At 46.9% G+C, this 68,463-nt stretch overlaps 5 protein-coding genes across 10 annotated transcripts in view; 3 read left to right on the top strand and 2 right to left on the bottom strand.

The window, feature by feature from the left end:
- The window catches only part of FUCA1 (alpha-L-fucosidase 1), a 23,766-nt gene extending 4,817 nt beyond the window's left edge, over positions 1-18,949 (top strand). The window contains exons 2-8 of the mRNA XM_060089146.1: positions 1,890-2,024; positions 9,216-9,353; positions 11,269-11,374; positions 14,504-14,704; positions 15,777-15,967; positions 17,268-17,367; positions 17,592-18,949. Coding sequence (XP_059945129.1) covers positions 1,890-2,024; positions 9,216-9,353; positions 11,269-11,374; positions 14,504-14,704; positions 15,777-15,967; positions 17,268-17,367; positions 17,592-17,732 — 1,012 coding nt within the window. The 3' untranslated portion in view covers positions 17,733-18,949. The remainder of the gene's footprint in view (positions 1-1,889; positions 2,025-9,215; positions 9,354-11,268; positions 11,375-14,503; positions 14,705-15,776; positions 15,968-17,267; positions 17,368-17,591) is intronic.
- An 11,946-nt stretch (positions 18,950-30,895) lies between these two features.
- On the top strand, positions 30,896-47,423 carry HMGCL (3-hydroxy-3-methylglutaryl-CoA lyase). 4 transcript variants are annotated; one of them, XM_060089143.1, is made up of 10 exons: positions 30,962-30,983; positions 31,302-31,378; positions 34,974-35,057; positions 36,880-36,987; positions 37,701-37,796; positions 39,528-39,676; positions 42,228-42,291; positions 43,748-43,936; positions 45,270-45,395; positions 46,712-47,423. In XM_060089143.1, exons 2-10 carry the CDS (start codon positions 31,334-31,336, stop codon positions 46,811-46,813), a joined length of 963 nt encoding a protein of 320 aa, XP_059945126.1. In that variant the 5' UTR covers positions 30,962-30,983; positions 31,302-31,333; the 3' UTR covers positions 46,814-47,423. The 4 variants fall into 4 exon arrangements, with proteins under 4 accessions (XP_059945125.1, XP_059945126.1, XP_059945128.1 ...); XM_060089142.1 differs by lacking the exon at positions 31,302-31,378 and having other exon boundaries at positions 30,896-30,983; XM_060089145.1 differs by lacking the exons at positions 30,962-30,983; positions 31,302-31,378 and adding an exon at positions 33,032-33,114.
- A 1,311-nt stretch (positions 47,424-48,734) lies between these two features.
- On the top strand, positions 48,735-53,084 carry GALE (UDP-galactose-4-epimerase). 2 transcript variants are annotated; one of them, XM_060080796.1, is made up of 11 exons: positions 48,735-48,795; positions 50,401-50,621; positions 50,775-50,890; positions 50,979-51,092; positions 51,321-51,497; positions 51,771-51,884; positions 51,980-52,046; positions 52,151-52,236; positions 52,346-52,423; positions 52,641-52,755; positions 52,928-53,084. In XM_060080796.1, the coding sequence occupies exons 2-11, from the start codon at positions 50,501-50,503 to the stop codon at positions 52,984-52,986; spliced, it is 1,047 nt and encodes a 348-aa protein (XP_059936779.1). In that variant the 5' UTR covers positions 48,735-48,795; positions 50,401-50,500; the 3' UTR covers positions 52,987-53,084. The 2 variants fall into 2 exon arrangements, with proteins under 2 accessions (XP_059936779.1, XP_059936789.1); XM_060080806.1 differs by having other exon boundaries at positions 48,762-48,784.
- A 287-nt stretch (positions 53,085-53,371) lies between these two features.
- On the bottom strand, positions 53,372-57,832 carry LYPLA2 (lysophospholipase 2). The gene is made up of 10 exons (XM_060080784.1): positions 57,724-57,832; positions 56,148-56,251; positions 55,861-55,892; positions 55,668-55,733; positions 55,142-55,189; positions 54,980-55,050; positions 54,764-54,837; positions 54,585-54,686; positions 54,310-54,483; positions 53,372-54,219 (listed from the first exon to the last, which is right to left on the bottom strand). Exons 2-10 carry the CDS (start codon positions 56,223-56,225, stop codon positions 54,169-54,171), a joined length of 696 nt encoding a protein of 231 aa, XP_059936767.1. The 5' UTR covers positions 56,226-56,251; positions 57,724-57,832; the 3' UTR covers positions 53,372-54,168.
- Positions 57,833-59,949: 2,117 nt separating this feature from the next.
- Positions 59,950-66,407, bottom strand: PITHD1 (PITH domain containing 1). 2 transcript variants are annotated; one of them, XM_060089140.1, is made up of 6 exons: positions 66,137-66,406; positions 65,458-65,501; positions 65,014-65,091; positions 62,208-62,312; positions 61,445-61,553; positions 59,950-60,886 (listed from the first exon to the last, which is right to left on the bottom strand). In XM_060089140.1, exons 1-6 carry the CDS (start codon positions 66,332-66,334, stop codon positions 60,785-60,787), a joined length of 636 nt encoding a protein of 211 aa, XP_059945123.1. In that variant the 5' UTR covers positions 66,335-66,406; the 3' UTR covers positions 59,950-60,784. The 2 variants fall into 2 exon arrangements, with proteins under 2 accessions (XP_059945123.1, XP_059945124.1); XM_060089141.1 differs by lacking the exon at positions 65,458-65,501 and having other exon boundaries at positions 66,137-66,407.
- Between the last annotated feature and the right edge of the window lie 2,056 nt (positions 66,408-68,463).

Genomic DNA, 68,463 nt, shown 5'->3' with positions numbered 1-68,463 from the left:
TCAAGATGTGGATCTTGGAGAAATTCAGGAGCTAATAAACATCACACCTGAGGAATTAACAGAGGACAGCTTGATGGAGATGAGTGCTTCTGAACAAGTGCAGAGGAAGGAGATGTAGAAGAAGCAGTGCCAAAAGACAGATTGACGTTAGGCAATCTGGCAGAAGGATTCTGATTACTCAAGACAGCTTTTGACTTCTTTTACCACATGGACCCTTCTATGATATGAGCACTGAAACTAAAGCATACAGTGTGGACTTCCCTGGTGGTCCCGTGGTTACCCCTCCAATGCAGGGAGCACAGGTTTGATCCCTGGTCTGAGAACTAAGATCCCACATGTCAAGCAGTGCAGCCAAAAAATAAAAACAAACAAACAAAAAAAGCAACTAGTGGAAGAAGGATTGGTATCATGTAGAAGTATTTTTAGAGAAATGTAAAAGCAGGAAAGGCAGACAGAAATTGCGATGTATTTCCATAATGTTACACTGAATTCCTGCCTCTCCTGCCTCCCCGTCCACCTCTTCTGCCTCTGCCACCCTGAGACAGCAAAACCCACCCCTCCTCTTCCTCTTCCTCCTCAACCTACTCACCATGAAGACCTTTATGATGATCCACTTCCACTTAATGAACAGTGAATAATCATTATGCCATACAGTTAATAAACGTATCTGCTGTGTGTGTGTGTAAGTGTCTTCATGTGAAAACCTAAGAACTGGACGGCAAGAACTGTATGAAACGTTTTTGTGCCGTCATCATCGTCATCATTGCCTGAGTATTCATCACGTAGAACATCATATGCAAGATTGGTATGGAAGTGAACAGCCAATCCTTACATAAGGTAAGTGACACAATAAAAAATTACCAATGTATTGGTTTTCTTACTGTTTTAAAACTTTGCTTTCAAAGAATTACATTACCATACAGTATGCCCTCCCCTCTAGCCCCTCATAATGGGATAAACTGTGTATCAGCCTATCATCACAGGCAAGTGGTTTTTTTTTTAATGTAACAATGTTTCCAGTACTGTGTTATGAATAGGATTATAATACCATATGCCATAAAAATTTTATAATGATTCATTCATTAGTGTATCAGCTAGGCTACCATGAAGCAATCATATTGATTACACTAGGCTACTGTAAAGCAATCTTATTGCTGCTTCTTTATTATCAATGCACAAATCATTATACCTGCAAATAAATATGAATTTCTTTTTCACATTAGCTTTTCACTATTTATATCTAGTTTTAGTAATAATTATAACATCTACAGTGTTTTGTATCATGTAAGACAGTATTGATGTAGGTACTGACAGGTGGTTCATCTTGTAAACAGATAATGTAAACTTATGGTATCAATAAATACAATACAGTACTATAAATGTATTTTATGATTTTCTTAAAAACATTTTCTTTTCTCTAGCTTACATTATTGTATTAATACAGTACATAATACATATAACCTACAAAATGGGTGGGGTTTTTTGTTTGTTTGTTTGTTTTTGTCCACACTGCATGGCATGCAGGATCTTAGTTCCCCGACCAGGGATCGAACCTGTGCCCCCTGCATTGGAAGCGCAGAGTCTTAACCACTGGACTGCCAGGGAAGTCCCCCAGAATGGGCATTAATCAATCATTTATGTTATCGGTAAGGCTTCCAGTCAAGAGTAGGCTATTAGTAGTTAAGTTTTTGGGGAGTCAAGAGTTATACATGTATTTTCTTCTGCACAGGGGGTTGGCACCCCTCACCCCCACGTTGTTCAAGGGTCAACCATACATTTCCTGTAGTCAAGTTCTCCCAACCATTTTAAAAGCCTCAGGCATACCAGGTAAGTTTGTGCTGGTGGCCCACTGCCCACTTCCTTTGTTCATATGGTTTCAATGTCCACAGGTATGTAGTCCTGACAACAAAGCATCACGAAGGCTTCACAAACTGGCCAAGTCCTGTGTCTTGGAACTGGAACTCTAAGGATCTGGGGCCCCATCGTGATTTGGTTGGTGAGTTGGGAGCAGCCATCCGAAATAGGTGTGTGTCCACAGATGATTACTTCATCATCACTTTTGATCTAGCCATCCAATGTGCCATGCCTTCTCTACTCGTGTGTTTTTTAAGTTTGCATTTAACCAATACCTTGAAGGGCTTCTGGCCTTGAATTAGCAGTGTTTGATGCTTGGCAGTTTTCATATGACCAAAGGTGACACCATCAGAGAAGTTCATAGCCCTGTCTGCTTAGGTGAAGGATACCCAGCATAGACCCCAATTCTTCATTTGCATTCTGCAAAGGATTTTTTCTGGAAAGCCTACCAACCCCAGGCCTTTTCCAGTATCTGATGGAGGCCAGGGTTGGGCCTCTCATCTTTGTGTCCTCCTTAGCTGTCAACACAGAGCTTTGCAGGCATTCAGGGAAGGTTTAGATGAATAGTAGATCAAGAGAGAACTGAAGAGGGCAGTTAAAGCAGCAAAAAGTGAGATAAGGAGCCACCCTGTTGAACCTAATTAATGTTTTCTAATATTTGCCACTTAATAAAAAGTAGCTTCCCAAGATCAAAATGCTGGGAAGTGGCAGAGGTGGGATTTGAACCTAGGTATTTTGGTTTTGCATCCTATATTTCTGGGTATGTTTGCCTCTAAGGAGGAAAAGTGGTATTTGTGTCATGCCCAGTCTCAGCTCTATTGTGATTTGGCAAACTTGATGTCCTATTTAAGGGGTACACCAGCTGCCTGTTTGTATAAGTAAAGTTTGACTGGAACACAGTTGTGCCTATTCATTTATGCATTGTCTCTGGCTGCTTTCAAGCTACAATTGCAGAGTTGGGATAGAGATCGCAAGGCCTGCAAAGCCTCAAATATTATCTGGTCCGTTGAGAAAGCATTTGCTGACTTATGTCGCCAGTTAAATATTCAGTTTCCCAATGCTATGCTCTGCTAATAGTCCTGCTGTAAGACTCTAAGATGTTGATTAGATCTGGACTCAAAGATCCTTGATTTTTACCTTCTTTATATTTATTTAGTCCCTGAATCACGTGATGAAATACTTAACTTCAATTGTTTCTGTCTTATCTGTGCCATTGCAATGTTACATTTACTTCTTACTTGTATTATAGCATTTCCAAAACACTCACTATTCTTTTTTTTTTTTTTTTTGCGGTACGCGGGCCTCTCACTGTTGTGGCCTCTCCCGTTGCGGAGCACAGGCTCCGGATGTTCAGGCTCCACGGCCATGGCTCACAGGCCCAGCCGCTCCGTGGCATGTGGGATCTTCCCAGACCGGGGCACGAACCTGTGTCCCCTGCATCGGCAGGCGGACTCTCAACCACTGCGCCACCAGGGAAGCCCCCAAAACACTCACTATTCTTAACTCAAAACAAGCTTTATTTTGTATGAAAATAGGTCACTTTAACCATATTTCATTTGGGAAACGTTAAAAACTATTTTTTTTTTAGAATTTAATTTTTTTATACGGCATGTTCTCATTAGTTATCCATTTTATACATATTAGTGTATATATGTCAATCCCAATCTCCCAATTCATCGCACCACCCCCCTGCCACTTTCCCCCCTTGGTGTCCATACGTTTGTTCTCTACATCTGTGTCTCTATTTCTGCCCTGCAAACCAGTTCATCTGTACCATTTTTCTAGGTTCCACATATATGCGTTAATATACGATATCTGTTTTCTCTTTCTGACATACTTCACTCTGTGTGACAGTCTCTAGATCCATCCACGTCTCTGCAAATGACCCAATTTCGTTCCTTTTTATGGCTGAGTAATATTCCACTGTATATATGTACCACATCTTCTTTATCCATTAGTCTGTCGATGGGCATTTAGGTTGCTTCCATGACCTGGGTATTGTAAATAGTGCTGCAATGAACATTGGGGTGCATGTGTCTTTTTGAATTATGGTTTTCTCTGGGTATATGCCCAGTAGTGGGATTGCTGGGTCATATGGTAATTCTATTTTTAGTTTTTTAAGGAACCTCCATACTGTTCTCCATAGTGGCTGTATCAATTTACATTCCCACCAAGAGTGCAAGAGGGTTCCCTTTTCTCCACACTCTCTCCAGCATTTGTTGTTTGTAGATTTTCTGGTGATGCCCATTCTAACTGGTGTGAGGTGATACCTCATTGTAGTTTTGATTTGCATTTCTCTAATAATTAGTGATGTTGAGTAGCTTTTCATGTGCTTCTTGGCCATCTGTATCTCCTCTTTGGAGAAATGTCTATGTAGGTCTTCTGCCCAGTTTTGGATTGGGTTGTTTGTTTTTTTAATATTGAGCTGCGTGAGCTGTTTATATATTTTGGAGATTAATCCTTTGTCTGTTGATTCGTTTGCAAATATTTTCTCCCATTCTGAGGGTTGTCTTTTCGTCTTGTTTGTAGTTTCCTTTGCTTTGCAAAAGCTTTTAAGTTTCATTAGGTCCCACTTGTTTATTTTTGTTTTTATTTCCATTACTCTAGGAGGTGGATCAAAAAAGATCTTGCTGTGATATATGTCAAAGAGTGTTCTTCCTATGTTTTCCTCTAAGAGCTTTATAGTGTCCGGTCTTACATTTAGGTCTCTAATCCATTTTGAGTTTATTTTTGTGTATGGTGTTAGGGAGTGTTCTAATTTCATTCTTTTACATGTAGCTGTCCAGTTTTCCCAGCACCACTTATTGAAGAGACTGTCTTTTCTCCATTGTATATCCTTGCCTCCTTTGTCATAGATTAGTTGACCATAGATGCGTGGGTGTATCCGTGGGCTTTCTGTCCTGTTCCATTGACCTATATTTCTGTTTTTTGTGCCAGTACCATACTGTCTTGATTATTGTAGCTTTGTAGTATAGTCTGAAGTCAGGGAGTCTGATTCTTCCAGCTCCGTTTTTTTCCCTCAAGACTGCTTTGGCTATTCGGGGTCTTTTGTGTCTCCATACAGATTTTAAGACTTTTTGTCCTAGTTCTGTAAAAGATGCCATTGGGAATTTGATAGGGATTGCATTGAATCTGTAGATTGCTTTGGGTAGTATAGTCATTTTCACAATATTGATTCTTCCAATCCAAGAACATGGTATATCTCTCCATCTGTTGGTATCATCTTTAATTTCTTTCAACAGTGTCTTATAGTTTTCTGCATACAGGTCTTTTGTCTCCCTAGGTAGGTTTATTCCTAGGTATTTTATTCTTTTTGTTGCAGTGGTGAATGAGAGTGTTTCCTTAATTTCTCTTTCAAGTTTTTCATCATTAGTGATAGGAATGAAAGAGATTTCTGTGCATTAATTTTGTATCCTACAATTTTACCAAGTTCATTGATTAGCTCTAGTAGTTTTCTAGTGGCATCTTTAAGATTCTCTATGTATAGTATCATGTCATCTGCAAACACTGACAGTTTTAATTCTTCTTTTCCAATTTGTATTCCTTTTACTTCTTTTTCTTCTCTGATTGTCATGGCTAGGACTTCCAAAACTATGTTGAATAAGAGTGACGAGAATGGGCATCCTTGTCTTGTTCCTGATCTTAGAGGAAATGCTTTCAGTTTTCACCACTGAGAATGACGTTTGCTGTTTGTTTGTCGTATATGGCCTTTATTATGTTGAGGTAGGTTCCCTCTATTGCCCACATTCTGGAGAGTTTTTATCATAAATGGGTGTTGAATTTTGTCAAAAGCTTTTTCTGCATCTGTTGAGATGATCATATGGTTTTTATTCTTCAATTTGTTAATATGGTATATCACATTGATTGATTTGCATATATTGAACAATGCTTGCATCCTTGGGATAAATCCCACTTGATCATGGTGTATGATCCTTTTAATGTGTTGTTGGATTCTGTTTGCTAGTATTTTTTTTTTTTGCGGTACGCAGGCCTTTCACTGTTGTGGCCTCTCCCGTTGCGGAGCACAGGCTCCGGACGTGCAGGCTCAGCGGCCATGGCTCACGGGCCTAGCGGCTCTGCGGCATGTGGGATCTTCCCGGACCAAGGCACGAACCCGTGTCCCCTGCATCAGCAGGCGGACTCTCAACCACTGCACCACCAGGGAAGCCCTGTTTGCTAGTATTTTGTTGAGGATTTTTGCATCTATATTCATCAGTGATATTGGTCTGTAATTTTCTTTTTTTGTAGTATCTTTGTCTGGTTTTGGTATCAGGGTGATGGTGGCCTCATAGAATGAGTTTGGGAGTGTTCCTTCCTCTGCAGTTTTTTGGAACAGGTTGAGAAGGATGGGTGTTAGCTCTTCTCTAAGTGTTTGATAGAATTCACCTGTGAAGCCATCTGGTCCTGGACTTTTGTTTGTTGGAAGATTTTTAATCACAGTTTAAATTTCATTACTTGTGATTGGTCTGTTCGTATTTTCTGTTTCTTCCTGGTTCAGTCTTGGAAGGTTATACCTTTCTAAGAATTTGTCCATTTCTTCCAGGTTGTCCATTTTATTGGCATAGAGTTGCTTGTAGTAGTCTCTTAGGATGCTTTGTATTTCTGCGGTGTCTGTTGTAACTTCTCCTTTTTCATTTCTAATTTTATTGATTTGAGTCCTCTCCCTCTTTTTCTTGATGAGTCTGGCTAATGGTTTATCAATCTTGTTTATCTTCTCAAAGAACCAGCTTTTAGTTTTATTGATCTTTGCTGTTGTTTTCTTTGTTTCTATTTCATTTATTTCTGCTCTGATCTTTATGATTTCTTTCCTTCTACTAACTCTGGGTTTTGTTTGTTCTTCTTTCACTCTAGTTCCTTTAGGTGTAAGTGTAGATTATTTGAGATTTTTCTTGTTTCTTGAGGTAGGCTTGTATTGCTATAAACTTCCCTCTTAGAACTGCTTTTGCTGCATACCATAAGTTTTGGATCATCATGTTTTCGTTGTCATTTGTCTCTAGGTATTTTTTGATTTCCTCTTTGATTTCTTCAGTAATCTCTTGGTTATTTAGTAACCTATTGTTTAGCTTCCAGGTGTTTGTGTTTTTTACATGTTTTTCCCTGTAATTTATTTCTAATCTCATAGTGTTGTGGTCAGAAAAGATGCTTAATATGATTTCAATTTTCTTAAATTTACTGAGGCTTGATTTGTGACCCAAGATGTGATCTATCCTGGAGAATGTTCTGTGCACTCTTGAGAAGAAAGTGTAATATGCTGTTTTTGGATGGAATGTCCTATAAATATCAATTAAGTCTGTCTGGTCTACTGTGTCATTTAAAGCTTGTGTTTCCTTATTAATTTTCTGTTTGGATGATCTGTCCATTGATGTAAGTGAGGTGTTAAAGTCCCCCACTATTATTGTGTTACTGTCAATTTCCTCTTTTATAGCTGTTAGCAGTTGCGTTATGTATTGAGGTGCTCCTATGTTGGGTGCATATATAGTTATAATTGTTATATCTTCTTCTTGGATTGATCCCTTGATCATTATGTAGTGTCCTTCCTTGTCTCTTGTAACATTCTTAAAGTCTATTTTATCTGATATGAGTATTGCTAGTCCAGCTTTCTTTTGATTTCCATTTGCATGGAATATCTTTTTCCATCCCCTCACTTTCAGTCTCTATGTGTCCCTAGGTCTGAAGTGGGTCTCTTGTAGACAGCATATATATGGGTCTTGTTTTTGTATCCATTCAGCAAGCCTGTGTCTTTTGGTTGGAGCATTTAATCCATTCACGTTTAAGGTAATTATCGATATGTATGTTCCTATGACCATTTTCTTAATTGTTTTGGGGTTTTTTTTTTTTAGGTCCTTTTGTTCTCTTGTGTTTCCCACTTAGAGAAGTTCCTCTAGCATTTGTTGTAGAGCTGGTTTGGTGGTGCTGAATTCTCTCAGCTTTTGCTTGTCTGTAAAGCTTTTGATTTCTCCATAGAATCTGAATGAGATCCTTGCTGGGTAGAGTAATCTTGGTTGTAGATTCTTCCCTTTCATCACTTTAAATATATCATGCCACTCCCTTCTGGCTTGTAGAGTTTCTACTGAGAAATCAGCTGTTAACCTTATAGGAGTTCCCTTGTATGTTATTTGTCGTTTTTCCCTTGTTGCTTTCAATAATTTTTCTTTGTCTTTAATTTTTGTCAGTTTGATTACTATGTGTCTCCACATGTTTCTCCTTGGGTTTATCCTGCCTGGGACTCTCTGCGCTTCCTGTACTTGGGTGGCTATTTACTTTCCCATGTTAGGGAACTTTTCCACCATAATCTCTTGAAATATTTTCTCAGGTCCTTTCTCTCTCTCTTCTCCTTCTGGGACCCCTATAATGTGAATGTTGTTGTGTTTAATGTTGTCCCAGAGGTCTCTTAGGCTGTCTTCATTTGTTTTCATCCTCTCTTCTTTATTCTGTTCCACGGCATTGAATTCCACCATTCTGTCTTCCAGGTCACTTATCCGTTCTTCTGCCTCAGTTATTCTGCTGTTGATTCCTTCTAGTGTATTTTTCATTTCAATTATTGTTTTGTTCATCTCTGTTTGTTTGTTCTTTAATTCTTCTAGGTGTTTATTCTTTAATTCTTCTAGGTCTTTGTTAAACATTTCTTGCATCTTCTCGATCTTTGCCTCCATTCTTTTTCCGAGGTCCTGGATCATCTTCACTGTCATCTTTCTGAATTCTTTTTCTGGAAGGTTTCCTATCTCCACTTCATTTAGTTGTTTTTCTGGGGTTTTATCTTGTTCCTTCATCTGGTACATAGCCTCCTGCCTTTTCATCTTGTCTGTCTTTCTGTGAATGTGGTTTTTGTTCCACAGGCTGCAGGATTGTACTACTTCTTGCTTCTGCTCACGTTAAGAACTATTAATAAATCTTTTATGAAACAATAAACCTATATGAATTAATTCAGCTACACAGAAAATGTTACTAATGATTATTTGAGTAATAAGATTTTAGATATTTTATTCTTTATACTTGTCTCTATTTTCTAGTATCTCTTCCATATGTATTCTTACGATTTGACAGAAAACATTTTTTAATAGGACTACATGTTATTGAGATAATTGACTTAAAAGACAAAAGATGGTTTAAATGACATTTGGTGTTAAGATATTTATGTATAAAAATAATTTGTTATGTGTATTATCAAAAACATAGTAAGCCCAATCATTTTGCTTAAGTGAATGATGAGATAATTTAAGGAAATGGTTGTGGATCCTGCCCCTCTGCATGCCCTATGGGTAAGTTTCACTGAGATGTTAAAATGCTGCAACTGATTTTTCTTAAAATAAATTATTTTTTCTTTGCTTAATGACAGTTGCTGTCCTGTTTTTCTGTTTAAGGAACATACGCTATGGACTCTATCACTCACTCTTAGAATGGTTCCATCCTCTCTACCTACGTGATAAGAAAAATGGCTTCAAAACACAGCATTTTGTCCATGCAAAAACAATGCCAGAGCTATATGACCTTGTTAGCAGGTACAAAACAGAAATTTTTTTGGCCTTATGACCTTCAGCAATGACACCTGAGCTTCTTATAGGATACTGTTAAGTTGAGGGGAAGGGGAAAAGGGGTAGGACATCAAAATAGTAAAATTAGTGGTTGTGTTAAGACAAAATATATTTTTTCTTCCTACTTTTCAGAACTTTCATAATATGGTCATATTGCCTCTATAAATTGAAACAAACAAAACTGAGGATGGTAGTAAGTCAAAACTTCAGTTCCCTCCTTACATGCTATTTTCTTTCTCAGGACCTTGAAGAAGGGCAACATGGTCTAACACACCCTGAAGAGGATTTGGCATCTGGCAGATTTGTATTTGAATCCTGGCTCTAGTTACTTACAGGCCTTAAACAGGTCACCCTTCTGAGCCTCAGATTCTTACTCTGTGAAGTGGGGATAATAATGCATTCTGTATAGGGCTCAGCATAGTATGTGGAAAGTATTTGTCACTATGCCTGGCACAGAATAATGGTGTTGTTATTACCATTATTCTTAAAATGATGACTTTCACTTTGGCATTTGTCCCTAGTCTTCACCACATTTTATTCTGAGTTTGTCCTTCTTGCTTCTGGGGGCTCCTAGAGGATGGTGGACCTTTAAAGATTAAGAGGCAGCCATCTCTGCCTGGACTCTCATTGTAGACCAGAAGACAAAAAAAAAACTCCTTGCATCCAGATGACTTCTCTAAGGAAATAGTACAGTTGTAAGAGATCAGCATAGGCTTTAAGTCAGAAATCTAGTTCTTTTTTCTTACTGACTGTATAGCCTTGAACAAACTACTTCATCTTTCTAGAACTCAGTTTCTTTATCTGTTTATACATCACAGGGTTGTCGTGAGAATGAATGAAGTAATGAGTATAAAGTGCCTAGTACAGTTTCTCGTACACAGTGGAACACAGACCAACAGTGCTTCTCTCACCTCTCAGGCAGTCAGTCATTTTCCTGGAATCAACCTGCTGTCCTAAGTAGTTACGGAGTACAGCACAAGATTAGGCATCAGGCAGATTTGCATGTGGGTTCCACCTCCTGTTACTTAACCAGCTTTGTCACCTAAAACAAAGTACCCTACTGAGCATTAGGTTCTTGCTTTCTAAAGTGGGAATAATAATGCTTACCTTATAGTTATAAATACACACACACACTCACACCTCATAGGGCTCAGAGTAATAATATGTGAAAGATGCAACTGTGGCTCAAGTGAATTCAATAGATTTTTATAGTCAAAGTTTTGGGTAGTTGTCCCCAAAAATGCATTTGGCAGAACAGTTCAAGCTCTTAATACATCTTAGAAGCAGAAACATTAATCCTATAGTTCTGGAGCACCACTCTTTTCATTGGAATTAGTTGTCGGAAGGAAACCAAATTGTATACACACTGATTACAACTCTACTTTTTTTTTTTTTTTTTTTGCTGTACGCTGGCCCCTCACTGTTGTGGCCTCTCCTGTTGCGGAGCACAGGCTCCGGAAGCACAGGCTCAGCAGCCATGGCTCACGGGCCCAGCCGCTCCGCGGCATGTGGGATCTTCCTGGGTCGGGACACGAACCCGCATCCCCTGCATCGGCAGGCGGACTCTCAACCACTGCGCCACCAGGGAAGCCCACAACTCTACTTTTTAAGTTAAGACATTAAAAAGAAAAAGATTAGGAAGAAATACACCAAAGTGCTGTGTATTAAACAGTGCTTGTGTTAGCTAAGGGGTTTGTGTATGTGTCTGTGTTATCATTTTTGTCTCTCTAGTTTTCCACCTTCTCTGCACTGCGGTAGTTTTTTGGTACTTTCCAAATAGGAGAAAATTAATTTTTAAATATTTGTTGCAAAGATAGATCCGTAAGACTTTACTATGAGTGGATTCAGATAATAAACATTGTTGTCATTGCTCGTCTCTCAGGTACAAACCTGACTTGATTTGGTCTGATGGAGAGTGGGAAAGTCCTGATACTTATTGGAACTCTACAAATTTTCTTGCTTGGCTCTACAATGATAGCCCAGTTAAGGTACATGATTATATGACTTATCTCTTATTTTTCTGTTGTGATAAAAGAAAATGTGAGGAACCAAGATCCAGAGTAATAACAATAATGACAACAGCAACAATAATAAATAGTAATATCAATGTGGGTGTGGTAGGGATCAGGGAACTTAGTGGATGTTAAAGGTTTCTCCATTAATTCTTTTTTGGCCCCTTACTTGGAGTATAATCTTTCTTCTTCTCCTTTATTTCTTGATTTTTACAAGATAGTTTTAAATCTTCTTAAATTTAAGTAGGCTAGAAATAGTATGTAGAAGTCCCAGACCACCATAGAGAAAATAAACTATTAAGTAAACAGACATTATAAATGAGAAAACCACCCCCAAAATTAATATATAAAACATGTAAAATTAAATGATAAGAATAAAATGTGAATATCTATGACTTCACCTACTCTATGTTGATTATGTAGTTTAACTCTTAAGGGGAAATTTCATTTCCCTTATATTCCAAATTCTTTTTTTTTTAATTAATTAACTTATTTTTTTGGCTGTGTTGGGTCTTTGTGGCTGCGCGCCAGCTTTCTTTAATTGAGGCAAGCAGGGGCTACTTTTTGTTGCGGTGCACAGGCTTCTCATTGCAGTGGCTTCTCTTGTTGCAGAGCGCAGACTCTAGGCGCGTGGGCTTCAGTAGTTGTGGCTCACGGGCTCAGTAGCTGTGGCTCACGGGCTTAGTTGCTGTGGATGGCATGTGGAATTTTCCCAGACCAGGGCTCGAACCTGTGCCCCCTGCATTGGCAGCCGGATTCTTAACCACTGTGCCACCAGGGGAGTCCCTCCAACTTCCTGAGGGAACTTTGCCTACCTTGTCCTCTCCCCCATAATCAACACTATTACGCTGCACGATAGCTACCCATTTAAAGTTTGTATTTCAATACACTTACAAAGCAGCAGACATCTTAATCTTCACTATAGAAAATTTCAAAAATTTTACATATTTTAGATTTGTTGTGGATTTTAAAGAAAAATCTAAGTGTAAGACCAGTTTGAACTGAGCTTTCTTGGTAGATTCATAAACCTCTAAGGATCTCATTGGGTAAATATTACTAAATTCAGAAAATGGAGAGAAAGAAAAAAGGAAAGATCCTCTGTGACAAATTGAAGCAAATTCAGATTGGTTTTCTGGGACTTGCGAGATGTGTGGGGACCTCTAGTGGCGCAGTATTGTGGTTCTTCCCCGATGGTCCTCAGGCTAGGGTGGCTCCGTTGTGGATCCTTGGGTGGGACACCACAGACCCTATTCTACCCACTCTTGTTCTGTATGCTTTCTCACACATTGGGAAAGAGGGTTGTTTTGGAGATATACTCATGTTAGGAAAGTACTTTTAGGAGAAATAGTCCCTTCTCCTTATTCTCCATTCTCTCTAGTTCCCACGTGGCTCACTCCTGAGCTCTCCGCAGGTCTTCCCTGGGAGGTCACCTTCCCCGTCACCCTATCTAAAATTGCAGCATGCCCCTGTCCCACTGTTTGTCTTTCTTTGCTTTATCTTTCTCTTACCACTAAGATATTGATATTGGCCTAACTTATTTCAGATATCATTTACCTCATTACTATCTGTCTCCCTCACTGAAGTGTCAGCTTTGTGAGGGCAAGCATTTGGGTCTGTTCACTGCTATGTCCCCAACCCCACAAACAGTACTTGGCCCAGTTAGGTGCATAGTAAGTATTGGTGCAATGTAAACTAAATCTGGCTCCTGGCAATTTATATTCTTTCCTGGAAGAAGCAAGAAACACTCCTGGATTGGTGATCCCTGTTTATGTTCATCCCTAACTCTGCTGTGATGTCACATTATAATTTTTCACATATCTGTCTCCTTAGCTAGTCTCTGCTGGATTTCTGAGGGCAAGAACTGTGTTTTATTTACCCTAGATAACCCAGTACGAGCCTCATAGTAGTATTTTTTTAAACATTTATTTATTTATTTGGCTGCGTCAGGTCTTAGTTGCAGTGCACGGGCTCAGTAGTTGCGGCACACGGGCTCTCTAGTTGTGGCACGTGAGCTCTAGGGCACACGGGCTTAGCTGACCCACAGCATGTGAAATCTTAGTTCCCCGACCAGGGATCGAACCTGCATCCTTTGCATTGGAAGGTGGCTTGTTAACCACTGGATGGCCAGGGAAGTCCCTTATAGTAGTAGTAAACATTTACATTAAGTTATTCCATGTGAGGATTTCTCAAAGTTCAGCAAAACCTTGAGGGAAGGAAAAGAATGTTTGATTTTTTCTTATCTAAGTAAAGAAAGTCAAGGTTGTACAGTGGAAAGCATCCCGGGCTGGGTTCAAATACCTGATCCACAGGCCCAGCTTTCTGAAACTCTGCCTGGGGATGTGACCTCGGGCAAGTCTCCTCCTCTCTATTTCTCCTCTGATAGAATAAGTGGTTTACTAGATTATTTAAACAGGCCATTCCAGCTCTGGCATTACACATTGCTAGGCCAGGGTTTCTCAGCCTCGGTACTATTGACATTCGGGGCTGGATATTTCTTTGTTGTGAGGGGACTATCCTGTATGTTGTAAGATCTTTAGAAGCATCCCTGGTCTCCACCCACTAGGTGGCAGTAGCACCACCCCCAGTTGTGACAACCATAAAAACTGTCTGTAGATTTTGCTCAAAGTCTTGTCCAGGGCAAAATGGCCCCCAGTTAAGAAACACTGCTCTTGGGCTTCCCTGGTGGCGCAGTGGTTAAGAATCTGCCTGCCAATGCAGGGGACACGGTTCGATCCCTGGCCCGGGAAGATCTCACATGCCGCGGAGCAACTAAGCCCGTGCGCCACAACTACTGAGCCTGTGCTCTAGAGCCCGTGAGCCACAACTACTGAGCCCGCGTGCCACAGCTACTGAATCCCACACGCCTAGAGCCTGCGCACCACAACAAAGAGTATCCCCCGCTCTCCTCAACTAGAGAAAGCCCCGCGCACAGCAATGAAGATACAACACAGCCAAAAATAAAATAAAATTTAAAAAAAAAGAAACACTGCTCTCGACTAAGCCTGCTCCTTGCTTCCAAGTAGGCACCTAATATATCAAACTGTGTTACGTAAGGAAGCTAAGTGATTTTACCCCCGATGACCCCGGTACTCCTTCCTCCTTTAGGATGTTGTCGTAGTAAATGACCGATGGGGTCAGAACTGTTCCTGTCACCATGGAGGATACTACAACTGTCAAGATAAATTCAAGCCAGAGACCTTGCCAGATCACAAGTGGGAGATGTGCACCTCAATAGACAAGCTGTCCTGGGGCTATCGTCGCAACATGGCAATGGCTGACATCGCAAGTGAATCTCGAATCATTTCGGTAAGAGCACCTGTGAGGTAATGATTTGTTAACTACCTTCTGACTAAGAGTGGTAGAAGCACTGTGGATGGAAGTGCAGGCTGATAGATCCCTTTAGGGTTCTTGAACACACTCATAAAACCTGTCCTAAGGAACTAGGTATAATTAAGAAGAGTTCTGTACAGAGATGTTCTTCCCAGGATTATTTTCAGTTTGACATATGGGTTGTTTCAATTTCTTGCAACCAGAAAGGAATAATTACGTAGATTTAGGGATTTTCCTTAACCATTAAAATGTTTCTGAATGTAATATGGATTAATGCTTAGAGGGTTGGTGTAGTATCACAACTATATAGAATTAACTGCATAGGAAAAACACCAAAAGGAAACATCAAAAGTTAATGGTGTGGTGTCTTTGGGGTACTGTAACAAAACCTCCTTTTTAAAATATTCTGTATGTAGCCTTAATTTTTCTGGGCTGCCTTGAAGTGCTACCGTTTGAGGTCACGCTAAACACACACGCATCCCACTCCAAAAATCTTAAAGAATATATCTCTTTACAGCATGTTTTCCTGAAGGGGCAACATACACATTTATATAGCCCACCACATACAAAGTGTCCTGAAATTCATCAGATCTTTTCTACCTCCCCAGAGTCTCCACAGCACCTGCTCTAAATCTCTCCTCTCTGATCCCTGTTTTCTCTCTGGATGGCTCCATGGGATTCCTTCATGGCCAAGTGCTTTGTTTTCAGTTCCCCTGCTCACACTCTGTGCTTCTGACACACGACCCTTCCCACTGCATATGGCACCACAGCAGGTGCCGGTTCATGGGGAAGTGCCCGTGATTACTCCCTGGAATTCGAGTTAATATATTTCTCCACCTTGTAGCAGGATTTAAAATTTTTCTCATATAAGCCTATCCTGCTTTTATTATGACAAAAATATATAGTATTTTCCAAAGGGTAAAGGATATTCACAAAAGAGAGGGAGAATGTAGCCTAGATTCTTTTTCTTCCCTTCATCTGTGTGCTCTAAGCATTTCTCCAGTCTTGGCATTCAGAGCTGGGATTTCCTTGTTTCTGTTCTCTCCAGGAACTGATTCAGACAGTAAGTTTGGGAGGCAACTATCTTCTCAACATTGGACCAACTAAAGATGGACTGATTGTTCCCATCTTCCAAGAAAGGCTTCTTGCTGTTGGGAAGTGGCTGAGCATCAATGGGGAGGCTATCTATGCCTCCAAACCATGGAGGGTACAATCTGAAAAAAACACGACCTCCGTGTGGTGAGTCTAGTCTTCTGTTACGTGCAGGAATGGGATGTGGCCCATCCTGAGCTGGCATCTCCTTGGGCCCACAGTGGTACAAGCCAGGCTGGGAGTCATCTTGAAGAAATGCAAAAATGGTCCTTTTGCTATTAATTTGTGCCCAGGTTTATGTTTTAGGCCCCAGGGTATCTTTGACTAGTAAGGGAGGCTGAAGTCTTGGTGAAAAAAGAAAGAGCTACAAAGTATCAGTCAATTTGCTTGACAATGTTACCCCACCTCCTAAAAATACTAATAGCTGATACTTGTACAACATCCACAATATGCAGGCTTCATTCTAAATTCTTTCCCCTAATTTAATCCCCTCAACAATCCCACCAAGTTGATACTATCATTATCAGGTTACAAGTGAGAAAGCAGACTCAGGGCAGGAATATCACTTGCCTAGAACTACAGAGCTACTAAATGGAGAAGTCATGATTCATACTTGGATTGTGGATCTAGTTTTTTGATCTTGCGCTTCAGTTTTTTTCAACTACAAAATGGGGTGATGATACGTAACTGCCTAGAGTGTTTGTGAGGGTTAAATGAGATAACATATGTAAAGTATCAGCAGAGTGCCAGGCACAAACTAACTGCTCAGTGAAAGACCTCTCTAAGTGTTATACCAGAGAGCAGGGGTCTTTGGATCAGGGGAAACACGTTCATCCTTCTGTTTTGGATGAGTTTCTATTTAGTGATTTTCACCCTCTTCTCTAAGCATGGTGAAATCTCAGAACAACAAACTTGTCTTGGGAATTCCCTGGTGGTCCAGTGGTTAGGACTCTGCGCTTTCACTGCCCTGGGCCAGGGTTCGATCCCTGGTTGGGGAACTAAGATCCCGCAAGCTGTGTTGGGTGGCCAAAAATTAGAAAATAAAAAAAATTTTTTTAATTAAAAACAAAAACCCAAATTTGTCTTCATTGCACACCTTGCCTTTGTTATATCCGTGACTGTTTTCATATGGATTTGGAGTCAAAGAATGACTTGAATAATGAGGCAAATGGCTTCAGTGTGAGATAACTAGTATGAGAGTTAAACATTTTTTAAAGAAAACTTAGAACCCCGTAGAGAGAGAAAATGAAAGATATCACCAGAAAGAATCTTCCAGGGCTGCTTTCTTCCCACAGACCTTAATTAGTATCGAGTTATTAGTGCTTCCTCATAGCAGTAACAGACTGAAGGTCTTTGAATTGGTAGATAATTGAAAGGGGAACATATAAGGTCATGTGGCAGGGTAATAAGCCAGATATCTTTGACAATCATGTTTCTTTTTTCCCAGGTATACCTCAAAAGGATCAGCTATTTATGCCATTTTCCTGCACTGGCCAGAAGATGGAATCTTAAGCCTTAAATCCCCCATAACTACTTCGACTACAGAGGTAAAGAGCCTCAGTCAGTCTTGTCAGAGACGTAACTTTTTGTAAAGGAATTGGCAAGCCTTCTCTAATTCTTCCTTCCTTCCCCAGGTTTCTCCCATATTTATTCCCCTTTTGCACTGTCTTCCCTGCCATGGCCCAGCATAGTTGTTTCCCACCATGTTCAGGCCACATTCTGTGCTCATCAGTGCATTAATGTTTTTTCCATTCCCTTTTGCTTTCTGCAGGTAACAATGCTGGGAATCGAAAAGCATCTGAAGTGGTCCCCAAATCCAGGTAAAGGTCTCCTTGTGTACCTGCCCCAGTTACCACCCTCTGCTCTTCCGACTGAGTTTGCTTGGACTGTAAAGCTGACAGGAGTGGAGTGATCATTGGAGTTCAACAAGAGACACTGCCTACACTTTGATTTTCCTCTTATAGTACCATCACTGTAATAACTACCCCTGTCTACTCACACATCTCTTTTCCAACGCACTTTAATAAAAGGAAGGAATTACGTTATGCTGATGTCTCACAGGATCAAAGATCTGAGATCGATTGCTAGCATCTCTCTCTCTGATCAGCAGAAGGGATTGAACAGTTAAGCTTATCCTAACTTTGGGAATTATCTACGATGGAAACTTCACTCTATTCTGTGTTTCATAACCTGCTTGTTTACTCAGATGACTTCAGATCAAGAATAAGCCAAGTCATCCCGTTGCCTATGGGAGGAGCTGAAAAGGATTTGGCAAAATCCACCACATGCTATTTATTTAGCATCAAATGTGACCAATTACCCCCACCTACCCCCAGGAGCAGGAGATCCTGGAGGGGAAGGAAGATGCTTCCTAGGCTGCTAATAGCTTTTTAGAAGTTTCCAAAGCAAACTAAGAGCTCTGAAATTCAGTCTATTTACAGTCATACTATGAAGAAAATGAATGTGATTCTGCCCTACTTTCTTTTTTTAAAAAATTTATTTATTTAATCTACTTTTGGCTGCGTTGGGTCTTTGTTGCAGCGCACAGGCTTTCTCTAGCTGCGGTGAGCGGGGGCTACTCTTCGTTGTGGTGCGCGGGCTTCTCCTTGCAGTGGCCTCTCTTGTTGCGGAGCACGGGCTCTAGGCGCACGGGCTTCAGTAGTTGTGGCATGTGGATTCAGCAGTTGCGGCTCACGGGCTCTAGAGCACAGGCTCAGTAGCTGCGGCGCACCAGCCCAGTCAGTCCGTGGCATGCGGGATCCTCCCGGACCAGGACTCGAACCGGTGTCCCCTGCATTAGCAGGTGGACTCTTAAGCGCTGCACCACCAGGGAAGCCCTGCCCTGCTTTCTTTAATACAATCAAATAAATAAATTTGTACATCAAATTATTTTCTACCAAAAAGCATGTTCTTCCAGTTTCTATATGGATTGCTTATAGCCTTATGTTTATGTTTTATAAAAACGTAGAAGGGGGGTAACCTGCCAAGTCTCTTTAATGCAGAGCAAAGAAAGTGATTCCTTTGGTTCTTCTACTCCTCACTTCTAGTACCATTCTTTTGAGGTGACTATCAGTTCACCCTCTCTAACTGTTATAGATCTAATAAAGTTTTCTGTTTCTTTTTTATTTACTACCTGTATTTGGAAACCCTTACCCTGCATTTACAGAAAATTTGTTTTTCTCATTTACAAATGTAAAAGACGCAATATCATACGGACGATATAGTATGTCTGCAACATATTTAAAGGACCATAAAAACTTGGATGCAAAAAACTGTTATGTTTGGAAATTTTAAAACACACGTCTAAATACTTATTGATCAAAGAAAGCACCAGATGGGGAGTTAGAAAACACTTAGAATGATAATGAAAACACTATGCACTGAAACTTGTGAAATGTAGGTTTAAAAAAAAGTCTTTAGAGAGGGTTCTGGGAAGATGGCAGAGAGGAATCACCAAGAATCTGTCTCCTCACCTAGACAACAATTGCGCTGGCAGAATCTGGTGTAACTATTTTAATGTAACTATTTTGAAACTCTGGAGTCTAAGGAAGGCTTGCAACTTCCAGAGGAAGACTTGGATGGTAAATTCCGGTTAATTCTGTTCAATTTCAGCTACCCATCCCTCATCCCTAGTCATGGAGTAGGCAGCTGTGCATGTGTTCTTGGAGCAACTTACACACAGCTTGTGAGAGCCAAGCTGGGCAAAAGGACCCTGTCCTCCAAATATCAGGGATTTGTGCTCTGATTGCTGCTTTTGACCACAGAGTTACAGGCAGAGAGGTGGGCAAGCCATTGTTGTACCTTCCCCATTGTCGCAAGCCCCACCTCCAACAGCTAAAGTAACTTTCAGAGGATTTAAAGGGCTGGTGCTCTTTTTCCCCCCTTTTGTATTTTCCCCCTTTTGGGAGCTAGACATTAAAGGTTAGGAAATTCAAAAACAACTGCTTATGTGGGGAATATTAGAAAGTGACCATGCATGCCCAGGGAAAGAGTCAGAAAAGGCCTGAGAAGATCTCAAGTTTACACCTCTAGCTTATCCTTGGCACAGAGACAGCCTACAACAATCAAAAAGGAAAAAAGAGCAATGAACAAAAACTACAAAAAACAGCAAACCCTGGGGAAGGGGGAGGGTCTTATTTCCAGGTTGCCATATTATTAAGTTCAAATGTCCAGTTTTCAACAACAAGAACAACAGCACAATCACAAGACATACAAAGAAACATGAAAATATGGCCCATTCAAAAGAAAATAGTAAATCAACAGAAACTGTTCCTGGAAAAGAACTGATGGCAGATATACTAGACAAAAACTTTAAAATAACTGTTTTTAAAATGTGCAAATAACTAAAGGCAGATGTGGAGAAAGTCAAGAAAATGATGTATGAGTGAAATGAATATATCAATAAAGAGACAAAAAACCTAAAAATAAAAATTCTGGAGTTGAAAAGTATAATACCTGAAATGAAAATTTCACTAAAGGGATTCAAAGGCAGAGTTGAGTAGGCAGAAGAAAGAACAGTGAACTTGATGATAGGACAGTAGAAATTATTGAGTCTGAGGAGCAGAAAGAAAAAAGATTGAAGAAAAGATCATATATTTGGCCATGAATTAGTCTCAGTAGATTTTTTTAAATAGGTATTTTTCATACTATCTTCTATGACCACAACTAGATGAAGTTAGATATCAATAAGAGGGAAAACTGGAAAATTCACCAAATTGTGGAAATGAAACAATGCACTCTTAAACAACCAATGTATCAAAAAAGAGATCACAAGGAAAATTAGAAAATACCTAGAGATGAATGAAAACAAAAACACAACATACCAAAGCCAGCAAAAGCAGTGCTAAGGGGGAAATTTTTTGGTATAAACACATCCAAAAAAAAAAAAAAAGCGAAGAAGAAGAAGGGAAATTTCAAATCAACAACCTAAATCTAGAGCTTAAGGAATTAGAAAAAGAAGAACAAACTAAAACTATAACTAGCAGAAGGAAGGAAACAATAAAGATTAGAACAAGATAAAATAAAGAATATAAAAACAGGGCCTCCCTGGTGGCGCAGTGGTTGAGAGTCCGCCTGCCGATGCAGGGGACACGGGTTCGTGCCCCGATCCCGGAGGATCCCACATGCCGCGGAGCGGCTGGGCCCGCAAGCCATGGCCGCGGAGCCTGTGTGTCCGGAGCCTGTGCTCCGCAACGGGAGAGGCCACAGCAGTGAGAGGCCCGCGTACAGAAAAAAAAAAAAAAAAAAAAAAGAATATAAAAACAATAGAGAAAATCAATGGAACCAAAAGTTGATTCTTAAAAAAGTCAACAAAATGGCAAGCCTGTAGATAAATGGACTAAGAAATAAAGAGAAGAGACTCAAATTACTAAAATTAGAAATGAAGGTGGGGACATTACCAATTCCACAGAAATAAAAAGAATTATAAGAAAGAACTATGAACAATTGTATGCCAGCAAATAGGATAACCTAGATGAAAGTGGACAAATTCCTAGAAACACAAAACCTACCAAGACTAAATCATGAAGAAATAGAAAAATCTGAATAGATCTATAACTAGTAAGGAGATTGAATCAGTAAAAAGAAATCCCCTGGCAAAGAAAAGCCCCGGACCTGATGGCTTCTTTTGGGAATTCTACCAACATTTAAAGAAGAACTAAAAAGAGCAACACCAATCCTTCTCAAACTTTTCCCAAAAATTGAAGAGGAGGAAACACTTCTTAACTCATTCTATACTACCCTGATACCGAAGCCAGACAAAGACACTACAAGAAAACAAAACTACAGGCCAATATTCCTTATGAACATTAGTACAAAAATCCTCAACAAAATACTGTCAAACTGAATTCAACAGTATAGTAAAGGGATTATATGTCATGACCAACTGGGATTTATTCCTGGAATGCAAGTATGGTTCAACATACAGAAATCAATCAGTGTAGGGGCCTCCCTGGTGGCGCAAGTGGTTGAGAGTCCGCCTGCCGATGCAGGGGATACGGGTTCGTGCCCCGGTCTGGGAGGATCCCATGTGCCGCGGAGCGGCTGGGCCCGTGAGCCATGGCCGCGGAGCCTGCGCGTCCGGAGCCTGTGCTCCGCAATGGGGGAGGCCACAACAGTGAGAGGCCCGTATACCACAAAAAAAAAAAAAAAAAAGAAATCAATCAGTGTAACACACCACATTAACAGGATGAAGAAAAAAAACCACATGAGCATCTCAATTGATGATGAACAAGCATTTGACAAAGTTTAACACCTTTGCATGACAAACTAGGAACAGAAGAAAACTACCTACTGAATACAAGCCATATATGAAAAAACTACATCGACATCATACTCAAGGGTGAAAGACTGAAAGCTTTTCTTCCAAGATCAAGAACAGGACAAGAATTCCCACTTTCACCATATTAAACATAGTACTTACAGTTTTAGCCAGAGCAACTAGGCAAGAAAAATAAAAGGCATCCAAATTGGAAATGAATTAAAAGTATCTCTGTTTGCAGATGATATGATCTTATATATAGAAAACCCTAAAGATTCCACACACAAAAATCTGTTAGTTACAACAGTAATCAAAACAGAATGGTACTTGCATAAAGCAGACATATAGACCAATGGAATAAAAGAGAAACCAGAAATAAATTCTCACATATATGGACAAATTATTTTTGACAAGTGTGCCAAGACCACTTAATGGAGAAAAGGACAGTCTTTTCAAAAAATGATGCTGGGAAAACTGGATATCCATATGCAAAGAATGAAGTTAGACCCTAACCTGACACCATACAAAAGTTAACTCAAAACAAATCAAATATCTACATGTAAGACCTAAAACAATACAACTCTTCAAAGAAAACATAAGACAAAACCTTCATGATATGGATTTGGCAGTGCTTTATTGGCTATGCCACCAAAGGCACAGACAACAAAAGAAAAAATAGAGAGACTTCATGAAAATTTAAAAATCTTGTGCATTAAAAGACACTCTCAGGGGCCTCCCTGGTGGCGCAGTGGTTGAGAGTCCGCCTGCCGATGCAGGGGACACGGGTTCGTGCCCCGGTCTGGGAGGATCCCATATGCCGCGGAGCGGCTGGGCCCGTGAGCCATGGCCGCTGAGCCTGCGCGTCCGGAGCCTGTGCTCCGCAACGGGAGAGGCCACAACAGTGAGAGGCCCGCGTACAGCAAAAAAAAAAAAAAAAAAAAAGACACTCTCAAGAGAGTTTTTAAAAAAAGCAACCCCCAGAATGACAGATAATATTTGCAAATCATATATCTGATATGGGATTAATATCAAGAAGATATACAAATGGCCAGTAAGGCATGAAAGATATTCAAAATTACTAAGCACTAAGGCAATGCAAATTAAAACCACAGTGAGATACCACTTCATAATCATTAGGATGGCTATTATCAAAAAACAAAAGCCAGAAAATAACAAGTATTGGCCAAAATATGGAGAAATTGGAACTGTTGTGTGTTACTGGTGGGAATGTAAAATGGTGCAGCTGGTTGCAGAAAACGGTGTAGCAGTTTCTGAAAAAATTAAACACAAAACTAGCACATGGTCTAGCAATTCCACTTTTTGGATATATACCCAAAAGAACTGAAAACAGAATCTCAAAGAGATTATTTGTAGACCCATGTTCATAGCAGCATTATTCACAATAGCTAAAACATGGAAATGTATATATATGTAGTTGATTCTTGAACAATATGGGTTTGAACTGTGCAAGTCCATTTATATGCAAATTTTTAAAATAAATACTACAGTACTAACCCAATCAAAAATGGGCAGAAGACCTAAATAGACATTTCTCCAAAGAGGACATACAGATGACCAAAGGCACATGAAAAGATGCTCATCATTGCTAATTATTAGAGAAATGCAAATCAAAACTACAATGCAGTACCACCTCACACCGGTCAGAATGGCCATCATTAAAGTCTACAAATAACAAATGCTGGAGATGGTGTGGAGAAAAAGGAACCCTCCTACAGCATTGGTGGGAATGTAAACTGGCAGAGCCACTATGGAAGACAGTATGGAGGTTCCTCAAAAAACTAAAAATAGAGCTGCCATATGATCCAGCAATCCTACTCCTGGGCATATATGTGGAAAAAAACTATAAAAAGTTACATGCACCCCTCTGTTCATAGCAGCACTATTTACAATAGCCAAGACACAGAAACAGCCTGAATGTCCATCAACAGATGAATGGATAAAGAAGATGTGGTGTGTATAGTTGGGAATTCCCTGGTGGTCCAGTGGTTAGGACTCTGCCCTGTCACTGCCAAGGCCTGGGTTCGATCCCTGTTCGAGCCAAAAAAAAAAAAAAGATGTGAGATATATATATATATATATATATATATATATATGTATGTATAGATACATGTATCTATATCTATATCCACAATGGACTACTACTCAGCCATAAAAAATAATGAAATAATGCCATTTGCGGCAACATGGATGGACCTAGAGATGATCATACTAAGTGAAGTAAGTCAGACAGAGAAAGACAAATACCATATGACATCACTTATATGTAGAATCTAAAATATGACACAAATGAACTTATCTACAAAACAGAAACAGACTCACAGACATATAGAACAGACTTGTGGTTGCCAAGAGGGAGGGAGGGTGGGGAGGGATGGGCTGGGAGTTTGGGATTAGCAGATGCAAACTATTATATATAGAATGGATAAACAACAAGGTCCTACTGTATAGCACAGGGAACTATATTCAGTATCCTGTAATAAACCATAATGGAAACGAATATGGGGCAGAAGGGTGGCCATTGGGGCCGTTGAGGCAGCGGCAGCTCCGGGCACCGTGGCTCCAGAAGGAAGCAGGGCCGCGTCCCGGGCCGTGGCTTTGCTGCAAGCCTGGCGGGGGGCTGGACAGGAGCCACAGCTTCGTGCACCACATCCGACGGAGCCAGCTCGCCCTGTGCTGCACTGCCCCGCGCACCGCCACTGCCCCCAGCCTGGCCTGGCCATCCGTGACTCCTGCTCAGCTCCCCGCAGGGATGACTACGACAGGAGGGTGAAGCAGGCGGCCGGGGAGAAGGCGAGGAGGCAGTACAGGCCTGTGCCCACTCGGCCTCGAGAGCCTGACCTGCAGGTGTATCTGCCACTGTAATGGGGGCGGGCAGGTGCGTAACTGTTGGCAAGCGCCCACTGGCGCACGACCATTAGCGCGAGACCGTTGTCGTGCAGCAGTTGGAGATTCTGCTCCTCCAACAATCAGCCTGGCAGTGATCACGGCAGAGAGCACAGTGAGAGGAGGATCGGCCTTCTCCCTCCCGGCCTCAGGCTGGCAGGTGAGCTGGGAGGCCCGGTGGGGCTGGCTGAGGGCTGTGTCCTGCAGAACTCCAGAGCCCTTGCCACGTGGCCCACTGGCTGGGCCCAGCCCTTGACCTAATGGTGGCAGCAGTCTCCATGGCTCGCAGTCCATGGAGGCCTCAGCAACCGAAGTATACGGACACTGCCATTAAGGTGACAGCTTCACCAGCTTCGGTCTCTCCGTTCAAGTTTCTGATTGGTATTTGCTAACGTTTGTTTTAGTGGAGGTTTATAGGAACATCGTGACCTGACCTCAAGAACAAAGGATCTGAACCCAGAAGTTGGCAACAGCTAACCACGCCCCTCCCTCACCTTTCCCATAAAAGGGCTTTGCTGAAAGCTTTCAGGGAGTTCAGGGGTTTTAAGGCATGAGCCAGCCGTCTCCTTGCATGGCCGTGCAATAAACCTTTCTCTGTGCCGAACTTTGATGTTTCGATGTTGTTTGGCCTCACTGTGCATCGGGCACACGACTTGCTTTTGGTAACACTAACAATCTACAGCAAACATAATACTTAAAGCCATAATGTTTAGAAAAAAGCACTTCCAACCAGGAATGAGATGGGGCGCCAAGCATCACTGTTACTATCCAGTGTTGTTTGGGAGGTCCTAATCAATGCAGTCAAACAAGTAAAAACATCAGGGGCGTAAGAATCAGAAAGGATGAAACCACGCAGTCATTGTTCTTGGATGATGGGATTGTTCACATAGAAAACTTCCAAGAATCTATACAAATAAAGTATTAGAATTAGGGGAATTCCCTGGCGGTCTAGTTGTTAGGACTCGGGGCTTTCGCTGCCCCCTGGTCGGGGAACTGAGATCCAGCAAGCCTCAGGGCATGGTCAAAAAAAAAGTTATTCGAATTAATAAGATAGTTTAGCAGGTTTTTGGATCCATCAATAAAAAACAATTGCATACCTACAGTCCAGAAACTAGAAAACGATGAAAAAATTCCATTTACTTTAACAAAAGATATAAAATACCTAAAACAAAATTAGCAAAAGTTGTGCAAGAGACTCAACAGCCGAAGTTCCAACTTCTCTAAGTTTCCAACCACCATTTCCCACTGGAAGGAGATGGCGGGGCAACAAGATGGCTCCAGGCAGCATCTCAGACCTTTTGGACGCTTTGGCACCCCAGTCTCCCTGATTGTATGGAAGGTTCCCAGTAAATCCTGTTGGGTGGATCCTCAAATAGATCCAACTCCTGGCAAAATCACGGCCCCAGGTGTGTTCTCAACTCGTAAATTTTCCAGTAGATACTGAATGTCTGGAATGCTTTGGGGTGTGATTCCAGGATGATTCTAATGAGAAGAGTAGATCCAGATCCTTATAAATTTCATCCCAAAGAATGGTCCCAACTCTGTCTTCAGGACTGCATGCAATGTGTTGAGTAAATCCGCGCTGTTGGGCGTGATTCCAGGATAGTTCCATTGGAGACAGGGAGATCCGACTCCTTACAAACTCAAGCCCCAGACTATGTCTCCAACTCTAAGACTTCTAGATTGCATCTTAAAGTCTGGAGTAAATCCACACTGTAGGACAGGATTCCAGATTCCAGAATGGCTACAATGGAGATTAGTAGATCTGACTTCTCACAAAATTGAGATCTGAGGTGTGTTGTTTCTTTCAGTGCAATAGCTCAGTGGAGGGTCACAGGCCAGGATGGTTTGCTGCGCAACCACGTGGATGGACCCCCTTACAAAATGGAGGCTCAAGGTGTGTCCCCAACTCTTAAACTTTCTAGATTATATCAAATATCCTTAGTAAGTCTACTATGGAGGATTTTTCTCAGTGGAGAGGAGTAAGTTGAACTCCTTGGGTTTGCCTTCAATTCAAATGTCTCAAGTAATTCAGTGCTGGGATTACCAGGCCAGGACTGGATAGTTTGCAGTGAAGAGTGGATTGAACCCCTTACAAAATTGTGGCCCAAAGCATGTCTGGACTTTTCAGCCGGGAACTTTGGGAGGCCACATCCTCCCATCTGCCATCAAAATATTTTTTCACTGTGCTTATCTTAGAAAACTGATAAAAGTGACTCCCATAGTCTGTTAATGGGCTGAGAATTTTCTGAAGGTAGGCAATCCTGCCACAGTGGCCACCAGGGGATGTGTGGTGCAGCTGAGGAGACCTTTTCCAGGCCCAAGACACCGCACTTGGGGGGACTTTCTTGGGCCATAGACCCAGCCGGTCAACCTCAAGCAGGTGGAAAGGTGGGACTGGGCCTCTGAGGCCCAATGGACTCTACCATCAGTCATCTCAGGGACTTTCCCTCAATTTATTTATTAATTATGTTTTTGCCATGTAAAAAACAGGTTTATTGAGATAAATTCACATTATACAATTCACTCATTTAAAATGTACAATTCATTGGCTTTTAGTATATTCACAGTGTTGTCAACCATCGTCACAATCCATTTTAGAATATTTTTATCATCCCCAAAAGAAACCCTGTACCTTTAAGCAGTCACTCTCATCTCCCCTCAACACCCTCCCAGCCCTAGCTAACCACGAATCTACTTCCTATCTCTGTGAATTTGCCTGTTCTAGGTACCTTACACAAGTGGAGGCATACAATATGTGGTCTTTTGTGTCTGGCTTCTTTCAGTTAGTATAATTTTTTCAAGGTCGATGCATGTCGTAACACATATCAGTACTTTATTTCTTTTTATGGCTGAATAATATTCCATTGTATGGGCACACCACCATATTTTATTTACTTATTCATCACTTAATGGACATTTGGGTTGCTTACACTTTCTAGCTAATTATAAATAGGCTGCTATGAACATCCGTGTGCAAGTTTTTTGTGGATGTATTTTTTTATTTCTCTTGAGTATATAGAGTGGGATTACTGGGTCAAATGGATTTTTTAAGGCTAATATTCCATTGTACATATATATCACATTTTGTTTATCCATTCACAAGCTGATGAACACCTGAAATGTTTACACTTTTGGGATATGAGAAATGCTGCTATGAACATTGATGAATAAGTTATTTCTTTGAGTTCCTCCTTTTCAGCTTTCTTGGGTATATACCTAGGAGTGGAATTGCTGGATCATATGGTAATTTTAAGTTTAGCATTTTGAGGAATCACCAAACTGTTTTCCACAGCAGCTGCACCATTTATATTCACCATTGATATAGTCATGTATAAAGATTCCAATTTCTCCACATCCTCACCAACACTTATTTTCTGTCTTTTTGACTATAGCCATCCTAGTGGATGTGGGGAGATTCTTTTATTTTCAAACCACTTTTTAAAGTTACAATATTCCAGGAAATCCATTTCAACAAAGTTTTCAGATTTATTGTCCATAAATTTGTATATTAAACAGTGCAGTGTCTTTAATTCTGTCCTCTTGTTTTATTCATGGCTTTTTTGTGTGTGATCAATGTGTTTATACAGTGTTGTCAATTTTATTAGTCTCAAAAAGCCAGTTTTCTTTTTTTTTTAATTGGATGATTCCCTCTCAATTGTAACTTTTTTCCCTATATCATTTAATTTTCTACCTTTTATTTTGGCCTTCATTCTACTTACTTGGAGTTTTCCAGTTGTTCTTTTTCTCACATCTTGAATTAAAATAAGATTCCAACTGCAGGTGACCCTAGGCCGACTCTCATACATTTGCTAGTATTACTCTTACAGTAAATATTTACTTAGTGCCGGCCATGTACCTGGTATTGTGGGCACCACAGTGAACAACCAGTTAAAGTCTTTGACCCATTTTGAGTTAACTTTTGTATGTGGCATCAGGTAAGGATCCAACTTCATTCTTTTGCATGTGGATATCCAATTTTCCCAGCACCATTTGTTGAAAAGACTGTTCTTTCCCCATTGAATGGTCTTGGCATTCTTATTGAAAATTATTTGATCATATATGCAAGGGCTAATTTCTGGATTTTCTATTCTCTTCCGTTGGTCTATATGTCCCCCTTTATGCCAGTACCACACCATTTTAATTAACATAGTAAGTTTTGAAATCAGGAAGTGTGAGTGCTCCAACTTGGTTCTTTTTTTTTTTTTTGCGGTATGCGGGCTTCTCACTGTTGTGGCCTCTCCCGTTGCGGAGCACAGGCTCCGGACGCGCAAGCTCAGCGGCCATGGCTCACGGGCCCAGCCGCTCTGCGGCATGTGGGATCTTCCCGGACCGGGGCACGAACCCGTGTCCCCTGCATCGGCAGGCGGACTCTCAACCACTGCGCCACCAGGGAAGCCCCAACATGGTTCTTTTTTTAAAGAACATGTTGGCTATTCAAGGTCCTTGAGATTCCTTATGAAATGTAGGATTTTTTTTTTCTCTTTCTGCCAAAACCATCACTGGGATTTTAAAAAGGGATTGCAGTGAAACTGTGGATCACTTTTGGGTAGTATTAACATCCTAACAACATTAAATCTTCCAATTCATGAACATGGATATCTTTTCATTTACTTATGTCTTCTTTAATTTCAGCAATGGTTTGTACTTTTCAGTGTACAAGTCTCAAATGTCATATTTATTTTAAATCTCATGCTAGTATTTTGGGGTCAAGTTCAGCCCTCTAGCTGCAGGCTTGAGGATTTGTAGTGCTCTGTTATGATGGAGAAAATTTTTGGTGCTGTGGAAGCATAACAAAACACTTATCACGCCTTGTTCTCTCCCTCGCTAAAATCTGAGTCCCTTGAAAACAGGAACAGTGCCTTCTCTGCCTCTCCTGAGAATGCCAGTCAGTGCACTTACTAGTTGGATATCCACCCACCCAGTAGCCACAGTGACTACTTACAAAATGCAAATTTGATCGTATCTTCCTGCTTAAAATCCTTCAAAAGCATTGCTATTAGGATAGCTGTTATTAACATGTTCTCCAAAGCCCTGTAGTACGATCCCTGTCAATCTCTCCCATCTTAGTAGGAAGACTCCTTCTAACTCCCTGCCAGCTCTCCAGTCATTGTGGCCTTCTTTTCATCTCTCTAAAACAATGTTTTCAAACATTTCTAACTGCAGCCTACAGAAAGAATTTTATTTTATAGTGCAACCTACTTTGTTATGCATTAACAAACAAAAGTTTTGTAAAGCAGTACCGTACTTAGCTTTACTACTTATACAATGCACTCTGATATTTTCTATTCTATTTCTTTGAAAAAGTACCCACTAAATTGATATTATTACCAATGAGGTACAACACACATTTTGAAAAACACCGCTCTGGGCATTCAATTTCTTTGCCTCGGGTCCTCTGCATATGCTATGCTCCGTCGGGAAAGCTTTTCTTGTATCCTCTTTACCTGAATAAATTTTACTCATTCTTCAATTAAAGGATGCTTCTCTCTCTGGAATCGACTGCCTGCATTTAAGTCCTGAAGATCGTGATGAATGAGTTAATACATGCAAATAACTCAGAACAGTGCGTGGCAAATAGTAATGCTTCATCTTATTAATGCGGAAGGTAATTCTACAACTATTCGTGTGACTGTTAATATCTGTTTTCCCACACCTCCCAGACTACAAACCCATGAAGTCAGAGACTTTGGTTAATTTTTGTTCATCTTTATAGTCCTAGCGCCTCACTTCGTCTGGCACACAAAGGGCGCGCATAAACCACGGCTAGGGAAACACTGCCCAGAAGAAATAAAAACGTAGACAGACTGGGCACGGAGCCAGCGTAGGGCGTCACCACGGCGCTCCAGAGGCCCCGCCCCACAGGCGGGGCCCTGCCCACCTGGCTGTCGGTGGTCACGTGGGGCTCCGCTGGGTAGCCGCCGGAGAAGCTGGGCGAAGATGGCGACAGTGAAGAAGGCGCTCCTGTGGAGACTGCCGGGCTTGGCGTCCCTCCGGGCTGTAAGTGCCCCGGCCCGCCCAGGGGCGGTCCTAAAGGCACCGTGATGGTCAGGGTCGGGTGCTTGGCCCGTAGCGGCTGCTCTCTGAGAGGCGAAGCCGGACAGCTCATCAGGCCAGGAGGGTTGGGAGGGCTTTGGGATCTTGGACCCTCTCTGACCCGTCCAAATCCCTTGAGGGGCATGCGGAAACTGAGGCCCAGAGATGGCGAGCGACTCGCCCGGGTCGTGGAGACCTAAAGGGTTGAATACACTGTGTTGGGTAAAGCTCGAGCTGAGACGTCCCAGTGGTTCTGAAGCCACTTTTTCGGTTGAGTGACAGGTCTCTAAACCTCCGTTTTCTTGATCTATGACATGAGAAAACATTACCTCAGGGTTGGTTTGGAGATTAAGGAAAACGTAAGTAAAGCATTTAACATTGTTCTAGCTCTTAGTAAGTGATTGCTCAGTTGTTGCCTTAGAGTTTAGGAGGAGTTTAAACTGGTAAAAATTACACTGTCTTGGCAGTAGGGGCCCCTCTCAGAAAACCACTTCAGTGTCTACTAGACCACCTTCCCCACCGATTGCTCATTGCAAATAAATCCAGTAAGTCCAACTTGAAAAGTTAAGAAAATTAAATGAGATGGTGGACGTAAATGTGATTTGAAAAAATTCCTGGTGTAACGAAATGCTGGTAGTAGGCCCTCCCTCCATGGGGTAACTTGCACACACTTGATGTCAGAACCAGACGGTTAAATCCAAACTTCCTCACTTCCTACCTGTGTGATTTGGGGTCTTTCTGAGGCTGTTTCCTCCTCTATGGAATTGGAATAGTGATAGTTCCTGTCATGTAGGGACTAAATGAGGTGCTGATGTCTGGAAGTTAGCACTGGGCTTTAGTCAGTTTTAGCTGTTGATATAGGTACCATAGCTCAGGAGGCTGTGGCCCAGGATTTGTGTGGCTAGAGGGCATTATTTCCATGCACAACTTTACAGAGGGAATGAACTGGGTGTTTAACCAAGGCAAGAGAAGACTGGGGGGGACCGAAGGGTGGCAGAGGCAACATGGCCTAGGGGTTAAGAGCATAGGCTCTAGATCCACACTGCTGGGTTCAGATATGAGCTCAGTGACTAGCTAACCATGTGACCTTGAGAAAATTACTTAATCTCCTTAGACTTCAGATTTCTCACAGTAAAATGGGGATTATAATAGTTCCTACCTAATGAGGTTGTTGAGAGGATAATATGGGTTAATATGTAAAAGGCTCTTCTAAGTGCCTGGCAAATAGTAAATGCTTCAATAATAGTAAATACTTGTTTTGTTGTTAGTATATGAAGAGTTGTTATGGGGAAGGAAGTAGAATTGAGTTTATTCTGTTCTCATAAAAGGAACTTGGAAACAGGTTTTACATTCTTTCAACAACATTCGCCGGTTATTTATTGAGCCCATGTTAGGTAGCAAGGCCTTAGAAACATAACAATGAATAAAACAAAGTCCCTGCCTCATGGAGCTTACATTCCAGTGCGATCCTTTTAGGGTAATGTGCCAGCAGAGGCTGAACATCCCTTTTGGAGGGATATTCAACTTGCAGGGACCTTCCAACCTAGCCTGTTGACTTCCTGAAATTCAGTGGCTCATCACCTTAGTCTCTAGGAAGCTTTGCTGGCTAAAACCAAGGCCAATTCAGGTGAGTTCTTTAAGTTCCAGCTGATTCATAGCTGGGAATATTTCCTTCCTTAAGGGTTTCAGGAATTTGGGATCCTTGTCAGATTCCCAATACCCCTCTCCCCTTGCCCCATTGCAATATGTTTATCCAGAGCAAATCTGGTAAAATGTAATTAATTTGAACAGTATTAAGTAGTACTAAGAAGAATAGAGGAAAGAGGGGAAAAAAGCCTTGTATTACTCGGTGGTGGTGGGGAGGGGGAGATTGTCTATAGAGGACTTTATATAGGACAGACTTTACACAGAGGAGACTCGGGGCCTTTTTTTTAATGTCTTCAACTGCTGAAAGTTTTCTCTCTTCTCAGACTCACTCTCCTTGTCATCACCCAGCCTATGATTATAAGAGAACAGAGCCCCGTCCATCCCCACAACCCCACAAAATCCAAGGCTGCTTCTCACCACACTCAGTAATTACCCTCCTCTGGGGCAGGTATGCCCTCCATGCATTTATTTGTTGTTTTAATAACTCTTTAATGAGTGCCTCCTTTGTGCCAAGTACAGCATCAAACGTGAGCGGAAGTGGAGGTTACGACAAAGTCGCTCATAGAGCATCCGTTCTACTGGAGGAATCACTGAGCAGGCATTATTTGCAGTGCTCTCAAAGAAGTAATTATAGTCCTGAAATAGAAAATAATGAGGGTGAGGGGATTGGCAGCTTTACAAAGGGGAGTCAGAGGGGCCTATCTATGACTGAAAGATGAGAGGGAGCCAGATGTGGGACGGGCCAGGTGAAGAGCGTCCTGGGCAGAGGGAACTGTAAGCCCTGAGGCCCTGCTGTGGGAGAAAGGCTGGTGGGTCTGGAGTATAGTGACCCATCTGAGGGGTGGGTGCAGAACAGTAGGAACCAGTAATGAGTTTTCGGAGATTGGCAGGAGTCAGATGATAAGAATCTTACAGGCCATGGTGAGTGGGGAAGGAATGAGTCAGGTTTCTGGCTTAGGCAACAGGGTGCATGTGATGCTTCTTACTGAGATAGGAAGACTCAAGTCGGACTGGGCTTTAGGAGTAATTAAAGTTCTGTTTGGGGACATCTGTGTTTGAGAGCGCAAATAGGTTTGTTTAAAAAAACAACCTAGGGGGCTTCCCTGGTGGTGCAGTGGTTAAGACTCTGCGCTCCCAATGCAGGGGGCCCGGGTTTGATCCTTGGTCAGGGAACTAGATCCCACATGCAGGCCGCAACTAAGGAGCCCACATGCCGTAACTACGGAGCTGGCGAGCCACAACTAAGACCCAGCGCAACCAACTAAATAAATAAATATTTTTTAAAAATAATTTAAAAAAATAAAAACCTAAATGCTCAACTGTCAGGCGGTTGGAAATGGGTCTGGCCTAAAGGAGCATTGGAAATGGCCCTGTACTGGGAGCATGAATCACTTACTCCAGAGGTCCCCAACCCTCGGGCCATGGACCAGCATCGGCCTGTTAGGAACCAGGCCGCACAGGAGGAGGTGAGCGGTGGGCAAGTGAGCGAAGCTTCATCTGCCGCACCCCCATCACTCCCATTATCGCCTGAGCTCCGCCTCCTGTCAGATCAGCGGCGGCATTAGATTCTCAGGAGCGCGAACCCTACTGTGAACTGCACATGCGAGGGATCTAGGTTGCTCGCTCCTTGTGAGAATCTAATGCCTGATGACCTGAGGTGGAGCTGAGGCGGTGATGCTAGTGCTGGGGAGCGGCTGCAAATACAGATCATCATTAGCAGAGAGGTTTGACTGCACAGAGACCATAATAAATCAGTTGCTTGCAGACTCATATCAAAACCCTATCAGTGAGTGGCGAGTGACAAACTGCATCTTATGGAGTAGACTGGACACAAGCAACACACTTCAGGTGTCACTGTCTCCCATCGCCCCCAGATGGGACCATGGAGTTGCAGGAAAACAAGCTCAGGGATCCCACTGATTCTGCATTTCGATGAGTTGCATAATTATCTCGGTATATATTACAATGTAATAATAATAGAAATAAAGTGCACAATAAACGTAATGTGCTTGAATCGTCCCGAAACCATCCCCTCCTCCCCCCACAGTCCGCGGAAAAATTGTCTTCCACGAAACCAGTCCCTGGTGCCAACGAGGTTGGGGACCACTGTCTTACTCTATTCCTGTTTCTAAGTGAATTTTTTTTGTTGTTCTTGATTCTAGAACAGAGCAAATGTGAATTAAAGGGTGAGAAATACTGCTTCTTGTCTCAGTATTAGTGAAGATGGATACATTCTTTCAGATTTGCCCCCCTGGAGAATTGTGACAGTTTCCTCCTGTTACTTTTGTTTCCTCTTTTAAACCCAAGGTTAGCACCTCATCTGTGGGTACTTTCCCAAAGCGAGTGAAAATTGTGGAAGTTGGTCCCCGAGATGGACTACAAAATGAAAAGGTAAGGATGGAAATCAACTAAAAAAGTTTCTGCAGGCTTTGAGAGTTCCATGTGATGGGTGCAGAACTATACCCAACTTAGGGCTGGGTCAGGGAGGCCAGGCAGTCACCTGTGACAGTTCAGCCACAAGTGTTGTGACCCTGGGTCCACCTTAAGGCCCTGTGTGTGGGCGGGGGGGGGGGGGGGGCGGCGGTGGACGGTAAGTGCTGCAGGAGTGCAGAGGGAAGGTGAGGGCGTGCCTTTGATCCAGCAATTGCACATAAGGGGATTTGTCCAAAGGAAGTCATGAAAGTCACATGCAAAGATTTAGCCTTGCGGATGTTCCTTAAAACCCTGTTGTAACAGCAGAACAGTTGGAAACAACCTAAATGTTCAGTAGGAGGAAAGATAACTCAAATACATTAATGACTTCATAAAATGGAATATTGTGAAGCCATTAATAATATAGGAGTATATTAAGATGTAATCATTATAAGATAGTGTCTATATATATATATTTAATCTTAGACTTTTGTGTAAGAAACAAAAAAGTTTATATATGTGTGGGAGCATCTGCCTAGAAAAGGATCATAGAACAGTGCTGTCCAATAGAACTTCCTGTGAAGACAGAAGTGTTCTAGGCTTGAGCTGTCCCATACAGTAGCCACTAGACACTTGTGGCTGTTGAGCACTTGAAATGTGACTAGTGTGGCTGGAGAATTGAATTTTTTAATGTAATTTTAATTAATTAAAATTTAAATAACCACATATGGCTCATGTCTAATGTACTGGACTGCACAGATCTAGAAAGTTACCTATCAGGGTATTAAGAGTGTTATCTCTGGGAGGTTTTAAGGGTGGTTTTCTTTTGTTTTTGGCATGTTTTTCTGAAATAATCATGTATTAATTATTTTTTCAATAAGAAAACCTCCTTAAAAAAATTTTTTAAAGCATGATCAGCCTACCTTTAATAGTGAGTGTTGGTTGGAAACAATAAGCTCTCTGAGGACAAGATCATGTCTGTTCTGCTCACTGCTGTATCTGTAGCTCCTAGCACAATCCTTGGAACATAGAAGGCTCTCAAAAATTACTTGTGGAATAGATTAAATTAAAGCAGTGGGAGAGAAATTGGGGGTGGAAGGGCCTGGCAAGAAGGACTTGGAGTTTTTAGGATTTTTGACCTAATCCTGTAAGTACTAGGGAGCCATGGAAGGCTTTTGAGCAGGAGAGTGAGATAATGGAGACTGTGTTTTAGAAGGATTCCTGTGTGGGATGAATTAGTAGAGTGACTGTGACCATGCCGTAACATACATGGGATAATGATGGTAGATTTGGAGATAGGAGTCCACAGAGTCTGGTGAGCAGCTAGACATGGTGAGGGACAGAGAAGCAGTAGGCTGATCATGTGAGGATGAGATCCTGTGCCAGCTGAGAGACAGAAGGGGGAGGGTGTGACCCTTTGGAGGCCACATCTCATAGGACCCAGAAGGTTAGTCATCTCTGCCCTTTCAGGCCATGGCGATTTGTTCATGATGGGGTCATAAAGTAACAAAAATTTAGTTTAAAAGCCTGTATGACAGGAAAATATTGTTTCCATGTCAGTATTAACTCATTTTCAAGTGAGAAACTGCTTCCACTGCAAAATGCTATCTGTAGAACTCGAAGACAAGCCTTGTTCTGCACCTGTTGGCCAGGATTACATGTGAATTCATGTTAGTGTTTGAAAGTTGAGATAGTGAAGTGCTTGCTGTCGTAAAAGCTTTGAACTAACAGGCTGCATTCTGAGACCATTTTATTACTGACCTTGCCAACCTGTCTTTTCTGGTTTTTCTCTGCATTACAGAATATTTTACCTACTCCAATGAAAATCAAACTGATAGACATGCTCTCCGAAGCAGGACTCCCTGTTATAGAAGCCACCAGTTTTGTGTCTCCCAAATGGGTTCCCCAGGTGAGCCCCAGCCCTCAGGCGTGTCTCAGATGAGAGGGATGTAAAGTTTTGCGCTTGCCCTGGAAGTCAGTAGAAGTCAGGAACGTAGGTTTCCAGGTCTCTGGCTTTGAGAGCTCTCTGCTTCATAGTAGCATGTGCAGCAAAAGAGCATATGCCCCGGGAGGCAGGTGGCTTGGATTCAGTCTGGGCTCTGCCCCGACTTGCGTGGTGAGCTTGGTGAGGCCTTCCCCTCTCCAGCTTCAAGATGACCTCTCAGGTCTCTTCTGGCTCTAAGAAGTCTAGAATCTCTAGGCCTGTCTAGAGGTGTGGCTTCTGCATTTGTGAAGGGGAAAGACTGGCGACTCCTGCTTCACAGAGATAGTCAAGTGGGAAGAAAGATCCTGTTCCAACTGAGTTAGATGGCACTGAGCACAGTGCCGGGCTCGGAGCACATTCTCAGCAAATGGCTACAAGTACCATTGCTGCTGTTGCTCCTTATATAGAGTTGACAGTATTAGCCATATGGAGAAACGGGATCACACCCATGCCAAGGACCCTTCTCGCTCATCAGCAGTCAAACAAATAGTAAGAGCATTGAGGGGACTCAGCTCTGCAAAAGGACTCATTCTGCAAGGGTCCTGGAGAACAGAGATTTTGTGCTAAAACGGTTTTCTCTACCTGAACTCTCTGCCTGCCCTTGGTGGTGACTTGGCAGTGTCTCCTTTGGCTCTCAGATGGCTGACCACGCTGAAGTCATGAAGGGCATCCAGAAATTTCCCGGCATCAGCTACCCAGTGCTGACCCCAAATTTCAAAGGCTTCCAGGCAGCGGTAAGAGACTTGTTTTTGGTGGGGGCCCCTGAAATGAGATTGATGGCCATTGGCCTCTGTCTTGTCCCTGGGCTCAGTCCCTGTCCCAGGATGTCTGTCTGAATGACTTGTCTCCAGCGGTGATGGGCACCGTCAGACAGACCTGGGGGCAGTCCTGGCCCTGCCACTCCCAGCTCTCTGATCTTGACAAGCTGCTAAACCTCTTTGAGCCTCAGGTTCTGCCTATAAAATAAGGTTAATGATGGTACCTAACATTGTGAGGATTTCAGAAGATAGGATGCACATGAGTTGCTTAGTAAGAGCCTGGTAGAAGATAAGCGCTTAATAAACGTTAGCTCTTGTTGTTGCCCATCTCCTCTTTAAAGAAATGTGATCGAGCTCTCCACGAGAGTTAAAGGTAGTTGCTAGTATCTGTCAACTTATAATTTTACATGAGAACGTCATTGGAGATGTTGATTCCGAATTTAGGCAAAAAGTTTCTTTTAAGAGTGACTTCCAGGGCTTCCCTGCTGGCGCAGTGGTTGAGAGTCTGCCTGCCGATGCAGGGGACACGGGTTCGTGCCCCGGTCCGGGAAGATCCCACATGCCGCAGAGCGGCTGGGCCCGTGAGCCATGGCCGCTGAGCCTGCGCGTCCGGAGTCTGTGCTCCGCAACGGGAGAAGCCACAACGGTGAGAGGCCCGCGTACCGGAAAAAAAATAAAATAAAGAGTGACTTCCAGGGTGGTGACGGCACCACAGTGTTGGTCCTTAGGGAAGGCCAAGGCTTCTTTTTTATTGAGATATAGTTCACTGTATTAATTTCCTAGGGCTGCCATTATAAAATATGAAAAAAGTAGGTTGCTTAAAACAATAGAAATGTACTCTCTCACAGTTCTGGAGGCTAGAAGTCCTAAATCAAGGTGTCAGTAGGGTTGGTTCCTTCTTTTTTTTTTTTTAATTTATTTATGTATTTATTTTTGGTTGCGTTGGGTCTTCGTTGCTGTGCGTGGGCTTTCTCTAGTTGCAGCGAGCAGGGGCTACTCTCCGTTGCGGTGTGCGGGCTTCTCATTATGGTGGCTTCTCTTGTTGCAGACCATGGGCTCTAGGCACACGGGCTCAGTAGTTGTGGTGTACGGGCTCAGTAGTTGTGGCTCACGGGCTCTAGGTGTGTGGGCTCAGTAGTTGTGGCTCACGGGCTCTGAAGTGCAGGCTCAGTAGTTGTGGCTCACGGGCTTAGTTGCTCTGCGGCATGTGGGATCTTCCTGGACCAGGGCTCGAACCCGTGTTGTCCCCTGCATTGGCAGGCGGATTCTTAACCACTGTGCCACCAGGGAAGCCCAGGTTGGTTCCTCTGAGGTCTCTGAGAGAGAATCTTGCCACGCCTCTCTCCTAGTTTCTGGTGATGATTGGCAATCCTCAGTGTTCCTCCGCTCTTAGGTGCGTCACTCCAGTATCTGCTTCCACCTTCGCTGGCCTTTCCTCTGTGTCTGTCTTCACATGGGCGCAATCGTATAAGGGAAGAGGGACTAATATGACTTCATCTTAACTAATTACATCTACAATGACCCTAAACAAGGTCACGTTCTGAGGTACTGGGGGTCAGCCTTTCAACATGTCTTTGGGAAGGACACAAATCAACTTACAATATTCATATATCATAAAATTCACCATTAGACAAAGGTTTTTGCCACTCTGTGTGGGTGTTCCTGGAAGAGAAAAATGCTGAAAGCAATTCACCTGGCTGTTGGCAGGTTGCTGCCGGAGCCAAGGAAGTGGCTGTCTTTGGAGCTGCCTCCGAGCTTTTCAGCAAGAAGAACATCAACTGCTCCATAGATGAGAGCGTGCAGCGGTTTGACGAAATCTTGAAGGCAGCTCGGGCAGCCAGTATCCCTGTGCGGGGGTGAGTCTGACCACGCTGGCCCTGCCTCTCCTTATTTCCTCAGGACCATTCTGGAATGGGGCCAGGCTCTAACTCCAGCGACCACCCCTCACAGACTCCTTATCCTGGGTGCAGGCAGCCCAAGCTCCACACCCAGACATCTTTTCCCAAGTAAATTTGGTCAGAAGAAATCCTGGCAAGTGCTTTCTCCAAACCTGATTTTTGGGTCGGTTCACCAGAGGAATCTAGCAGGACAGACACTAAACAGGGTTTGTGGAGGTCAGTTTAATCCTGGCTCCACCACCAACTCTTCACACATCCCTGAGGAATCCCCTCGGCCTCTAAGATGTCTCCGACATCACGTCTTTAATAGCAGTAGTGCCAGGCGTTGTCCGTGTATTAGCTAATTGTAGCCTCACAATCGCCCAGCAAGGAGGCCTCTGTCCCCACTTCCAGATGACAAAACTGAGGCTCAGGAAGGCTGAAGCGTCTGCTGTAAGGCCACACAACGAACTGCAGCCAGAATGCTGTTTCAGAGGTACACGTCTGATCACATCACTCCCCGGTTAAAGACCTGTCAGTGACTCATCAACTCCAGACTTTTCAACATGGTTTACAAGCCCCTGCGTTTTTCAGCCCCTGTCACTCTCTGCAGCCTCGTTGCTCACGTCCCTCTTCTGGCCCTGCTTCCTCAGTACACTGCATTCTGGCCAACTGGAATTTCTTTCCATTTGTCACATGGCCCAGTTCTCTCCTGCCTCTGGGCCTTTGCACATGCTTTCCGTAGACTCAGGACACTCTTCCTTCTACATCCTACTTGTCAGGGCTAACTCCTGCTCATCTTCAGGTCCTCTCGTGGATGCCAGTTTCTCCACGAAGCTTTCTCTTCCCTTAGGTGGAGTTGGTGTCCCTCCTCTGGGCTCCCAGAGTCCCCTGAACATCCTCTAACAAAGCACTTACCTGCTTGTTAAATTCTCCTCTGCCTCCCATCCCCCACTGGACTCTGCTCTCCCTGAGGGCAGAGCCCACCTCAGTCCCTGCTGTACTCCCTCTCCCAGCTCTGGGCCTAGCACATAGTAGGTGCTCAGGAACCGACGGGCTGATAGATGGATGGGGAAGCAGGGGCATGTCAGGTCTTCCTGACTCCCAAGCCTGTGCTCTTTCCTCAGTATTTCTTTAGCTTTTCTGTGCTCAGCAGTGATTGGAGAGTAAGAAGAAGGATTAAGATGGAAAAATACACTGAGATGTTTGAATCTGAAATTTATTTATCCAGCAGACATTTATTATGCCTCATAATATGCAGAGTACTTTGTAAGACTCTAAAAGTTTTTTTTTTTTTTTTTTTTTTTTTTTTTTTGCGGTACGCGGGCCTCTCACTGCTGTGGCCTCTCCCGTTGCGGAGCACAGGCTCCGGACGCGCAGGCTCAGCGGCCATGGCTCACGGGCCCAGCCGCTCCACGGCATGTGGGATCTTCCTGGACTGGGGCACGAATCTGTGTCCCCTGCATCGGCAGGTGGACCCTCAACCACTGCGCCACCAGGGAAGCCCTCTGAAAGGTTTTCATGGAGCCTCAGCCTGCATGGGGTGGGTAGACATAGAAGCTGGCTACACCCAGGATCCAGACTCTTCACCGTAACTCGCAAGACCGCATGATCAGGCCGGTGGCCTCCTCTCCAACCTCATGTTTTACTTCTTTGCCCGTTGCTGCCCATACCTCAGCTGTTTTGTCCTTTGTTCTGTGTCTTGAACACACCTAGTCTTCGGTCTCAGGGACTCTATGCTGGTTCTTCTCTCTGCCTGGAACACGGCTCTCCCCCCATCTCAGCTCCAGCTTCGCGTCCTCACAGAGGTCTTCCTGGGCCATCCTACTGTTGTTGGCCTCCTCTGGTTGCTCCTGTCACACTTCCCTTGTCTTTCCTTCATAGCACATCACTTTTTAAGATTATGTCCTTCCCTTATTAGATCACTTTTTTATCGGCTGTCTCCCTAACTTGAAACCTTAAGCTCCGTGGCGGTGGGGATCTTTTCAGTCTTGCTCACTGCGCTTCCCCAGTGCCTGGCACACTGTGGGCAGCTTGGTATATATCAGTTGAATAAATGAGTGTTTGAACCCTCTGGCCACTCAACCGGAGCAGCCGATCCCTTGTCCCTCGGCTGGCCCAGTTTTTTCGTTCCCGCTTTGGTTTCATCCGTCCTTGGTCCTCTCCCGAGCGTGGCCCCACTCTGTGCGGCTCAGCTGGCTGCCCATATTGCCCTCTTTAGCTTCTCCTCCTCCTTGGTTGGTCTCTGGCTGCCTCTCTGTGTGTCGCCTGCTTCCTGAACTACAGGCCTGTTAGTTTCTTCCCTTCCCTGCTGTGGCGCCACACTGCCCACTCCTGGCACTGAGCAGCACTGCCTTCGTCCGGCTCACCAGCATTGAATTAGCCTTTCACCCAGGCCCTTGGCCTCCTGCCCGGCTTCAGGTTTGGGTGCAGGCTAACCAGGGATGTGTGTCAAGCAGCCACCCTGCCCCAGCTCTGCTGGCCAAAGAGCCCGGGGGCATTGACACCAGTCCTCCCTGTTTTCCCACAGGTATGTCTCCTGTGTGCTTGGATGCCCCTACGAAGGGAAGATCTCCCCGGCTAAAGTAGCTGAGGTGCGTGGAGGTGGGTGGGTATTTCGTGGGGGTTGGCTCCCGTGCCTGCCCCGGAGTGCATAGGTTGCTCTTGCCACACTTTCATGGTGGGTCACGGATTTCATTTGTTTGCCCAGCTCCTTCATTAAGCCCCTCTGAGAGCACAGCCCTGCGCTCACCCCTGGAGGGCCACCTCCTAGCCTGGCATGGAGTCTCTGAAGCCCCTGCCCTCTACCCCAGGGTGAAAGCCCCTGACTCAGTTTCCAATCTGGTCAGTGGACAGGTGATGTGAGGTGAGAATCCTCTGCAGAGGGGTTCTTTGTAGTGGTTGGAGAGGCCATTGACATCCTCTGAGAAGAACACAGGGCGGGAAATGAACTTGAACACCCCAAGAACTTATGTCATTTTGTCCTCAAAACCACCCAGCAAATTTGGTGTTATTGTTATTCCATTTTACAGTTGAGGAAGCAGACTAACTTGCCATGCAGGTTGCAAATGGTGAAACCAGGTCTCAACCCCCATCTGCTTACCTCTAAAGCCCTCTTGCTCTTCCCGCACACCAGGTAGCACCCGGAAATGGGCATTGGTAACAGTAGCAACTGCTTATTGAGAGTGGCTGCTGTCATCCAGGATCTCAGCCTCCTGTTGCCACCTGCCCTCCCTGTATCCCTGCAAAGGCTCGTCATTGTTTTTCAGAAGCAGAAACTGAAGCTCAGGAAAGTTAGGTCTGTTGCCAGGGTCCCATAGCTAGCGAGCGGCAGAACTGGGATTTTACTTCAGCATCACGTCACTCCCAAGCCTGCCACTTTTGCTGCACCCTCTGCCACCCACTGGCTGCCATGGCTCCTTGTCATTCTGCCCACGTGGGCAGTCATGGAGGGGGCTCACCGATTTCTTTATCCATCAGACCACCGTTGGGTATCACCACGTCCCTGACCCCACCTCCGCCTTCCTCCCCCTTCTCCAGCACAGCGGTGTGGAGCAGCATCTCCTCAGGTGGGGCATATACTGCTCTGGTTTTGCAGTGATTTGGGGGGTTGACAAATGCGCTTCTAAAAATTTTAATAGTTATGTACTTCTCTTAAAAATATATAACTAGCACCTCAGACCCATGATTTCACACATCTTCCTACCAAGGATAGAGCTACGCGAAAGGAATCAATTCTACTGATTCTGGTCCCTGGGTCTGACACAGTATGTGAAGGTGGTAAGTGAAGGACTGGATGGAGTTTGGGACACGCGCGGGAGGAAGGCACAGGGGTTGGGGCCCCAGGGCCCGCACCCAGTGGCCGCTCCGCTCCTTACGTCCCAGTCTCCTGACGAGTAGAAGGAGGATCATCATTCCCACTCATAAAGTTGTAAGGAGTCTGTGGTCTGATAGGAATTTAGTGTCTCACACGTGGAGGTGTTCTGCGTAGGGTAAGGACCCCTGGCTTGAGGAATCTGGGGTCCTCCAAGCTCCTGCTTGTTTCCCCAGGTCGCCAAGAAGATGTACTCAGTGGGCTGCTATGAGATCTCTCTGGGGGACACCATTGGCGTGGGCACCCCTGGGACCATGAAGGATATGCTGTCCGCTGTCATGCATGAGGTGCCAGTGGCTGCCCTGGCTGTCCACTGCCATGACACCTATGGCCAGGCCCTGGCCAACACCTTGATGGCCCTGCAGGTAATCAGGGCATGTCCCAGAATAGAGGCACATGTCCATTCTCCCAAAGGGTGTGGTGGCAGGACAGCTATGTTTCATTTATTCTTTCAGCAAGCGTTCACTGTGCTGAAGGCCCACTCCTGTGTGCCAGGCCGCGGGCTGGCCATGGCGGACACAAACATGTGACCCTGCCCTGTAAGTGCCTGCATCTGTCTGTTAGGAGAGACAGTCGAGAATCAGGTGATAATCCTAATGCACTGTGACAGATGCCACGCAGGGAGGAAGCATGGGGCTCGGCAAGGCCCCAGTCCCAGCTGGGGAGGTCAGGGAGGACTCGCCAGGGGAGGCCTGAAGGACACGAAGAAGTTAAGCAGTTGAAAAAGGGAAGCGGAAAGGTGACCAGGCAGCACTGCATTGTAAGACTAAGGTGGGGTCAGGGAGGACTCAGGTGCCCCGGCCCCGCCCTAGCACACAGGGCTGTGAGTGCGCGTGCGCGTGCCTGTGTGTAGTGAGAGCGGGCAGGAAGGAGGGAGGGAGGCAGAGGTCACTCAGAGGGAGAACCTTTAATGCTGTTCCCCAAAGATTGGACTAAGGCCTCAGATTGCGTTTCTTTTGAGGCTTGCTTCTTGCGGGCTGGCCCAGAATGAGGGTCCCATGGCCCAGCAGCCCCTTAGACAGAAATTTCCTAGCGTCTGACCACAGGCTGCCTTGCTGTAGTGATAGTCTAAGTCTAGCCGGTTGTCTTTAGGTTAGCTGGAGCAATCCTGGGCCACCTTATTTTTTCCCCTTTTTAGTTCTCACGTTACCTCCTTGAGACTCATGTCTTTAAGCCAGATGATTCTATTACCTTCTGGGTCTCTTTTCTCAGAGTTGAGGTTTAAGGAGAGAGGAGAAAGTGAAACAGTCATCTTAGGAAAGTGGGAGACACTGACCTAGGGAAATGGGATAGGCCCCCGTGGGGTTAGAGGCTTGACGTGGGGCGAGGGAGCGGGGCTGGGTGAGTGAACCACAGCAACAGGGGTCTGAAACCTCAACAGAGGGAGAGGGTTAGTTTAGGTTGGTGATCGGGAAGGGCCCCTCTGAGGAGGTGGCTTTTAGGCTGAGAAGGAGAAGGTGAGGAGTCGACCATGAAAGGAAGGAGGGTAGATATTCCTGGCAGAGGAAACAGTGTAGCATAAAAGACTCACACTGTTTTAGGAACTAAAAAGAGGAACAGTTTCTTTCAGTGGGATTTTCACGTCGACAGAATCACAAGCCAAAGAATTTCAGGCAGCAGATGGTAGGTTTACAAGAAGCGGCTTTGTAGGCTCTGGTCCCCACAGTGACAGCCATGTTTCACCATCCTTGTTTGCAGATGGGAGTGAGTGTCGTGGACTCTTCTGTGGCGGGACTTGGAGGCTGTCCCTATGCACACGGAGCATCGGGAAACTTGGCCACCGAGGACCTGGTCTACATGCTGGCCGGCTTGGGCGTTCACACGGTAATGCCACCTGCCTCCGGGTGGCGACAGCCCTGAACTGACCAGAGCTCTGCCTGAAGCCGGAGGACAGAAGCTGCTGGGTTTGTTCAGGGTTTTTGAGGTGGTGCTGGTGCAGTTAAGAGAAGGGTGCCAAGGGACTAGGGCCGTTCTGTCATATGTTTTGGGATAACAGAGCGTGGCAGATGGAGGCCACGAGGAGGCAGGCCCTCGGTGTGAGTCTGACGGCTCAGTCTGAGGGGGCACCGGGGTGTAGGGAAAGAGCCCTGAAAGGGTAAAGCCAGGACCTGAAGCGAGTCAGTTTCCTCTGGACCTTTGTTTTGTTCTCTGAAAAATGAGGGCAGTAGAATTAGCCCCCCAGGGCTCTGCCGGAGTCAGTAAGGGCCCTCAGTGTGGGTTGGAAGCAGTGTAGCATCTGTGCTTTTGGATTAGACAGAACTGGGTTTAAAACCTAGTCCTGTCACTCACAGGCTGTGTGACCTGTGTGATTACTTCACAGCTCTGGGCCTAGGAAATGGGAATAATAAGAGCACCTATCTCACAGAGTCATTATGAGGATAAGAAAATGTGGAATGCTTGGCCCAGAGCTAAGCAGATAGTATGCATCAATAAATAGGAGCTATTGTTATCAAGAGGTTTTCAGTGTGGCCCTTTTAGTTGGTGTTTTTGTTTTTTTAATTTTTCTTTTTTTTTTAATTTTCACTTATTTATTTATTTTTGGCTGCGTTGGGTTACGTGCAGGGTTTCTCTAGTTGTGGAGAGCGGAGGCTACTCTTCGTTGCAGTGCGTGGGCTTATTGCGGTGGCTTCTCTTGTAGCGGAGCACGGGCTCGAGTGCAGGCTCAGTAGCTGTGGCTCACAGGCTTAGTTACTCCGTGGCACGTGGGATCTTCCCAGACCAGGGATCAAACCTGTGTCCCCTGCATTGGCAGGCAGATTTTTATCCACTGTGCCACCAGGGAAGCCCTTAGTTGGTATCTTTACTCCTGTTTCTCTCTGCCTCACGGTCCTTACTTCAGTATTCAGTGTTTGACCACTGTGGGCCAGGCCTGTGCTAGACTCTGGAGTTGGAGAACCACACAAGACTACTGAGCTCCCTTCCCTGGTGGCAGCACTACAAACCATTTCACACTGAGGGCAGTCAGAGGGGAACCCCACGTGCCACGAGGACACCACCTCACAGGCAACTGGTATCCCATCGTCAGAGGAACAAGGGCCTGGTTGTCTTCACCCTTACACGGTTTTCTGTCCAGTCTGATGTTTCCCTGGGTGTTGAGGGCATGTCGTGACTTACTACATCCTCTAACTTGTTTCTCAAAGGGTGTGAACCTCCAGAAGCTCCTGGAAGCTGGGGCCTTTATCTGTCAAGCCCTGAACAGAAGAACCAGCTCCAAAGTGGCTCAGGCTACCTGTAAACTGTGAGCCCCTTGCCCCCCAAAGCCCTGGGGACTGTGTGGGAATAGGGACATGTGTGGATGACTCACAGATGGGCATGTGGAAATGGGAATGAAATCAACAGGAGTAGGCACCTCACTGCCAGCTCTGCACCTAGGTCTCTCCTGGCGGAAAGGAGGTGGACTGGAGTTGCCTGGCCTCAGGCCCTCCCTGCCTGACCTCTGAGTATGAGTGAGAGGCTTGGGCAGCTGGAGGTCTCCCTTCACCATGGACCCAAAGGCCCAGGAGTTGGATGCCTAAGGGCACTTGGGAACCCAATTCTCTGACTTGGGTTGATCCTCAAGTCTCACCTCTGGGTGAATCCTGCCAGTTGGCCACTCTGCACAGCTTGATGCTGCCATATCCTTGGGGCCATCGCTCGCTGACTTTGTAGGGCAAAGGGGCAGGGAGGAGTTTTTCCCTCAGCTGGCCGAGGGCATTTGGTGAAGGGGTGAGGGCTGAGCTGTGGTGGCCACCGGCCAACTCCAGCACCTCTGGAAAATCTCCACTTTGAACATGATTGTTGAAAACAGCTTATGTAATTAAAGGTTTAATGACATAACCATTCCAGTGTTCTGTTGTGCAGATGTGTGTACATAGGGGAGAGGGAATAAAGCATCTTCTCAACATTTCCTCTAAGAGGAAAGCATAGACTTCAGTTTATTCATCTCTGAATTTTCTCCCTCTTTCCCCTCTTGAGAATTGGGGGTGTCGGTGGTAATGACAGCGCCGACCAGAGCATCCTGGGGAGGTTGTTTCTGAGGCTCGTGGCTCAGTGACCTGGGCTGTTGCACAAGGTCCTCTGGGCCTGGGCAGGTGCAGCTCTGGGTGCACTCAGCTCTCGGGACCTTAGCCTCTCCTGCCTGTCAGCAGCGTCCTTGCTGGACTCGGGCAGGCCCAGGGCACTCAGGCTGTGGGACACACGTGTGCATTTCTTCCTTTGCTCGGGTTTCATCATTCAGTATGTCATGCCTTTATACACATCATTCCTTAGCCCTCCCTTTATTTTAAACAAAAACAGAACACCATTTTCTAACGTACTATTATGGTAGGCAGGGTACAAACCGTTCCAGGCTGACCGCAATTGGCGCTGTAATTCCTGTTTTAATTTCAGGGCTCCCTTAGCGGTATTAAAAAAAAAATCCATCTAATCTATCCATCTTATTGATCTAATCTAATCTATCTACGCCGGGTCTATCTAATCTAATCTATCTATTGCCGGGTCTTCGTTGCTGCGTTCGGGATCCTTAGGTGCGGCTTATGGACTTCTTAGATGCAGCATGCGTGCGGGATCTAGTTCCCCGACCAGGGATCGAACCGCGGGCCCCCTGCATTGGGAGCGCGGAGTCTTACTCACAGGACCGACAGGGAAGTTCCCTTTGGCGGGTTTTTAAACTAGACTTTCCGGAACGGCAGCCTCTGGGCGACCCCTAACCGTTCCCGTGCCTCGGCGCCGTCCCTCTCGCCTCTGTTCCAGGCAGCCATCTGCTTCATGCCAGGGTTACTAAAAAGAAAGAGTTTGGCAGCTACGAAAACAGTGGAAAACCTGCGGGCGAGCGTGGAGCCGCGGTCTTCGGCCCCGCGCTTGGCTGTGGCTCCCGCCGCGGGACGGCTGCCGGGCGCCCCTGAGAAGCCCCATCTCCCGGGGCGCGGCGCCTGTTTCCCGTGGTCGGGACAAGCGCTGGCGCCTGGGCTCGCGGGCGCGGTTCCGGGTTCTGCTGTGCCTTCCTCCGCCCACCGCCCAGGCACGTGTCGGTACCGCCCTCTGCGGTACGTGCCGCGCAGGCGTCCTGAAGACGCAGCTTCCTTGGTCTTCCCGGCGCCCCGTACTGCGGTCTCCCCGCTGACACGTCTCTTGGGGGCGTGGAGGAGGCGGGGCCTGGGCGGGCCGTCGGTTCTTAAAGGGACTGGGCGCGGAGCTCGGGAGGCGGCGCCGTTCGAGGCTGCGCTGGGAGCGTGGTGCGGAGCAGGTTCGGGAGGCGAATGGGGGGGCCTGGGCGGGTTTGCGAGGGGCCGGGTGGTCCGCCGGGCGCGCGAGAGAGTCTCGGGGGTCTGGGCTGCGTTCTGGGCAGAGTCCCGTCAGGGTGGACCCACCCTCGCTGCTCGCAGCTCCCGCTTCCTTGGCTGGGGTGACCAAGGTTCATTCATTCCCGGCCGAGGCACTCCTAGTTCGGCCCCTCCGAGCCACCGCCCGAATCCCAGCCTGAGGCTCAAGTGCACTTGATAGCTCACGGCCCTGCGCCCCTCCCCTCCATTTTACGGACTGGGAAAACTGAGGAGGCGACGGCTGACCGAGGCCACTCTGCGGGTCGGAGGGAGGCCAGCCTCACCAGCCTTCCTGCCTCCCATAGCTCCTCCGCCACCACTTTCCGGGGGCCCGCACAGTGCGTGGAGCTCGGTGGGACGGGGGCGGGGGCGGCTTCAGCGTCAGGAGCAGAGTCCAGCGGGAAACGGTGGGAGCGGGGGGCGAACTGCTTGGGGAGAGGGGCGGGGCTTTGATCCTGGAGATCCAGATTCTAGCCCGGCCAGCACTAGCTTTGTGACTTAAGGCAATTAACTTAACCTCTCTGACCTTAGTATCCTTTTTTGTAAAGTGCCAGTAATAACACCTGCCTCATCAGGATGTTGGGGGAATTCAGGAAAATAATGCAAAAGTGCCCAATACAGAGCCTGGCACGCAGCGGGCGTTCAGTCAAGTGGGTCGGAGCTGGATGAGCCCAGAAGAGGATTGACGCAGCTCGGAGGAAGGCGGCTGCGGGCCAGGCCGCCCGGAATGAAAGACCTCAGTGTCTGGGTTTCCTCCCCCGCCCCCCTCCTCCGCTCCACCGTCTCTGCCCGTAGAGTTTGTTCAGGGCGGTGGTGCACACCTGGCAGTGGAGACTGGGGCCGAGGCCACGTCTATACTACCCTGTTCAGTGCCACCTAGAATTAGGCGGGATCCTTAGCTCCAAGCCGGGAGTGGCATCCTCACGGGCGGAACCAGCCTGGCTGGCCTGGTGGGGGGGCCCACTCCAGGAGCGCAGTGCCGTAACCTCGGCCTGCCTGGCAAAAGACCCCACCCTGAGGCCATCTGCTGTATTTCCTGCCTCCTCCCAGTTGACCTTTGTGGGAGGGAGTCAGGGGGCTGCTTACCCCAGGAGGTATGTCACTGAACCAAGGAGCCAGTTTATACCTAGTGATGGCAGAGGGACTGGGAAGGTCTGAGTCTGAGCAGACAGAACCCCTTCCTGGGCTCTTGGAGTCCCAATGCTGCTGCCTTGTTTCCTTGTGTCCAGAACTGCCCAGTCCCCAGACACCTCGAGGAAGGCAGTGTGGAGCCTAGGGTTCCATCTTCGCAACCCCCGGTCACTTATGGCGCTTGTGCATCAGTCTCCCCACCTGTACCATGTGGCAGGGCTTTAAAATCACCTCATCTGACCCTCACACTACCACGTGATAGTTGTAGAGTTATAAACTCCATGTTATAGAGATGGAAACTAAGGCCAAGAGAGAAGTGGTCTCCAATGCCTAAGGCCAGAAAGTGATGATATCCAGTCTTGGGCCAGGGCTGACTCCAGACCCACCCTATTAACTAGGACGCACCACTGCCTCCCTCTGACGCCAGAGTCCAGACCCAAGGAGGCCCTGAGCAGGCAGCCTCAGCCACCTCTGAGTCTCTGTCCTGGGCCAGGCGCGATGGCAGAGAAGGTGCTGGTAACGGGTGGGGCTGGCTACATCGGCAGCCACACCGTGCTGGAGCTGCTGGAGGCAGGCTATTCGCCCGTGGTCGTCGACAACTTCCATAACGCCATTCGTGGTGAGCAGGCGGAGGGGGGCTGGGGCTCCCAGGGGGGTGGAAGGGGAACCCTGCGTCCTACCCCCGCCTCCAAGAGACGTGTGTCTGGCCAGTCCCTTGGGAACCCAGCACCCCATCTCCTCTGACTTTGATGGCCTCTATGTGCCCAACCAGGAGGGGGCTCCATGCCTGAGAGCTTGCGGCGGGTTCAGGAGCTGACAGGCCACTCTCTGGAGTTTGAGGAGATGGACATCTTGGACCAGGCAGCCCTACAGCGTCTTTTTAAGAAGGTGGGTGCTTGGCAGGCAGACAGGCAGGGGCCATAGCCAAGGGCCAGGCCTGTAAGCAACCTCTGACCCCAGCTTTGCAACCCTGCAGCACAGCTTCACGGCAGTCATCCACTTTGCTGGGCTCAAGGCTGTGGGCGAGTCGGTGCAGAAGCCTCTGGATTATTACAGGGTTAACCTGACAGGAACCATCCAGCTTCTGGAGGTGCGGCATGAGGCGAGGACACAGACACTGTGAGGGCCCCTGGCCGGGTATGCAGTGCCAAACACGGTGGCAGAGCCCAAGCTGTGTCATCTTCGACTTTGCCTCTCAGCCTCAGTCTCCCCTTCTGTAAATGGGAGCCCATAGCTCAGCCCCACCCACCTGGGAGGTGTAAGGGGGCGGGAATAACGTGTGAGGCAGAGGCCACTGACGCCTCCCCTCCACGGGCAGATCATGAGGGCCCATGGGGTGAAGAACCTGGTGTTTAGCAGCTCGGCCACCGTGTATGGGAACCCTCAGTACCTGCCCCTGGATGAGGCTCACCCCACAGGTGGCTGTACCAACCCCTATGGCAAGTCCAAGTTCTTCATCGAGGAAATGATCCGGGACCTGTGCCAGGCAGACAAGGTGAGGGCCCCCTTTGACTCAGCCGTGGCTCCGCTCACAGACCCCTCACAGCCCACCCCGGCGAGCCCGAGGACGGGATCCTGATCAGCCTCCACCAAGGAGGAGGCTGGGGTTCAGGAAGCAGCAGTGACTTGCACAAGGTCACAGCACTTGCAGGGAGGGCCCGATACCCTGCTCCTTTCTAGGGATAGAGAACCAGCAGGGTGGGCTCTGGATTCAGCTGGGACACGCAGCCTGCACCCTAACCCCCATCGTCTGACCTGCGTCCCACAGGCCTGGAATGCAGTGCTGCTGCGATATTTCAACCCCATAGGCGCCCACGCCTCGGGCTGCATCGGCGAGGATCCCCAGGGCATCCCCAATAACCTCATGCCCTATGTCTCCCAGGTAAGGGAGAAGGGAAAGGAACGGGGTGGCCCTAGGCTTGAGGGCTACAGCTGGTGCCAAGGTCCTGGGAAAAGCTAACCTGACCTCCACCCCAGGTGGCGATTGGACGACGGGAGGCACTGAATGTCTTTGGCAACGACTATGACACAGAGGATGGCACAGGTGAGCCCAGGACCACGAGGAGCCAGAAGTGGGAGCCGGGAGGGGGACTGCGGTGGGACAGAGACTGTACTGCACCCAGCGTCCCACCACCTCCTCCTCTGCAGGCGTCCGGGATTACATCCATGTTGTGGATCTGGCCAAGGGCCACATCGCGGCCTTGAGGAAGCTGAAGGAGCAGTGTGGCTGCCGGGTAGGAAGAGAAGGGAGGGCGGGGAAGGAGACGGAGGCCGGGACCAATGGGGCCCAGAGGGGTAGTAAATCCAGCCCCCGGCACAGTCCCTGTTCTCCTCTCTGGGCAGATCTACAATCTGGGCACGGGCACGGGCTATTCGGTGTTACAGATGGTCGTGGCCATGGAGAAGGCCTCGGGGAAGAAGGTAGGCTGGCAGCCCACCCTGACCCACACCCAGCCCCTCCACTAACCTACGTGACAGGCATCCCAGCACCGCCCTGTCTCCTCAAGCCTGCCTTAGGACTTGATGCCTGAGAGCAAGACCCTGCTCTGGACCTCCATTTCTTGAGGGCCTGGTCAGCAAGTTGGCGGGTAAGGCCAGGGCCAGCTCAGCTAAGCTACAACCACCCCCTCTCTTGCAGATCCCGTACAAGGTGGTGGCCCGGCGGGAAGGCGATGTGGCTGCCTGTTATGCCAACCCCAGCCTGGCCCTCAAGGAGCTGGGCTGGTCAGCAGCCTTAGGGCTGGACAGGATGTGTGAGTGCTAGCCCAACCCCTGACCCTGGGTGCTGGCCTGGCCCCTGGGAGAGTGTCAGGGGCTAGGAAAAGGGCCGTGGGAGGCCTGGGCCTGCCCACTCCGGGCTGTCCGAGGTGGTGCGGGCCCTGCACTCCAGCGTGGACCCTGAGCACAGACCTCGCCCCATCACAGGTGAAGATCTATGGCGCTGGCAGAAGCAGAATCCTTCAGGCTTTGGCGCACAGGCCTGAGACCCTCACCTACCAGGGACCAGGAAAGGAAGAGAAACAACTGCCTGCTCTCCAGCCCCTGGCAGGAACCCAGGGGCCTCAGAGCCTCCCCTACCTCAGACCCCAACTGTGCCCACTCAGCCCACCAGGCATGAGGCCAAGGGCACCACTGACCAGGTATCCGGGGTCTCTATTCCACAGGGTCCAGGAACCCAGGAGGACCACCAAGAGCAAGTGGGGCGAAGCAGGGCCCTGAGACACACAGAACGCCCTCCTCCCAGGCACTAATTTATACTGCTACGAAGAAGCTTCCCAAAGTATTTAAAATAAAGTTTTCTTACACTGGAGCAGATTCTTGCACATGATCACACTCTACCCCTTGGATAGAATCATCCAGGCCTAAGAGTTGAAGCAACTTCTTTAATTTTATCGGAATCCAGACACAACAAGAAAAACACCCAAAACTACATGGAGACAGAAGACGAGACACAACTCCTCCCCACCTCCCCCCAGCCTTAGAGTGGGGACCAACGTGGGGTGAGGCAGCTGGGGGAGACCTTGAGCCTCAGTCCAGCCCTGCAGGCTCCAGGCCCGCGGGGGCAGAGGGTAATGGGGAGGCAGGGCCCAGCCCCCAAGTCAGAATGGCTGAGGGGAGGCCCCCTCGAAGGACTCCGCCCCGTCACCCACACTCCTGCGTAGGGGCAGGGAGCCCACAGCAGCAAGGGGGCCCGGGCCACGGACACATTCATGATTGAGAAGCAGCTGGAGTGGAGGCAGGAGAGACACGATTATCTGGGCAGAATCAGCTGGCGGGAGCGGGTGGGAGGTGGGGCCTGGGAGGGCCCCAGGGGCCAAACCCTGAGGTCAGAGGAGGGGCCCAAAGTGGGGCTCGTGAGTGAGGTCCTGAGTGAGTGGGTCAGCGGCTGGGCCCCTTTCTCCCGCTGCCTACAGCCCCTCCGATACTGCTGCCAGGGGGGCCCCCCCTCCAGGGAAATGGGATAAGAAAGCAGCCCACCCCCTGCGGCAGACAGCCAGGTGGCTGAAGTCAGGAAGGGAGGCCCAGCCAGGCCTTGGCCTGCCTGCCCCAGAGGCCTGTGGGAAAAGAGAGGGTCCAGGAGGGTGAGAAAGGGGCTCGACCGGCTCAGATCCAAGATGGTGCCGCGCGTGCCAAGTCCCCCGTGAGCTGGGGGCCCGCAGTTGTAGTTAGACAGGAGGCAGCAGCTTCTCAAGAAACTCCTTCACAGCTGCCATCTCCTGGTGGGGGTGGGGGGGTACTGTGAGAGTCTCCTGGCTGGAGGGAGGAAGGAGAAGGGCGGGAGTGGGCAGCAGCCCCTCAGCACTGACCTGAGGACAGGAGCTGTGCATGACCCCGGGGTAAGTCTTGAACTGGACCCTGGCGGGTGTGACAACGGACCGGAGCTTCTCGGCTGTCAGGGCCCCAAACCGTACGGGAACCATGGGGTCCAGCTCCCCGTGACACTGAAGGATGGTCAGGTCCTTGGCACTGCCGTTGGCTGCCTGTGGGCCAGACGGGACTCAGAGAGCAAAGCCAGTGCTTGGGCACAATCCCCCAGCCTCAAGGAGACAGAGGGCAGGAGCGGGGTCGTGGAGACACTCACCTGGGGGAAGGCCCGGTGCAGAGGCAGCCAACAGCTCAATGCCACAATGCCAGCCAGAGGGTGGGGGCAGGTGAGGGCTGTGTAGAGGGACAGGGCTCCACCCTGGAGGAAGGAGAGAATGAGGGCTCATGAGGGCACAGCTCAGCTCCCGCCACCCACCCCCCTCTCTCTCCCCTCACCTGTGAAAAGCCTCCCAGGACGATCCGATTGGCAGGGATCCCATTCTTCATCTCATGCTCAATCAAGGCCTTGACTGGGGGGAGGGGGCATGACTGGGTGGAGGGAAAGCTGCCACAGGGACCCAAGGAAGGGAGCCAAACAGAGGTATCGCCAGGCACTTTCCTGGGCGGGCAGAGGGGGAGAGGGAGGATGCCGAGGAGGGGCTGGGGCCTTACTGTTCTCTGCTGCCTTCTTAATGCCAGCCTCGTCCTCTGGGGCATCTGGACTCAGCCCCATCAGGTCAAACCTGGAGGAGCAGAGGCGTTGGCAGCGACTGGGAGACCTGGGCTGGCCCCAGGCGGCTCCCTCAAGCTCCTATTCCCCCTCCCCAAACTCACCAGGAGGGCATCACCATCTTCATGTTGAGTGTCACAGGGATCCGAGGCCTGGGGAGGGACAGCAAGAAGGGCCGCCATGCTCAGGAGGGATGAGGAAGCCGCAGCAGAGAGCCCGGGTGGGGGCAGGGCAGCCCCTGGGGAACCCTCCCAGCAGGCAGGGCCTGTGTTTAAGGTGTTGCCAGGCAACCTGCCACGTGGGGCTGGAGGCTGTGGCTGGGGCATCAGCAGTAGCGATGGAGAAGCACAGCCCAGTACTCGGGTGTGACGGGGTTCCAGCTCAGTCGGTGAGTGCTTGGGGAAGGGGTACAGGGGGTGCTATTTCTAGGAGTCTCAGGTCTAGGAGGCCTTGGGGCTGGGGCTGGACCCTATCCCTGAGGGTTCCACAGGAATGATGAAGGCTGAAAATGGCACTTGTGACTCTGCTCTGGGCCCCAGGCCCCCGGATGCAGCCGGCAGGACAGAACAGGCCCGGGACCACAGGACCACCGCCCATCCTCAGCCCCTCCCTTGCTGGGGTGACACTCACGCATGGGGACAGATGTACTTGACGTGAGGGAGCCGGATAGTAGAGAGGGCGTCAGCCCAGCTGTGCCTGTAGGAGGGAAGAGAGAAAAGGCACCGATGTGGAGAGGGAGGAGGGGAGGGCGCAGGCCTCTCCAGTCCTGCCCCCTGGGCCCTCCCCCACTTCCCCAGGAACACCCCCTCCCCAGCTCACTCACCCTGTGTCGCCAAGGCCATGTAAAAAGATAACCTGGAAACGGAGCAGAGACGGGGAAGAGGGCAGTCACCGTCCTGCTGTCACTCTCACTCTGTCCTCCAACTTCTGGCCACCCCTCCCTCACCCCCAAGGACCTGGAGGGGAACTGAGGTGGCAGCCAGACAGGCGATTAAGCCCCGGCCTCCCGGCTGCAGGCTGCTCGCCCTCTCCTCACTGCCACCTCTGTTTTCCCCACGCCCCCTCCAGCCAGTTCCCCAGGGGGCTGCGTGGGTAGCAGAAGACCCTTACCGCAGCCGTTTCCCGCTCAGCTCCAGACACAGTGGCAGCATCGGTGAGCAGGGGCACAGACATGGTGTTACCACACATACACTGCAGGGCTCCACGGCTGGGGCCTGTGCATATTCGGGGCAGTGGTCAAGAGCAAGGCCAGGAAGGGGAGAGAATCCTGACACAGGAGCAGAGCCTCAAACCCAGGGCCCACCCGGGCCATCAGCCCTCCACCGCGCCCCAGGTTCTATCCTGGGCACAAAGAAAAGCCAGGCAAGAAGTTCTGGGCCCGAGCAAGCGGGCAGGAAGTTTGCCTTCACTCCAGGGCTGAAAAGCAGGGGCAGCCACCCTAGTGGCCCTGCTTCTGGCCCCCCACACAGCCTGAGGTTGCTGGAGGTGGGCAGAGGCAGGGCTTTGGGGCCGTGGGGCAGGGGAGCCAGGGCACCCCCCTGCTGCCTTCTCCCCACCTAACACTCGTTGGCAGGTAACTGCCTCCTCTCCCTGTTCTCCAATCATCCCCCTTCTCTAGAGCCCTTGCGTCCCCTCCTTCCCAACTCCCGGCCCTACTGGGAAATGAAGGGAAGGAAAACTGCCGGGAACTATGCTTCCAGCCCCTACCCTCAACCCCACGCACATTTTCTCCAACTTCCCTCCCATCCAGCCCTCATCAGCCTTCTGGCTCAGCCCTTCTCAGAGCCCCTGGGGGCTGCCCATGTCCCCAGAAGGCACACAAACTCCGATCCACCACCCACCTCCTAAACAGTGCCCCCCGCCCCCCTGTATGAGGCCACCTGCTGCTGCTGCTGCCCACTGACTCCAAATAGGTCCCCCAGCTTGACCATGCTCTGGGACTCCCAAACGCACAAAAGAATGCCAAGCTAGCTGGCTCCTCCCGTCCTTAGCATCCTCCAAACTCCCTGGCAGCTTCTGCCACCTGCCCCTAAGTGCCGACCCTTCCTAGCAGCGCCCACCCCTCCCACCCCACCAACTGGCTTCCCCGTCCCCTCTCCCCCGAGCGCCCCTCCGCACAGTAGGATCCCTCACCTCTGACCCTGGGGTTCCTCTTCCCACACAGGAATGCACCTTTTGTCCTAAACTGAGATTCCCTTCCTTCCCCACTGAGCGACTTCCACCCCTCGCCCCAGGCCCCTCCTCTCAGAGTGGTGCCTTCCCCCTGACCTGGGGTCTTCCTCGCCACAGTAAAAACTTCCAACCTGACCCATGGTCTCCCACTCCCCACAATGGGAACTTCTGTTCTGACCGAGGGTCGCCCTCCCCACAGTGACAATTTCTATCCTGACCCCGGACCCGGTTCTGCCCACAAAGGGGCGTTCTACCTTTGACCCTGGAGAGCCCCCGCCCCACAATGGGATCCTCCACTTCCGACCCTGAAGTCCCTCTCATCACACCGGGACCCCATCTTCCTCCCCCTCTCTGCCCCCAAAGTCCCCCAGACCGGCCAGCGCCTCTTCGCACCTCACTCCCCACCCCCATCCCTCACAACTGCGGCTGCCCCTCCCCACTCGACAGGACCCTCGCGGTGGGCCGATGCCCCGCCAGTGCCCTCCCCGGGCCTGCTGGCCCCGGACCACGGTACCTCCACTCCTGGGGTTTCGAGACCTCTCGGGCGATTCTCCCTCTCTCCCGCACAGACACACACTCTTCCCCCTCTGCCGCCCCCGCCGGAACTTCCGTTCGAGTCCCGGGAACCCAGCCATCGCGCTGCCGGAAGTAGCCTGGCCAGCGGTACGGAACCCGGAAGTGGGCGTCGGGGTTTCTTCAGATAGGAGCTGCCATGTTGGGTACGGTGGGGCCGCTCCCCATAACCAAGACACGGAGTCTCCGGCCGAATCTAGACAGCGCCTCCGTGGCCCCCACTTGCTACCACCACCCGTGCGCCTCCTGGAGGAAACCTGTCCTGAAGGAGAGGCATTCTTCACACTAGCAGAGTTTCCCACCTTCCCATCCATCGTGGTCTTGGGTATCCACCACTGGCCCTCACGTCCTGTTCCAGGGTCATGGATAAAGTCACACACTCAGCTGAAAAGACACTTTGAGACCATCTAGTCTTCCAACCTTATTTAAAAGATGAGGAAACTGAGGCTCAGGGGAGGGAAGTAAACAGCAACCTCAGGATTACACTGTAATGCTGCCTCTGCACCTGCTTCCTGAGCTGTAAAACGGTGACGATAACCACCCAGCTTACTTCACAGCTTTGCTGTTAGGCTCAAATGAGGCCGTGTGGACATGCTCTATACAGTGTAAAATCACAGCGTGAGGACATAATGACTCTAAAAGGGACCCTGGGAGAAAAGAACACTGGCATCAGCAGTGTCCGAGACAACTGGTCAGGAATCGGGTGTTGTCTCAGCTCTGCCCTCAGCAAGCAATACCACACAGTGCACAAAATACCACCATCAGCGAGCTCCAGCTGTTAACAAAGAGGGTTTCATTCGGTCACCGAGTCACCCTTTGCTCCTTGCAGCATCGGTAAAGTGGAACGGGGCTCAGGGTCCACATAAAGGCTGGAAGGGGAGGCAAACTGGGTTGCAGGACCATGTCCCTGGCAGAGCCTGTGGGCATCTGCACACAGGAAATGAGTCATCCCTCAGCAGCTTAGGACTCATTTGCCCAGCTTAATGTACACTAGTTTTTTTTGCACTGAAAGAAAACAGTGTATCTGGAAGCTCAACAAAGCACTTTTTCCCAGGTTAAGAGGCAGTTTGGTGTTAAGTGCTCAGCAGGTCACAGAGCAGGAAAACTTTGGGTCCCGAGGACCACAGCAGGCCAAGGGTCCAGGGCTGGAAAGGGGGTGAATGGATGAGGACAACACAGTTGCTCCCACTCCCAGAATCCCTGCTGGGTCTGCTTGTGGAAGAATAAACAATTCCTCCTGCACCCCAATCACCTAAGACACTGTGGCACTTTGAGCAAATTCTTCAGAGTGAAGCTCAGATTCAGAGGCCTTGTCTCAGAGGCTACCTGTGATTAGTGCTAGCGGGATTAATGGTTAGTCTGCTCTAACACTTCTAACTTTATTTTCCCCCTACTCCAAATTAAAACATAGCCCTTCTTTATCTCCAAATGACCCAACTGAAATAAAGAGGCTGTGGTGGAGGAGTGAGCAGGACCCTTGGTGCGCTGAGAACTGTATTTGCATTCTGGTTGATTTCAGGCTGCATTTTTAGAAATTCTGAGGCTCAGGCAAGGCTTGGTGGTGGCAGGCTTTCCCCAGGATAAACTGGAGAAACAGGCTAGCAACCATGTGGGCCAATCCCTCAGGGGCATTCTCTCAACAGGATTAAATTCAACACTAATTTCCATTATCAAGTGTTTCTATTTTCTGCAAAGGAGAGAATACTGACCACTTTAAATCCCCTCTTTTAGGATACTTAAATTCTGTCCAATTGCTGTACTGACTTTCAAATCTTAAGTCCAAATTCTTGGGTCTACCTTCAGACCTCAGGGGTTGCTCACTTCACTTTCCTCACCATCATTTCTTCTGATGAGCTCCAGAATCTGTTCTCCCTTGTTTTTATAAACATCACCTCACAACTTACTTCCTTACCTGAGAAATGGAATATAAGGTTTTTAACCTCACCTCCTTCTTTACAAAATGTGGGTGGGTGGGTGTAGGAGCGTTTTTAGCCTACTGTACAGAATTAAACCTGACCTTTCCTGGAGATACTGATCTAGTGTAGATTTAATTGTGGCACTTATCATCTACCTGGTCCAAAACAACAACAACAGATTTCAAAGTTTCATACAGCTCTCAGTAAAGGTTTCATGAGTACTACCAAGAACTCAAAAGAATATACAAACATTAAGTCTGGCAAGGATTTATTAGGAAGCTTATTAGTCACAGTGAATAAAAAGCCATGAACAGAAGAACTGAGATCTCCAAATTCTGCCACTGGGCTTACAACACTAGTTAGAAGCTAATAAATATTAAGGATGTCCCAAGAGGAATCTTATCTAAGTCCCAATCTTACCCCGACCAGGATCCCAACACAGAAACGATGCCCATGCTCTCCTCAGACTGCTTACCCGGTTGGCAGGAAAAAAGAACTTCTTCTCAAGGTATTAAGCATTATCAGGACATTCTTGCTCTTCTAACTATAACCATGGGACACTAGCGCACGACAGACAACTCCAAGCTGGGCAGCTTGACAAGAATGGTGAAAGGTGGCAGGGAGAAGCACGCAGCGACAAGGACTTCTAGCTCGACACCCTCCTGGTGGTTAATACGAACACAATGCTGAGGCCTCACAAAGTTTACTGCAGCCCAGGAGGAGTCTCCATTTAAAAAAAACAAGTCACACAAAAATCCTGCCACGAGGCAACAAGACACTTGGGATCCCATGGCCACATTAACTGGGAAGGCAGGCATTATCCATGACTGCCAGGTGCTGACCACCCCAAGACCCAACTTCTGCAGGACCCCAGAGAACCACGATTGTCCCTCAGCACCCACACGACCCTTCCCGGGGGTGTGGTGTCTTCCGTAGGTCAGGTTTCTGCAGCAAGCCCCAAAGACAAAGCTTGGCAGAGGCTGTGGCAGCCAACTCTCTCTGGAGCCCCATCTCTCTTTGTCTTTCCCAACAGTATGTCGTACATCTTCACTGACACAACGCCTCTGTGGGAGCCTTGGCCAGCCCTTAGGAAATAAAGCGTGTCTGTGGGGTAACCTGATGGACCTTGTGGTCAGCTGGGTTGGCCGATGCTTCATAACTGCAGATGGTCACCTCATGTCGGCGAAGCTGCAAGAAAATTGAGAGGCTGGGTCAGCTGGCTATTGCCCAGACTGCTCAACGGAGTGGTCCTTATTCAGGTTCATTTCTAGAAGTCATCATCTAATCGCTTCCCCGTTCTGATACTTTTTATCCTGAGAAGCCTGGGTAAGATCGAATCAATGATTCACCCCATCACTTAGAAGATTCATTCCTCCACTATAATGGAAGCACCATGAGAAGAAGACCTTGTCTATCTTGTTTATCACCCTATCTCTGGTGCCCAGAACAAAAAAGGTTACCAACAATGTTAAATGAAGGAAAGAATTTTAAGGTGAAAAACTGCATTGATATCTATTATTTCAACCCCCTTAAAATTCCTAAAGCCTGTCAAACGAGACGGACAGTTTACAGTGATGAAACCAAGAAAAACTAGACTGGGAGCAATCAATGTCTCACTTGCTCTTTTTCCTTTCCTTTCCTTTTTCCTTTCCTCTTTTCCTTTCCTTCAAGCTCCTACTACCACAGCACGCAGATATACAAACATATGTACACATATTAGAGGGGCAATAACCAACCCCATCTTACCTCAGTCCATTCTCCTCTCAGGCCAATATAAAAGACCTTTGTGGTATCGGCTCCAAAGTTTTTTGAAATATGAATTGAGAGATGATAGACATTTGAAAAACGAGAAATTCTAGAGGATGAAGGAGTGGAGAGAGAAGACAACAATTAAGAGTTCAGTGAGAAGCTCACTACCCATGTCAAAAAAGTCAATTCCAGCTCCATCTTGTGGTAAAACCCAGGCAAATGTCAGAGAACAATCTTGAGGTCTTACGTCTCATTCTTCTCCTTTGGGCAAGCAATGAATACAGTGAACATTTACTGAACATCTGCCAGATCTTGTCCAAGGCAATAGGGACAGAAAAATGAATCAACACTACCCCTGCCCGCAAGGAACAGGAATGAGAAATGCTGTGCAACCACGCAGGGATCTGAAAGCAAGCTCAGTAGGAAAATGAGAGAGGTAAGGTGGTCACATGTAACTTGGCTGCTGTAAGCCCACTATGCAAAGAGGAATTCTGAAAACATCTTTCCTAAGACCATACTAGGAGCTCATTCAAATCTGTCAATTGCTTCCACGTTAACAAGTCTGTGGCTTGCACTGAACCTCTGCCAAAATTTGACCAAGCCTAGGAGCAGGCCTCTCCGCTGTTTTAACTTGTTTCTGATGCTAAGGAAGCAGGAGATGGGCCAAAAACAATTGCAAGCCCACTAAATGTTCACTGCAAATGAGGGAGCGCCTGCCATTCTCAGAAGCCAAAGAGTGGAAGAGAGGCCCAGTGCTTACTTTGTGGCATACTCTAGTTCTCCTGTAAGATCCCGGTTCAGACTAAAGGTCTGATCTGGCTCCCTGTCTGTATCATCAAAGCTCATCTGTGGAATGTTCTTGTACCTGAGAAAGGAAAGGGGAGAAAAATCAAGAAATGTGCATTATCACATTTTTCAGGTTCTCAGAACTTCCTACTGACTCCTCAACTGCCCTCGGTTCTATCAACAGGAGATCAAATTTTGGAAATGGCATTTTACTGGCATTTATACACAAATTATCTTTAATCCAACAAGAACTGAGAATTGCAACATAAGCCAATGGCATCTTTGAGTGGGTTAAGAGCGCATGAGAAGCAATACACAAAGCGATAGCTCAAACTGGGTCACATGCAGCAAATGCATGGAGAAAATAAGCAACTTAGCACATTCAGACCAAGCTGAGGATGTTAAATAAAACAGCTTACTCATGGGGAAAAAATACTTTGGCAGAAACATCTTAAACACAGTTAAGAGATAAGATCAGGTAACCCAACACTCAAGCATTTTTCTGTGTTCAAAATTACCCTATATACAGAGTCATCTTACAAGTCTTAAAAAAATACAACTTGGGGATTTCCATTTTGAAGAAAGCACAAAAGGCCACCAACTCACAATGGGCTTTGGAAAGTTAGGTAAAACTGCTAGTGAAGAAACAAATTTTCAAAGACATATCTAAGAAACAGCAGTCTCCTCTGTAACTCACAAATTCTCAAGGACTGGGCCACACACACCCCCAATCTCTAGAGTGTCTTATTAACACACCCACATGGGAGGGGCCTAGATATTAGCTGCAGCAAAATGCAGGTAACATAGGAAAGCAAATGTTTGCTTCAAAGTGTTTCTAAGAATGATGCACAGAATAATAATAATAATAGTGAACATTTATAAGCAGCATTATGAGAGGCAGTGTAGCACTGTGGTTAAAAGCAGTGTCTCTGGAGCCAGACTTCCTAGGTTTAAAGCCTGGTTCTATCACTGACCAGCTGTGTAATTTTGGGCAAGTGACTTAATCTGTCTCTTAGTTCATCATCTGTAAAATGGGGATAGTGATAGTACACCCATACAGTTGATGTGGATATTAAATTGAATCAATTCTAAGAGACACACTTGTTAAAAAACTTCACTGTGGAAAATTTCAAACATACCTAAGAGTAAAGAGAAAAATATAATGAATCTCCATATACTTATTACTGAGCTTCAATAACCAAGATCATGCCAATTTTGCCTATCACCCCCATTTTGTTTGTGCTTGATATTCTGAAGCAATCTCAAACGTATCATTTCATTCATAAATATGTCCGTATATGTCTCTACAAAGTAAGGACTTCGTAAAAAATATATACCATTTTACAATGAACAACTTAACAATTAGCAATAATTCTTTAATATCATCTAACACCTAGTTTGTGTTCAAATTTCACTGATTTAAGGTCTCAAGTTAACTTTTCTGAATGTATCAGTGACATGTCATAGTTGAACAGATACTGCTTTTTTATCAATGGTACATAAAATAATGGTGCATTTTATAATCAATGACATCTTAGATTTGATAAAGTGCAAAGTGCTTAGAACTGAGGGCTCTATAAGTATTTGCACCTGCCTTTCCAAAACCAGGCACATACTATGGAATTCCCTGGCGGTCCAGTGGTTAGGACTCTGCTCTTTCACTGTTGAGGGCCCAAGTTCAATCCCTGTTCGGGGAACTAAGATCCCACAAGCTGCGCAGCGCAGCCAAACCCCCCACCCAAAACAAACAAAATGGGGCACATACTACGTTCCAGATTTATTCTAACCTCCTTACATATTATAGCTCATTTCTCTCCATAATCTTAAGAGGTTCAGACTATTATTGCCATTTTACATATGGAAACATTGGGATATAGAGAAATAACGCCCAAGTCATGCAGCTTGCAAGCGGTACAGCCAGAATTTGAACCCGAGTATTTACCCCAGAGCCCCCGCTTAACTACAACACAACATGGATGTCTAGTCTTGTCCAGTCAATCCATCTCGCAAGTAAACGAGTCCCAGAAAGCATCAACTCAAAAGTACTTTGTTTCCTTACAATGATTAAATATGTGGATTTGCTTTCAAATTCATGTTTCTAACATTCAAAAATAGTGTCCATTTCTTAAATCTCTCATTTAAATTGATCAATTTTTCAGAAGAACTTTTTATGTAAAGTTCTTCTGATATTTGCTTCTCCAGCCCTCAGAAAGCAGTGTCCCCTCCTTCTAGAAAGGCTAGGCTGGAATAAGACAACTTGTCAGAAAGGGAGTACTAGCTCTAGTATGAACAGATTCCATGTTACAAGAGGTATATAGAACTTTGCTAACTAAAGGCCATGTAAACTCAGGTGGAGTGCTTCCATCTCAACAAAACACACAGAAAGACTGTAATTGTCTGAAACAGCAAGGGAAGATGTTGACGCTAACCCCAAAGTAGACTCCTTAAAGATCATCTGAGACCTGCAGCTGGGTTATTAAAAAAAACTGCAAAGTCATCAACAGTTGGCATTTATAGGATGCTCTCTGAATGGTGCCACAGCAAATACTTGGAAGAGAGACAAGCTGTTGGCCCTAAAGATACTTAATCTAAAAATGTCGTTAATTCAGGAAGAGATAAGTGTATTCCGATGCAGAACAAACATGACTTTTTTTTTAAGGGGGGAGGGGATATTTAACCCAGTAAAAAGAAAAAATTAGACTATTCTGGAATAAAGTGCTACCAGAGAAAAGAGAAAAAGGGATAGGAGCTTCTTGAGGGCCTAGACCCTTGCCACTTACAGTCTCATCTCAGAGGGGTGTGAGTCATCATCTTCTCCCATTATAATGATACCTTTGAGCTTGACATTGCCTGTAAATCTGCCAGAATGCAAAAAAGAGGGTTGTCAACCTGGGGTTCAATCTCTGCTGAGCTGTGTGACCCTGGGCAAGGCCCTTCCCCTTACTGGGCTTCCGTTTACTCATGTGTCAGACTTGTGCTAGATAATTTCTAAGATCATGTCTGCCTCTGGCATTCTTTGGTTCTAAAAAATTTACCTTGACGTCTCAGTTATCTTTTAACAAATACATCTTTTTTGCACCAAGAAAGCTACTCACACCCACCTCAGTAATTTACCCCATTTCCAGAAACAGAGGTGTGCTCTCGACACAACCATGGAATGAATCCTGGTAAGGCAACTGGGTACAGCCTCTTTAGCCTGAGGCAAGCACCAAAGAAATACTTACGGAATATTAAACAGAAGCTCTTCATCTGCATCACTTTCAACAAACTGGAGGGGAGAGGGAGGAGAGAGGAGAAAGCAACAAATATTTGCTGAGCGCCTACAATTTTAGGCATCTTCCACCCTGCTTTACAGCTGAAGTGCAATGCAGATAGTCAACCGCCCTCAGTTTTCCAGCACGTATTAACTTCCAGGACCGACTAGCCTCCTGAAATTGTGTGCAGAGATCTGTGCCTATGCGGTCCACAGCTTTCAAATGGCTCTACGCCCCACAATGGTAAATACTCTACATAGGATAACGTGCTTCATCTCCCTAGGCTGGTCTTCGGTCTTCAGCAGGTGTTAAGTGATCAGGCAGCCACTGGGACCAGTGGTCAAACGGTAGGGAAAACGCCCTGATGGGTCATCCTCCCTCACTATCCCCCGCAGCCCTGGAACTGAACGCTGGCCGTGTACAGCAAAGCGCCCCTTCCCGTCTCTGGGCCTCAGCTCCTCTACCTACAAAATGGGGAGATTCGACCCTGTTCGCCTCTCAAAGGGCTGGCAGGAGACGGGCACAGGAAAGCGCTTGGCAATCGGGCCGTGGTTATTTTTAACTTCAGAAATGAGGCTGAAAGAGCAGACGGGCGGCCTGAGGCGCCGCGCGGGTCCCCGCCCGCCCGCCCAGGCCCCGGAAGGCCCACCTTGGAGCGGTCGGTCCGCTCCTCCCACGGCTTGAAGACGCCGCGGCCGCTGCCCTCGCGGCTCTCGTTGAGACACTGCAGCCGCTCCAGGTCGATGCGCAGGTACAGGCCGTAGGCCAGGCCGCGCTGCTCGGGAGGCTCCTCACGTTCGGCGGCGCAGCGGCAGCCGTCCCCGCCGTGACTGTGACCATGCGACATAGCGACGCCGCCGCCCGCGCGTCCCAGCGCCCTGCCGCCGCCGCCGCCGCCGCCGCCGCCCGCAACTCGCTCGTTTCGCTCCGGCCGCCAAGCGCGCCGCAACCGCCGCGTCGTAAAAGGCGCCCCTGTGCGGCGCAAGCGCGTGGGGAGAAGAGGGCGGGGCTCGGAGAGCGTCGACGTCTGCTAAGGCGCTTCCGGGGGCCGGGAAATTAAGGTTGGCTCTTTCAGTCCTGGAGACGGATGCTGTTGCAGTGCCAGCTTCACAGATGGGGAAACTGAAAAGCAAAGATTAAGCTGGTGGTTCCGAGTAAATGGTGGGGCTGGGTTTCGAATCCTCCTCCTCCTTAGGCTAAAGTCTGTTCTCTTTTCGTTTACCACCAACGTTTTTTGGGAGCTGGTGGCACAGTGATAAGGCCCTGAAGAGTGGGGAGCACAGCGTTATCACTGCCGCCCATGTGCACGCTTAGGCGCTTAGAGCTCACAAACCCACGTTCATAACCACTTTCTTCGCAGTGGGCTTAGTGGTCGAGACCACAGGCTTTATGGACAGCTGAATCTGGAGACAAGTCCTGGGTCTGTTATTGACTGTGTGACACCCTGAATAAGTCATGTTCCCCGTCCTGAGACTTTTTGTTCCTCGTCTGTAAAGCGGGAATGGTAATATCTGTTTCATAGGATCACAGTGAGTATTAATGAAATAATGCTCTTCAAGAACCCAACACAGTGGCTGACACATGGTAAGAATTCAATAGTTGATTCAGATCTTAGTTGAAATCCAAACACTGCCACTTACTAGCTTTGTGGCCTTGGGCAAGTGATTTAACCTCTCTGAGTCTCAGTTTACCCCCTGTAAAATAAAAGGATTGGACTAGATGACCTTTAAGTCCCCTCCCCATGTGATGTTTCAGAGCAGTTTTTTCAAACGGCTGGTTGTGACCCATTGATATGTCTTAAAAGCCATTTAGAGGATTGTGACCAACATTAAAAAATTAAATAGAATAAAATAGAAAATTCAGTGGCTTCCCTGGTGGCGCAGTGGTTGAGAGTCCACCTGCCGATGCAGGGGACACGGGTTCGTACCCCGGTCCGGGAAGATCCCACATGCCGCGGAGCGGCTGGGCCCGTGAGCCATGGCTACTGAGCCTGCGCGTCCGGAGCCTGTGCTCCGCAACGGGAGAGGCCACAACAGTGAGAGGCCCGCGTACCACAAAAAATAAAAATAAATAAATAAGAGTGTATTACACATTTTAGTCTCTACTTATGGAAGTTTTGTTTCAGCTTCTTGTATACTCAGGTGCAATTTAAAATGTTTTTCATCTTTTGGGTTGAGATCAAGAGTGGAAAGCCACTATTTAGAGTTGAAATGATTCTGGTTTCGGGGTAGAATGCGTTCTTACTTCTTGGTGGAGACGGGGAGAGATAGGAAGTTGAGAGAGTTAAGAGATACTTTGGGTAGCCACTACCCTTCACTCTGGCTCTGAAGTATCCAGACCAGACTGGGGGCTGCAAACCAAAATAAACATCTGCTCAAGTTCCATTCAGAAATATTTTGATGTCCTAGTTCAATTCTTTGTGAAGCAGGCAAGCTTGTTTCTGGTTCAGATAGCTCAATGTTATGACTTATTCCTGCTTTCACATTACAGTTTCAGGGAAGGGTACTGGCACTTGCTAAACGCTTAGCGAATATTTGTTTGATAGAATGATACACTCAGTAGCCTTTCTTTGGGAAGACTGTATCCCACTGCAGGACTAACCCAGGCCTTCTACTCACTTTTGGCTTCTTTCCTATCATTTACATCATTGTCATCCTTTAGTGATTTATCGAGCAGTGTGTGCCAGACATGGTGCTAAGCACAGTATGTAGTTCATGTAGTTCATCTCAGTTATTTGTCACGTGATCTTTAAGAGATAGGGAGTGTTACCCAATATTACCCCCAATTTGAAGGTGAGGAAAATTGAGGCTGAAAGAGGTAGATTAACTTGCCCAAGATCAGATAAGTTTAGGAAGTAACTAGGTTTTGAGCCTAGTTTGTTTTCCTGAAACAAAAAGGTATACATGAAGTAAATATGTTGTATCGATTAGCTTATACCATGTAACAAATCACCCCAAAACTGAAAATCTTTAAACA

Source organism: Mesoplodon densirostris, chromosome 2 (genome assembly GCF_025265405.1).
Source record: "Mesoplodon densirostris isolate mMesDen1 chromosome 2, mMesDen1 primary haplotype, whole genome shotgun sequence".
Taxonomy (NCBI): domain Eukaryota; kingdom Metazoa; phylum Chordata; class Mammalia; order Artiodactyla; family Ziphiidae; genus Mesoplodon; species Mesoplodon densirostris.
Note: the sequence above shows the minus strand (reverse complement) of the source record. Positions and strands in the feature narration are given on the sequence as shown.

Coding starts and splice junctions, on each gene's coding strand:
- HMGCL (XM_060089142.1), top strand. CDS start 30,924: ATGGCGACAGTGAAGAAGGCGCTCCTGTGGAGACTGCCGGGCTTGGCG. Junction 30,984..34,973: donor GCTTGGCGTCCCTCCGGGCT/GTAAGTGCCCCG, acceptor TTTAAACCCAAG/GTTAGCACCTCATCTGTGGG. Junction 43,937..45,269: donor ACACCTTGATGGCCCTGCAG/GTAATCAGGGCA, acceptor CCTTGTTTGCAG/ATGGGAGTGAGTGTCGTGGA.
- GALE (XM_060080796.1), top strand. CDS start 50,501: ATGGCAGAGAAGGTGCTGGTAACGGGTGGGGCTGGCTACATCGGCAGC. Junction 52,047..52,150: donor TGACACAGAGGATGGCACAG/GTGAGCCCAGGA, acceptor CCTCCTCTGCAG/GCGTCCGGGATTACATCCAT. Junction 52,237..52,345: donor AGGAGCAGTGTGGCTGCCGG/GTAGGAAGAGAA, acceptor CTCTCTGGGCAG/ATCTACAATCTGGGCACGGG.
- LYPLA2 (XM_060080784.1), bottom strand. CDS start 56,225: ATGTGTGGTAACACCATGTCTGTGCCCCTGCTCACCGATGCTGCCACT. Junction 55,893..56,147: donor CTGAGCGGGAAACGGCTGCG/GTAAGGGTCTTC, acceptor CTCCGTTTCCAG/GTTATCTTTTTACATGGCCT. Junction 54,687..54,763: donor TCCTGGGAGGCTTTTCACAG/GTGAGGGGAGAG, acceptor TCCTTCCTCCAG/GGTGGAGCCCTGTCCCTCTA.
- PITHD1 (XM_060089140.1), bottom strand. CDS start 66,334: ATGTCGCATGGTCACAGTCACGGCGGGGACGGCTGCCGCTGCGCCGCC. Junction 65,502..66,136: donor AGCGGACCGACCGCTCCAAG/GTGGGCCTTCCG, acceptor TCTCCCCTCCAG/TTTGTTGAAAGTGATGCAGA. Junction 60,887..61,444: donor TGAGAGGAGAATGGACTGAG/GTAAGATGGGGT, acceptor ATTTTCTTGCAG/CTTCGCCGACATGAGGTGAC.